Consider the following 72089-nt stretch of genomic DNA (forward strand, 5'->3'; position numbering starts at 1 on the left):
TAATCCAGGACACAATTTGCAACTACCCAGGGGGACAAAGATCTTACTTTTTAGATAAAATTTAAATGGTTGTCTTTGGCAATATGGACCATGGTTATGTTTGCAGATAAAAGAAGGATTCTTGCAATCCAAAGAAATTCATCCCATCTATAATGCACAGTGGTGGTGTAGCTTTGTGTTAGGAGGGACTGGTGCTTGTAAAAAAAAAGACTGCGTTATCAGGAAGGAAACTTACGTGGAGCTATTGCAGCAACATCACAAGACCCATGGCAGAAAGTTAAAGTTTGCGTACAAATGAGTCTTCTAAGTTGTGGCAAAATACCTTAAGGAAAACAAAGTGAAGGTAATGGAGAGGCCATTACAAATCCCTGACTGCAGTTTATGGGGAGAACTGAAAAGCAATGTGTAAGCTCAGAGGCTTACAAACCTGACTCATTTATTCCAGTTCTGTCAGGATGAATCAGCCAACTTATTGGATGAAAACTTTGGAAGGCCCCAAAATGTTTGACCAAAATCAGACAATTTAAATGATTTGACATGCTACCAGTATGTATGTAAACGTCTGAGCCACTGGGAATATAAAAATAAAAGCTGAAAAAAATCAATGTTCTGAGTATGTCCGCACATTTTTTTTTTAGTAAACAATGGACGCTGATTGAAATGGCATCAGCGTCCGTTCTTTAATTCAGGGGTGGCATTGCATTGAAGTCAATGCAGTGCCGCACACTGTGTTCACATAGCGTTATCCTAACGCCTGTTCTTTAGAATGGGCGTTAGAATAATTTACCTGCCAATTATTTCAGTGAACAGCGTGCGGAAATAACTGCATTTTACAAAATGAAATGTGCAGTGGCGGCCGCACATTGCATTAAAGTGAATGGCTAATTGGTTTGTGGGCACACCCGACGGTGCCCGCCAATCAATAGTAAAAAAAAGAACGTTCCTGCAGCCGATACAGAGACATCGGCTTCAGGAATGGGCTGAGTGCAACCCGGCTGTTTAACAGCTGTTAAGCACTGTGTGAACTTAGCCTTATTCTTAAATTTCACATTCAAGAAATATAGTAGTGATCCCAACTGACCTAAGATAAGGAATGTGTGCTAGGATTTAATATCAGGAATTGTGAAAAAGGAGTTTTAATGAATGTGGCTAAGGGGGATGTAATGTTATGGTTTCAATTGCAGGTGGAAAATTACTATTTCATTAATTATACACAAGAATGAATTTTAATGAAGGGAACAGTATTAGTACTCACCGAATGCCTTATGGTCTTAAGATATATTAAGGTTTCTGGAGAGAAAAGGTAAAGAACACAATTCTCTAAAAAGGAATAATAGGCAAGACTTAACATACTCATAAGTAAAGTAGCGTACAGACAGTAAGATTGACAACATACATAACTAGCACTAGTAAAGAGGGTTATTTGTAGAGATGAGCTAAGTGAATCGCACCATCAATTCGCTTTGTTCTGCTAAGCGTACTCACAGCAATTAATTACAAAATTCGCTAAACAATGCAGCCGCACATGTTAGTTTGCAGTACTGTAATTGGGCGGGAACAATGGTTTATCCGTAATTCCTTGCGCCCATCCAATCACTTGCGAGGCCCTCTGTGATGTCAGAACTCCCCCTATATAGGGTGATTTGCTTCCTGGAGGTGGGCAGTCGGCTGTGTGTAGTAGAGAGTAGGTTGCAGCAGGCAGTTAGTGCAGAGCAGGAAGAGCAATAGCAAGATATAGGGACAGAGAGGAGAGCAGAGAGTAGGAGGTTGGATTGTGGGTAGATTGTGGGTGGTTTTCTGTGGGAGCCTTGCAGCCAGTGTCTCGTATACCAAGTAACTGGGTGCTGGTTGTGCAATATAGCAAGTCACTGGGTGTGCATAACAAGTGACTGGGTAATGTGAAGACAGTGTTTTACCTAATAAATCACTGGGAGCTGTGAATACATTTTCATTACAATACAAAGATTTATTTTTTCCCTTTAAAAATAAATACACAATGTCCAAGCATGTAAAAAAAAAAAACTCCCACCACTTATCAGGATTAGCTAGCAGCTCCCCTAGACCCTGAGACACTGGATTTGGAAGACCTTTTTATGGAAGCTACTGAGAGGCAACAAGACTCCCGGGGTTGATGTGTCCCAGAGCAGAGAGGAGAGACAGGCAGGGGCAGCTTCTGGCCACAGTATGGGATCGTACTGCATGGTTATGGAGAAAGAGAGCTTGGTAGAGGCCATGTTTGTCCCAGATTATGAAGATGATGACATTACAGAACCCAATTGCAATCTTTGTCCACAAATGACATTCTCTGCGTCATCGGAAGATGAAGCTGTGTATATGCCACTGACTCAGCGTAAGGCCCCATCCAACTATTCTGGGTCAGGAGGGAAAAGGGGTAGGAGTAGAGCATCAGCCAAAAGACATCAGAAAGGCCCTGGCACTCAATGGGTACCACAAAGCAGCAGTCCAGAAGAGGCTACCAGTGTCCCTGCTTGAAGGAACTATCGGAAAGACCATTACACCCTCTATAACATCTGTAACTATAAAGTGGGTCATGGTTTGGATCAGCATATGGAGCAAAGCTTTTCGCTGGAGTACCCCTTTAAGCACCCCAAGAGATGCATACATGAGTTGCATCTTGCACCTTGTTGAATCACTAACCTGTTGTTAATACAGTATGTATGCATATATTTCTGATATATATATATATATATATATATTTATATTTTAAGCAACAAAACATGTATCCTATATTTCTTTTTTAATATCATAAACCCGGTGCTATAAGAAAAATATTCACTAGTTCAGGAGTATAGAGCTCTATAAGATAGTATCAGTGATAGCTTAGCTTTTGTAGGGAGCATGGGGGTGTATGATTTTTAAATTTTTGATCCACATTTTTTACATTACATAAATAAAAGTTATATTTTATAGAGAGGGGGTTCGTATTTGATTAAGGGTTTTTTGTACCCCGGGCCTAGTGCCCGTTAGTTTTGGTTAGTAATTATTGGTTGGTAACCCCGAATCTGCCTATAAGAGGGGTGTTGTTTAGGATGTATTCATTGGGGGCTTTCTTTTCTCCTATATTTTAAAGAAAAAAGGAAAGTCCTGCTACAAATACCACCCTCAAGTGTCTGTACTAGGCCCCTCAGGGTCGAAGAAGGTTAGAGTGTGTCTGTTCTGGGCCCCTCAGGTTCTAAGAGAGTAAGGGTGCTGCTGCCGCCACCTCCTGGTGTCGGTTCTAGGCCCCTCAGGGTCAAAGAGAGTCAGAGTGCTTCTGCTGAAACCTCCCATGTCTGTTCTAGGACCCTAGAAATAAATAACAATAATCAGTTCAATTGAGAATTTTGATGAGAGGTGGCATACCAAATGCTTATAATAGGAAAAACAAAAAATATGGCCTGGATTTATCACCATGGTCTTCTTTTATGTAGGCTTTGCTTGGCTCTGTTTTATGTTCAGTGGTAGTGTAGTTACTATTGTGATGCATAGGCTGTGATAATGTTGGCACTACCTATCTGGTCTTGTGAACAAGCTGCTGGTCTAGATCTTCACCTAGATTTATTGTTGCGCTCTACGTGTAAATAGGCTTTGCTTGAGTCTGTCTTCCATTGAATGGTAGTGGATTTACCAATGTGGTCTATGATATTTTTGGTGCCACCTTTTTGATTAAATGACATATTGTGCAATAGAGTTAAGGTCCTTTTACACGGAAAACGATCACCGATCAGCGAGATCAGCCCTTGTTTGCAGTGCCTTTACAAGGCATGACTAATTGCACGCCCGGGCACTCATATCTCCTGTTTACACAGGCAGATGTGTAGCCGATAGCAGTAAATTTTACCACCTGCACAAAAGATGAGATCAGCCAACAAGCGGGTGTTTTCCTCCTCCTCGGCTGATTGCTGACACTTTTACACAGGCTCATTATCAACCAAATTAGTGTTTCTAGGAACAATCTTTGTCTATAATTGGCCATTGTGGTAGGGCCCTTATGTATCACAATCTGTTGCTTTTGTTTCATAAGACTGACTAGAAAATTACATGAAGCTACTACACATCAGAAATTAACATGCCAAAACTGTTGTGCCCAAATTGCCTATGGGAATAGTACATGCGGTTAAAAAGCCTATGCACCATAGAATAGGTAAGTAGAAACCAAAAATGTGGCACAGAAACATTTGTAAATCTGGGCAGTGTTTTATCCCAAGTAAGAGCTAAAATGTTGCATATGGACAAATAAACTTTCACATTTGTATCTATCCTTGGATAAATATATTCAGCTTAGCAAAGTATTGTAGACTTAATAGTCAATGGGGGACATTTATCAAACCAATTGCGCCTGTTTTTAGTCTAATATATCTAGTTTGCGCTCAAAATAAATGTAATATGAATTTATGAAGCTTTTTTAGACAAGACTATCCAAATTAGATGCGACTTTTTGAATTAGATTTTTTGTTGTTAATTAGATCGAAAGTGCGCCAGAATTCTTTTTTAGCTAAATTTATTAACTGCTCAATTTTTGAAAAAGACGCATATATTGGCGCATCGCTACGTCTGCTCCGAACCAGGTGAATTTATTAGACTAATTAAAAGACCATTATTTTTAAGACACATTTACTATGCTATTAGACAATTTACATAAATTTGACTAAACACATTAGATTGGAAATTATGCCAAAACATCTTTGATAAAATTGTGTTTTTAGATTTGTTAGTAAATATCCCCCAATGAGTTTTGGGAGTGCTTTGTCATCTTGTGTTTGCCTATTTGCTTCGCTATGCTTAAACGAAGAGCACTCAGCAGGGGCAGCGGGTGTCATTCTAGGTGAAGAGGGTGTATATGAAAGGAAAGAGCAGGGAACAGGAAAACTGAGGAAGTGACAAAGTGAATACATGGATTCTTAAGTGAATAGGTGAGAGGAAGTGTTATGAGGCCTCTCCACTGGTTTAGTGTTGATCTACTTGTTCTCATTAAGTCACTCAGCGACTTTCCACACATATCAGTGATGATAAAAGAGTGAGGCTTGGCCTTATGTTTTAAATTATGTCTATATATATATATATATATATATATATATATATATATATATATATATGTATATCAGAGTGAAGGACACTATTTAGCATCTAATTCTGGTCAGATTTGAAGTAAACAAAAACACTGATATTCCCCCAAATCATCATGTAGGTAAAAGCTATTGTGTAGTTCCCTAACAGAAAATCAGGCTACTGGTATCAAACATTTTATTTATAATGTTTTCTTTTATTTATGAATACTTGTAAACAGGAAATAGAGATTTTAGGTTTTAAACTCCATAAAAGTATACAGGACAGTTTTTTTTTTTTTTTTCCTTTTTTTTTTTTTTTATATACAGTGGTACCTTGGTTTAAGAGTAAGGGCCCTATTACACGGGACGATTATCGTGCAAAAAATTGCTATATCGTTCGAATTTAAACGATAATCTTTCTGTGTAATTGCAGGCAACAATCGAAAAATCGTATGACGTTGATTGTTGATTTATATGTGAACCTAAAATTATTGTTAATCGTTCGCTTATCGTTTGCTGTCATTCCACGTTTGTTCACTCAAGTCCCGCATTTTTTCACTAATCGTTCAGTGTAATTGCACATTGCTCATTGTTTTGCTGAGGTCAAAAGGAATAAACGATCATAGTAACGATCGCAATAACGATAATAATAACGATCGTATCTAACGACTATCATTCTGTGTAACATGGTGAACGATTTCAGGTAAACGATAAACAATCTTGTTTGTGATCGTTTATTGTTAGTCGTTAATTCTTAAAATTGCTTCATGTAATAGGACCCTTACTTGGATTAAGAGCATTTTGCAAGAAGAGCTCACAGTTTTCAAAATTGTAACTTGGTTTAAGAGCATTGCTTTAGTTTAACCCTTCCCAGCACGAGGATGTTTTCCCGGAGGAGCGATCTCCGTTACTGAATGGCGCCGTCCCCGGTTTGGCACTCGTTTGTTTTCGACTGCAGCAGCCGAAAGCAAACGAGTGCCTATCTCATTGATCTTTGCTGTATAACTATACAGCAAAGATCTCAATGAGAGATCAAAGTGTATATACTAGAAGTCCCCCAGGGGGACTTCTAGTATATGTGTAAAAAAAATAAATAAAGTGTTGTTGTCAATAAAAAGCCCCCTCCTCTAATAAAAGTCTGAATCACCCAGGTTATAAATAAATTTCCCAGGTTATAAATAAAAGTAAATAAATAAATAAATAAACATGTTTGCTATCGCCGCGTGCGTAATCGCCCGAACTATTAATTAATCACATTCCTGATCTCGCACGGTAAACGGCGTAAGCGCAAAAATATCCCAAAGTGCAAAATTGCGCATTTTTGGTCGCATCAAATCCAGAAAAAATGTAATAAAAAGCAATCAAAAAGTCGCATATGCGCCATCAAGGTACCGATAGAAAGAACACATCATGGTACAAAAAATGACACCTCACACAGCCCCATAGACCAAAGGATAAAAGCGCTATAAGCATGGGAATGGAGCGATTTTAAGGAACGTATATTTGTTAACAATGGTTTGAATTTTTTACAGGCCATCAGATAAAAGAAAAGTTATAAATGTTACATATTGTTTTAAGCATAACGACTTGAGGAACAAATAAAACATGTCAGTTTTTCCATAGGACACACGGCTTAAAAACACAATCCCCCCAAATAAAAGAATTGTGTTTTTTTTTCAATTTCACTGCGCATAAATTTTTTTTCTGGTTTCGCAGCATATTTTATGCAAAAGTTCAGCCTGTCATTGCAAAGTACAATTAGTGATGCAAAAAATAAGGGCTCATGTGGGTCTGTAGGTGTAAAAATGCAAGTTCTATGGCCTTTTAAGCACAAGGAGGAAAAACGAAAACGCAAAAACGAAAATTAGCCTGGTCCCGAAGGGGTTAAGAGGTCCCTATACTTGGAAGGCGAGTGGGGGAGGGGCATGGTCTGCATAGCAGGGTCTAAAGCACTGTACTCTGACCGAGGAAGTCTCCCTCACCTTCCAAATCATAGCAGATTCACTTCAGGCTGGGGATTACATCAGGGGACAGGACTGTGGAGGTAATCTCTTCAAAGCTGTAACCCCTCTCTCCCTGGACAGAGAGCACTGCATTTATGTGCCCACATCTGGCCTGCTCATTTCTTCATACTCCCTGCAGTCTCTGTCAGCCCTTGTGTTTCCCATTTACTCCATTCCTACTATAATGTGCCTGCACTCACACTCAGCTATACACACTGCTGCTATAATGTGCCTGCACTTACACTCAGCTATACACACTGCTGTATTGCCTGCACTCACACTCAGCCATTCAAACTGCTGTATATAAAGTGTGTACTACGCTACTGCATTGTGGGTATCTGCATCTCCATCCTGTATCTACAAACTGCTACTGTTTTTTTCCGGGTTTATGTACTTACTATACATTATACTCCACATGCTGATTTCTATACTGTACAGTAACTTATAATATCACATATTCAGGTGTTTCTCATTGTTTGTTTCATCTGTTATTTAAAAAAAAAAATCATTGTTTTTGGGGTGTTGAACCAGTTGTCGGCATCTCAATGATTTCTTATGGAAAAATTTGCTTTGGTTTAAAAGTGGATTTGGATTACAAGCACTACCCCGGAGCGAATTATGCTCATAATAAAAGTAACCAATATATATATATATATTTTTTAAGATCAACCATCTGCTTTTTATGAATCCATTGCATCAGTTTGTACCAGAATTCTGTTTTGTATCAGGATAGAAAAAGGGTTAAGGCTAAGTTCCCACTGCAATTTTTGTATCCATTTCAGTATGTGTAAATTGAAATGGGTATTTCAGGGAAAATTCACTTTTCCCTTATCTACAGGATAGGGGAAAAGTAGGAGGTCACAGGGAACTGAGCTCTGTACCTCCGGCCAGAAGAGCGATGTACTTGGCTCTTTCTGGCAGATCCATAGGAATTAATAGAGCCGCCAGTCACTTGCTGTACCTGTGGCTCTATTTATAACATAGCCAGCGCGGCCCGATACAGAGATCAGCGGGGGGTACAGAGCTTGGACCTCAGCAACCTCTTACTTTATCTCTATCCTTTGCGGGGTGGAGTGTCGAGCAATTTTTTCCCCTGGACAACCTCTTTAACATACAGCAAAAAGTTGTCCAATGTGTCTTTTTTTTCATTCATATATATATATATATATATATATATATATATATATATATATATATATATATTTATTTTTTTAAATAATGTAAGTCAGTAGAAAATGGATCCTGCAGTATGGCATACAGCAGCATTCATTTTTACCATAGTTTTTGCATCTGTTTTTTTTCTTTTCTTTACAGATACGTTAAATGGACAGCAAAAATGCAGTGTGAACCTAGCCTTAGAGCCCTATTCCACGGGACGATTATTGTTCAGAGTATCGTTAAATTGTTCGAATCTAAACGATAATCGTTTGTTTCAATAGCAGTTAACGACCGAACGAGAAATCATTGATCGTTTAATAAGACCTGGACCTACTTTTATCATTGCTCATTCGCAAATCGTTTGCATTGAATAAGATGCAGTAGTGACGAACGCAATAGCGACGACAAGACGACCGCAAGAACGATCATAAGTAACAATTATTGTTCCATGTAAAAGGGTGAACGATTTCAGGTCTTTCCCCATAGCGGTCTTTTGGATCGTTTATCGTTAACTATTATGCGAACGATAATCATCCTGTGGAATAGGGCCCTTTGTCTAGCCTTTGCTTGTCTATCTTGTTAAAAAAAAACACCCTGAGAAGTGGACACTCCTAACCATATATCTATTGGTGGATGCTTTTATATAAGAAAATCAAGTGGGAATTTTAACAGGATGACCAAACGTGATGTGAACCGACCCTAAGAGCTACAACTTCCAATTCTTTTCCAAACAAGAATTATTACTTTAAAAAAAAATGATTATGAATAAGGACATCTAGGGTTTATTAATACGTGTTAGATTTATTGCATGTGTTTTCTGCAGCGGTGCAACTAATCCAAGTGGAATTTGCAGAAATTTATGTCCTCGATGCAAAGCCAACCCCTTTCAAGACTAGAACTGGTTTTCCCTTGCAAACATCTCATCTATTAATCTATCATCTGTGAATATACGTTTAGATCTATGCTATAAACTAGTGTGCTATGTTCAGTGGTGACTGTTGTTTCAAATAAATTCGCTTAATTTCCGAACAAATTTGTGAACTGCTTTAGTTATTAAAAATGACGACTTCTAGAGTTCAGCAACATTCTCTGGACCAAAACGCTCGGCATATTATTCCCCATGGCTACAAATGTTGGATGCAGCTCTAGGGCTGCCAGAAGCCCTTTGTCTGCAGCCTATGTCTGTATCAATATTTTTAGGGGCTCCCTAGGGCAGCATCCTACTTAAGGCTATGTTCACACTACGTATATGTCATATGGCATATTTTTTTGCGGCCGGACATATACGTGTAAAACTCCGGCCGGAATTCACGCAAGTTGCGGCCAGCTACGTACGGTCCGCGAACTTACGCCCGTAAGCTACGTACGCTTCCCGAGCGGCGTACATAGCAGTCTGACAGCGGTATTTTACTGGGATATCTTCGGCTAGCCCCGGACACCGCACAGAACCTTTTGGATCGGCAAAACAAAGTGGAAAAAAGAAATCACCACTCCGTACGGGACCACATGTTACGCTACGGGCGTAAGTTACAGCATTTCCGTCCCGAAACAATGGTCTGGTTCATTTTTTACGGCGCCGCATATGATCCGGGCGTAAGTTCGTACGTAGTGTGAACTGTGCAGCTGTAGATCGTATAGTTTCCATTGTACGCAAACTACGTAAATCTCCGGCCGCTTATTCACGGAGCGTGCTACGGCTGGAAACTTACGTAGTGTGAACATAGCCTAAAGGGGAACTCCAGATAAGAAAAATTTGTTTTCTATTAAAAGTACATTAAAAGTTATATAGATGTGTTTATACAATGTATTACTGTATCTGTATGGTTCTGCCACACTGGTAGCTGATAGAAATCCAGGAAGTGAAAAAAAAATGGCCCCTGTGCCAATCCACATTGTCTCCTGCTCCTTCTGCTATCCCCCCTTAGGAGACAAATATTCCATGCTTCTGTCTCACATTGCGTGTGTTTGCTGAGGACAGGCTGATGATGCAGACAGGAGGCTTGCCTGGATCCCCCAATCCCCTGAGTAATTCACCATCTCTGACTGGCCAGAAGCAGGTGCAGCACTAATTTGACTGATTGTGATTGCATTCTGGGAATTGCTAAACCAGGAAGGACAGAAACACAATACAGAGCAAACCCCCCCAAACAAATGGATTTTTGGTAGTTTCAAAACTGGGATAGACAGGTAAGTAATGCGTTATGCTTCTGCAGAGAACCTAGACTATGTAAATTCAAGCTCAGCTTTTCTGCGTTCTACAGCAAGTCCATTTTGTGTATGAAATCAAAGTTTTGTATAATCATCCCTCTTATACAGTGCCATTCTGTCTAGTTTAGTGCACTTTCTTTAGCAATCGCCAGAAAATTGAGGAAAAGGAAGTTTAGGTGTGAGTACTGCTGATAAACAGCCCATGGTCCTGCCTTTCTTACCTGTCTGAGAGAATGAACAATAGCTGTGCACCATGGAAAGGGTTCTGAAGGGCTTAATAACAACACTGAGAACACTAAAATGACCGTGTCGCCTTTCTGAAGAGTTAATGTAACAAAACTATGCGCTTTTTAAAATTTATTTTAAAATTATATGTATGCTAAGGGCACATTTTTAAACAATGCTTTTATAAATGGAGAAGTTCTGCAAAAAATTTCATTAAAGTATTGTATTGCCCCCCAAAAGTTATACAAATTACTAATAAACACTTATTATGGGAAATGCTTATAAGGTACTTATCATGTCAGTTTTGTGCGGCCACTATTCGTCACAGAACGGTCAGTGTCTCACGCTGTGTGAACCCGGCCTATAGTGCTTTTTTTCCCTGCACTTAGTACTGCATCAAGGCTTCACTTCCTGGATAACATGGTGATGTCACGACCCGACTCCCAGAGCTGTGCGGGCTGTGGCTGCTAGAGAGGATTATGGGAGGAGGACACTGAGGGACACAGGGCACTGGAGGGACACTGAGCATCCCTCTGCCATCACCAGTGAAGCCTTGATGCAGTAGTTAGTGCAGGGAAAAAAAGCACTATAGGCCGGGTTCACACAGCGTGAGACACTGGCCGTTCTGTGACGAATAGTGGCCGCACAAAACTGACATGTCAGTTTTTCCTGCGGCAACTAGGGATCCCAGCCGGAGTGTATACTATGGGGGTAATTTATTAAAGGGTGTAAAATTTAGACTGCAACCTGCCCACAGCAACCAATCACAGCTCCTCTTTCATTTTACCAGAGCTGGAAGCTGAGCTGTAATTGGTTGCTTTGGGCAGTTTGCACCAGTCTAAATTTTACACCCTTTGATAAATCTCCCCCCTATGTGTATACACTCCGGCCGGGATTCCATTGACTGCAGTGCAATGTAAATTTTCTATTAATCACGGCCGCTGTTGCCGAATTGCAATTAATAGAAAATTTACGTTCTGTGAACTTAGCCTTAAAATGTGCTAGAAATGTGCAAATGAATATGTTCCTTCATAGACAGTTCCTAATGATCTATTACCCTGTGTACACTGTCACTTTACTCCACACTGATGATTAATTACGAAATGAAGCATTTTTCACTTTTGCAAACTTCAAACCATTCTGATCAATAGATACTTTGTCTTGGACTTTTAAACAAACATAGTGTTTTAGGCAGATGTCTTTCTTCTATCTGCTCTCATGAATGTCATATTTGGAACAATGGATTTGTAGGTTGCTGTGAAAAGTGTCATTATCCCAGCAAGAAAACCTAGCTGACAAATGCAATCTCACACTCTTGATGAAGGATGACTGTGTGTAAGATGAATCAGATCCTCAGTTCACAGGAATATATTCCTGAAAAAAAGCACCTTCATCTGTTACATCCTTACATTTAACTCAGGATTGTAATTAGAAACTAATTTATAATAATGTCACATGAACAGGCTGCTGATAGATTGGTATTGTACTTATTGGGAGCGTTCTCCATGAAAGAGACTATTTAGGAAACAGACATTCATATTTCTTCTAGCTGTCGGGTACAAATGGTAACAGTGAATGGAATGGATATACACCTGAATCTAAATGTATGAATAGAGGATACAATCAGGATATATTAATGTGTGACTTCCCGTTGTAAGCATGTCTACTATTTGGTTCATTGTTTAAATTGTTTTATCAGGATTAAAGCTTTCAGAGTCTCTTGTGTCTTAAAATTGCAAAGCAACTCAAGGCCCAGACTGCTGCTCGCTTTCCATAAGTGGAAACCATCTGTAATTGCATATAGAGGAGATAGCTGACCATATATTTTAGATAGCTGTTAGCCAAATATTTGTTAGGATGACAACTCCCTATCCCAATCTCACTGTGCCTAGGCACTAGAGATGAGCGAACCGGTTTGGCCGCTATGGGATCCGGTTTGGATTTTTCCAAAAGTCTGAATCCGGTCTGAATCCACTTTTCAAGTGACATGAGGAGGCGGGGCTCACTAATACCTTCCCCCTGTATGCTGTGAGTTTTAGTCCTTCTCTTATATCTCCTTCTGTAATGGCCTCTGATCTCCCATAATAACAGGCTGTCCATGCTGGGAGTTGTAGTTCTCCTTATATCTCCTCCTGTAATGGCCTCTGATCTCCCATAACAGGCTGTCCATGCTGGGAGTTGTAGTTCTCCTCATATCTCCTCCTGTAATGGCCTCTGATCTCCCATAATAACAGGCTGTCCATGCTGGGAGTTGTAGTCCTCTTATATCTCCTTCTGTAATGTCCTCTGATCTCCCATAATAACAGGCTGTCCATGCTGGGAGTTGTAGTCCTCTTATATCTCCTTCTGTAATGTCCTCTGATCTCCCATAATAACAGGCTGTCCATGCTGGAAGTTGTAGTACTCCTCTTAAATCTCCTCCTGTAATGTCCTCTGATATCCCATAATAACAGGCTGGACACGCTGGAAGCTGTAGTCCTATTATATCTCCTCCTGTAATGTCCTCTGATATCCCATAATACCAGGCTGGACATGCTGGGAGTTGTAGTTCCCCCTGGTATACCTCATGTAATGTCTCCATTGTATTGTAACTCCATTCTAGCCTGCTCTATGGTGAAGAAGCTAGAATACAGACTCCAGGGGGACGACCTCCTTCTAGCACCTCCATTCTAGTCCATTCTAGCATGGATGCGCTCTCACCAACAGGCGCAGAGTGATGACGTCATCACGCCTGCTGGTGGATCCACAAGGTGCACACAAGGGAGAAGAGGACCCGTCCCCCGCCCGGATTAGTGAGTATGTTTTATTTTTTTATTTTCTTGTGCTGAGGGAGATCAGGGGGCATTTCTATGGGGCAGAGCAGGGGGCATTTCTATGGGGCAGAGCAGGGGGCATTTCTATGGGGCAGAGCAGGGGACATTACTATGGGGCAGAGCAGGGGGCATTTCTATGGGGCAGAGCAGGGGGCATTTCTATGGGGCAGAGCAGGGGCATTACTATGGGGACAGATCAGGGGGCATTACTATGGGGACAGAGGGCATTAGTACTATATGGGGGGCACAGCGTGGGACCTACAAACCTCCTTACTTTACTGCACATGACACCAAACAGCGGAGTTACTACTGTATAGGAGTCTATGGGTGGGAAAAAGGGAAGGAAGTTGCTGGAAAAGTGCGGAGCCTGAGATGTTTGTCTGACAGGTCCCGAAGAGATGAATTTTAGCTGGAAGATATCATCATGGAGGTCTGGGCCAGATGGAGAGGAAACGGAGAACGATCGCCTCAGATCAAAGAAGACGTCACCTGTGAGTTACTGAATTACGTTTTTTTCCGGTATTTTGTCAAACTTTATTTGGTAGGTGTGCCCCGAGGTGTGCTATACAAAGGGGCCTGCTGAGGCTCTCTCGCCCAAGGGCCCACAAAAACCTGGAGCCGGCCCTGTCTACAGATATATAAGTACTTTACTGTCTCCCTTGTGAGAGTGTATATGACATAGGTGTTATCCTGAGGCACAAATATACCTTGTGCATTTGTGGAGAATAAAACTCTCCTGCATTCTCTGCATTTGTGACCTTACTTACTCTACTGCTGCTCCTTCACTGCATTTGTGACCTTTTCCCTGCATAGACCCTGTAATGGTGAGTTTCCTGCATAGACCCTGTAATGGTGTATTTCCTGCATAGACCCTGTAATGGTGAGTTTCCTGCATAGACCCTGTAATGGTGAATTTCCTGCATAGACCCTGTAATGGTGAGTTTCCTGCATAGACCCTGTAATGGTGAATATTGACGTCTAAAAAAAAAGAATTGACTTTGAGATATCGAAAAGATAATTGTGTTACTGACATGTAGATCCCTAAATTCAACCAAATACACCACCCCCGTATCATATAGATGCTTTAAACTATGAAATCCGAAGAAATCCGGAATTTGGCCAGTCTCACTAAAAGCATTGAGTTTGGCTAACTGATCTATTTATCATTGCAATTAAAACTAAATAATATCTGCAAAATTTGGCTCCTTTTTCCTACTCTATCCAATATATTTTCATGCTGTCCTGTCCTTTAACAATACCATTCTGTAGCTTTACCTAATAATGCCCCTGCTGCTTTCTCAGATGCCCACATTATTATACCTGATGTATAGTAAAGTGCCCCTAAAGTCTGTACTTCACAAATAATAGTGTTGTACAGATGGTTACTCCAGAAATATTAATGTCAAACAGATAATGTAGCAGATGGTAATGGTTCCTCACAATGTGTCTGTCTTTGAAGGCCACACAGTAAAAGTGCCCCAATACAGTAATAGTTCCTCTTTTTTGTACCCCCGAACAGTAAGTGTGCCCTCAATACATAGTAATCATAGTAATATTGTTTGTTTACTCTCCCTAGTGCCCCCTACTTAGTAAAGGTGCCCTTTTTATCTTCCCACACAGCAAAAATGCCCCCAAGTCCCAACACATTAAAAGGGTTGATCACTTTAAATTACAATTATTCAGTGTATTGTATTAATAAGTGTACTCACTGTATATACTGACAGCAGCTCCCTATGTACCCCAGAAAACTAAAATAAGACTTACATCCTCTAGTCTTTGCTGCCCTGCTCTGTGGTGAGGCTGTCCATAAGATGGCCGACATGGAGAAGCATGTGACCATTCTGTCCCCCAGTGTCCACCACTGAGCCTATATATGCCTATGGAGGACACTGGGGGCGGGGTATGGTTACATACTCCTCTATGTCGGCTATCTTATAGACAGACTCACCACAGAGCAGAACAGTACAGCCTGGAGGAGGGGAGTCTAACTTCAGCTCTATGAGGTACACAGGAAGCTGCTGTCAGTAAGGACTGTGAATACACTTACTTATACTACACACAAAACAATTTTACTATAAAGTGACTAACCCCTTTAAAAGTGTTAAGACCATTTACCTTACATGCAATATTGTTATAGACTTGATCAGATTCAGCACCCGCTAAATAACTCCCAATAGATAATCTATATGTTAAAGCTGTAGTTTTGCCCCTGATTGGCCATAGTGACCATGACGCTGAATCCATAGAACCTTAGTATCAAAGATATGCAGCTACCTGGTTTCTTTCAGAGCATTCCACCCTTAGTACATAAATAAAGTCACTGTGTCCCTTTGATACTCTATAGAATAACACCTGATAATACACTGTAGTGAGCTAAGTCATACATCTAGTTAGGGTAATATTTGCATGGCTTTAAATGTCAGTTTTTGTTTTGTCTTTACATTTCTTCTCATACTTTAAATTTGTGTAGGTAGATCTGGCCCAAACATGAGTACATTTGCATTGTGATTGTAAGCTTCACTGTGGGAAGGGATTCATGCGAATAAATGCATTCTTTGTACAGCACTGTGGAATATGGTACCACTATATAAAGAATGGCTAATAAACTGAAAAAAACAACATTTTTTGCCTTTTCTTATTGTGCCTGATATCTAATTGATTCTTTTATTCATTTCTTCTGTTTTTCTTGGTAACAATATGTAGAATAAATTGCAGAATAATTAAATCCATTCATCTACATAAGGAAACTTGATGGCAAAGCAGCATAATAAAGATAATTAAACATTTATTGATCTACAGAATATGTTAAGTAAAAAAGTACATGGAGTGCATAAAGAATAAAAAAAACTATTCCTTCATTGATTGTAAATGTGTTCAGCATAAGAAATATTTAAAACCAATTCAATTAGAAAAACATTTCCTATTTGAGGGACTGAGTAAACACATCCTTTATCTGAAGCCTTCGCAGTTTGTGTGATTGAGATGAAGCAACACTTTGTTTGAAGGTCATGAAGAGAAGGAATAAAAGGTGCCAGAGCCACTTGTCTAGGATGCAGTCTGTCATTTCTCATAGTCATGTCTGTTTGGTGTCCCATCAGTGGTCAGTATTCAGTCCGGCTCGTCCTTCATCTACCTGATTCCAGGCAGCCATTTCCCGTATCCATTGTAATTACCATCCAGTCCCATCTCCTCTGTAAACCATCACTCTATACTATCTCTACTACCCCAACGCTGCTGGAGCTTTCTCTTTTCTTCTTTTTCTTTTTCACCATGGACTCCTTTGTTTGAAGGGGCACATTTTTCTCTGTTAATAGAAATAGACCATGTAGTTAAAAAATTGTTCTTTGATATCTTACTTATATGTTGATCACTTGATTTTCTGTTCCCAAAGTCTCAAGGTGCAGAATAGAGAAATTCGGATGGCAATATGTCTCTTTTTTTAGGTGCTGTGTTATTTTGGACCCTTTCCACCCTTCCCTAAAACCAAGGAGTAATCTGGTAAATGCATGCAGTGCTGTCATCCTGCTTTGGCCTAGCAGTACAATAGTCTACAAGGCAATGAAGAACAGTTATTGACTATGGTATTAAGGTCCTGTGGCCAGTGTGAAAGCTGGAATGTTTTACTTTTTTTTAATTTATAATCACAAAGGAATGATTAAAACCTTTTTTTTTTAATATACCTTTGCAAATAAACCTTATTTAAAGGGTACTCCAGCAAAAAAAAAAAAAAAATCTCTCAAATCAACTGGTGTCATAGAATTATAAAGTTATTTAGATTTGCCAGGAACTGTCCAGAGCAGCAGAAAATCCCCATAGAAAACCTCTACTGCTTTGGACAGTTCCTGTCATGAACATAGGTGGCAGCAGAGAGCACTGTGTCACACTGGAAAGAATACACAATACACAGGATATACAGCAGCTGATAAGTACTGGAAAACTTCTGATTTTTAAATAGAAATAAATTGCAAATCTATATAACTTTCTGACATAGTAATTTCCATAATCATGTGTAAGATATTCCAAAACTGGTCATGACCAATTTTGAAATAGCGAGCACTCTTCTATAGTTGCAAGAAAATATGAGAGATTTTCTGGATTTCTACATTGATTACTAATTATATGTTGTCTGCTATATAACGGCCCTATTACACTGAGCGATTATTACATAAATGCTGATTTGTCAGCTGATCACTTCGTTTTGGCTTGCCAATAAACATCTTTAGTCGTAGAACATCTCCTGTCTTATAGGGAATATGCAGCTGATGAATGATGGAAGCAAAGGGCCATGCAAATGATCCAACATTTGTTTCTGAAGCCCTCACTGCACAATGGTCTTGGTCTTCATACAAATGCCAATCTATGAGATCAGTGCTGGGCCATGTAATAGCTACTTTGCCCGTTGATTAAGATACACATAGATCTGGTTACTGACTATTCTGTTCTTCTCGAAAGGAATAGTTGCAAACAACTTTTACTAGACCTCAGAAGATTTGATATACATAAAGCTCCAAAACAACTAGAAAAGCACTGCTAAAGCTCTGCAGATACATTAATCCATTGAAACTAAAGTAATGTTGGATTATTGTTGTTCCTTTTAGGAGTGGGCATCTTAAAATCTCTTCTGTGTGTCCCATATTAGGCCTTATTCACACATACCGTAATGTATGGATCCATATTTCCGTATTCTTTATTCAAACCAATGCTGAAAAAAAGGATATGTCCTAGTGCAGACCTAGATTTTTTTTTACACATCCTCTCATAGAAATCAATGGGATCCGCTAGAGGAAGGAATCTACAGACTTAGAAAATCACTTGCGGCCCATCTCAGGATTGATGTAGAGCACCTGGGTGTTCCAGAATGCTTCAGGTAACATGTTCTATAGACAGTTGATGGAAATGGAGCCCTACACACTAAAAGCAAAAACCTTATTCCCCCTGTAAACCATAAAGCATTGCGGTTTGGGAGCGTTTCTGCTTAAGGCCGGGTTCACACTGAGCAAAACTAGCGGAATTCCGTTTATCAAGATCGGCATTCTCCACCTGCACATAAGCACACATAATTTATGTAGAGGTGCACACTGGAATGTTATCTGTCACTACTGTTATGGACAAACAATCTAAATTAAATAAAAAGTTGTACTGTTTATGTGTCAGAGCCCTTAGGCCGGGTTCACACTGAGCAAAACTAGCGGAATGCCGTTAGCCTCCCTCTCATAATGTGAGTCTATGGGAGGCGCGCGCTGCTGTTCTCACAGCGTGTCTCCGTGCTTAAGAATGAACATGTTCATTCTTCAGCGCGGGCAGAGCAGGAGCGCGCGCCTCCCATAGACTCCCATTATGAGAGGGAGGCTCACGGCAATCCACTAGTTTTGCTTAGTGTGAACCCGGCCTAAGGGCTCTGACACATAAACAGTACAACTTTTTAATTAATTTAGATTGTCCATAACAGCAGTGACAGATAACATTCCAGTGTGCGCCTCTACATAAATTATGTGTGCTTATGTGCTGGCGGAGGATGCCGATCTTGATAACCCCCCCCCCCCCCCCCCCCGCCATATTGTCAAAAGAATGACTTTTTACAAAGGAACAGTAAGGTTTTGCACTTAAGGTCAAACTGTTACAAAATAAATCTGAAACAGCTCCCAGTCTAATACACATGTGCCTCCCCACCTTTTGCGTTAAAATGGCAACCATTTCTCTAAATCTTAACAATGACATTTATTGCAGGAGCCATAGTTAAGGGTCCTTATTAACTGTCTATTTTCCTTATAAACTACAAATCAGTTTACGAGTTCATAAAACTGTCAATTACTTCATTTTATGTACTGCGCCAATACACATATATATTTATAGGAAGAATTACTACCGTTACCATTAATCTCTGCATTTATCAAGATTTATTGTCCATGTACCAGACTTCATGCTTTGTAGATGAAAGTGTGTGTAGGCAGTGTGGTTGTGCTATCATGTGTGTTATCTGCCATTAATTTTATTATCTGTTTGAAGAAGATTAATACTTATTGGGGTTTTATTAGTATTGTTAGCTCTGTATTAGGTGGGGATTACTGGGTCCATGAAAGTGAAAAGGCCTGGTGACATCTGAAGTTTGTCAATGTAATAGATGGTTACTCTGCCCTCTACTGGTTATTGGAGGTGTTACAATAGTATAAAACAGCTAGATTTCCATGTTTCAGTATTTTATATAGCAATAGCGGGATCTTTACACCATCACAACTATTGTATGCACTAGGTATGATTTTATGAGTTGAAAGAACTAGTAAAAGTACAGCGGGCTATCATTTAGATGTTACAATTTGAAAAACTATAATAATGTATAGAGAAAATTTTTTTAACAAAAGAACCTTTTTTTTTTTTTAGTTCTTTTGCGCATTTAGGCCTCACGGACAGATAAAAAAAACAAACAAAACAATATACAACATTATATCTATATCTATAAATATATATGTTTAATAAAATTTTATATTATTTCTAATATTGATTTTGCTTCAGTATGTGTTGTATACACTATAGCCATATTAACATTGAGTTGGTTTAGCAGTGCAATTCACACAGATTAAGGCCAGGTTCACATGCCGTATAACACCGGCATTTTGTGACCTGGCCGTGTCACAGAACGGCCGGTGTCATTGAAGTTCATCTTGGCCGGTAATAATGAAAATTATTTCTGTTGAATTAGATAACGGGGCCATTCGATTAGGTTTTGGATTGACCAACTGTATTTTTGTTCATTTCTGCATATATAGACTAGAAATATATTGTCCAGTCAGTTTATTGCTGTGTCTGTTTATTTTGGGGGTAAGAAATTAATTTGCCAAAGTCAATCCCCTGCCCGCCCAACCCCCCCCTGCCCTTTTCGGGTTAAAATAATGAATGACGGCGTTGAATCCAATTGAGATGAATGGTTATTCATGCTCTGCAGCTGCTGGCAATAGTGATACCTTGCTGTATAACTAGCACTTTGGTAATGACTTTCTGCTCCATGGAACTATTCTTTCATGTAGTCTTCAGATGTGTTTGTGTCTAAGCAGACGGTGTCAGGAATCCAATAAATTTGGTTGCTTTTACTGTCATCCAGTCTTCCCATGACTTTTGCCCCTACACTGGGTGAATTTGTTCAGCCCTGTTTATCGTCCAGTTAATAAGTTAATTCTCGGCATGTGTTTATTTCAGTGTTTGTGTAGCAATGTGTTTCCTGTCCTGGTGTTTCTATAGTGAAGAAAAACAAGTAGATATGATCGGCTCTCCGGTTATGTATTGTATTCACCACTCCTTCTAGCCGACTATAGAAAACATAAAATAGGCATGAAGCTTAACTCCATTTATAATCGCTGTCATGGAGCTGGGTTGCCAGGAAAACATCCTTGATCACAACTGCAAAGTTTATGATAAAGAGAAGATCTAGGTATAATTCTTGCATTCTTTTTCTCCTTCATTGATTTTAGTCTTGATTTAGCAGTTGTGGTCTTTACTAGAGCAGCTCCCCTCCCTCTGTATACATCATAAACAGCCATTTTTCAAAGGAGTCAAAGGAGTCTTACACTGAAGGTCAAGGAAAGAAAGGATATGCAAAATAGAACTCACACCTCGTAGACAAAGTGGTGTCCCTTCAAATCAGTGTTTCACTCCATCGTCCCACATGTGTATTCTGATTTAGTGGGATTTAATAGCATAGCACACCATGTTATTAAGTTTTCCTAGATAAAGGAATATGTCGGCATACACTTTTTGACTGGATGCTGATGTATACCTTGGCGCACCTTATTAATGTGTTGTAAACTCAGCCTTATCTAGCTTAAGGGCCCTATTACACGGGCCGATCTGGGGAAGCAAGCAAGCGCTGAACTGTCAGGTCAGCGCTCGCTTGCTCCTCGTTCCCCGCTCACTGCTGGCACTATTGCACACACTGACAGGGAAACTGCAGAAGGGGCTCCACAGTTGCCCATAGGGGAGCCTATAGTAGATAGTGGCAGTCTGCTGCCACCACTCCTGTTGCATTGAGCGACGGCCAGCAGACCGTCGCTATCATTCAATTTTTTTTTTCAATATGTTGAAAGACAAGGATCAGCCGACATCGTGCATGTCATCTGACTGTTGCCTTTTAACAGAAGCTATTTCACTAATAGATTATCGGCCGTAACAGCCAATAATCAGCCATGTTTGGACGATAATGGCTTATTGTAATAGGGCCTAAGGCAGTGCTGTACATGTTATATTTCAGATGTCTTATTTACTTTTTTAATCTCAGTTTTTATCCCCAGCATGGCTCTCCATCTCTTCCTGGTCCCTAGCATGTCTCCCCTCCTATTCTTAGTCCCAGCATGTCCTACCCTGTCATACCTGGTTCCTAGGATGGTTGCTCCACTTATACATAATTTCCAGGATGGCTTCCTCTCTCTTATTCCTGAACCCCATTGTGGCTTTACCTTTCATTTCTGGTCCCAAACATGACCACTCATTTCTAGTACCCAGTATAGCTCTTTTGCCCACATTGCAACATGACATAGGCTACACCCTCCCAGTCTCTGACAGGCTTCCTACTTCCGCCTCCTCTTCAATGACACTTGCTGGTGCTTATGCTCCTTTGCCTTCTCTATAAGCCCCAAAGATGTGGTGCAATGATAGCAGCATGTTTTAATTCATATTGATGTCCCTCCATGTTAATAGTGATGAGCGAACATTGGAAAAATGTTTGGGTTTGGCCATGTGGCCAAACACAAACACTTGGCATTCAAGTCCCGGTGTCTGGAGAAATTGGATGTTACCCAAAGGAGTCCTGGAAAACGTGTACAGCCATGGGCTGGGTTCATACACAGTATATTTCAGGCAGTATTTGGTCCTCATGTCAGGTCCTCATAGCAACCAAAACCAGGAGTGGATTAAATACACAGAAAGGCTCTGTCCACACAATGTTGAAATTGAGTGACTGGCCGCCATATAACGGTAAATAACTGTTTTTATTTTAATACAACAGCCGTTGTAAGATAACAGCAAATATTTGCTATTAAATGACGGCCATCCACTGAATTACAACATTATGTGAACAGAGCCTTTCTGTGCTTTTAATTTGGTCAAAAGTGTCAGCGATCTACTGAGGAGCGGGAAAATACCTGATTCTTGGCTGATCGTATCTTTTGAGCAGGCCAGTAAATCATTGTTTACCGACTGCATATAATATTAATTCTTTTATTTGTATAGCGCCAACTGATTCCGCAGCACTTTACATAGTTTGTCAGTTTTGGTCCCTGTCAACATTAGGGCTCAAAATTTTAATTCACCTATTTGTACGTTTTGGGTGTGGTAGGAAACCCACACAAACATGGAGAGAACATACAAACTCTTTGCAGAAGTTGCCTTTGGGGGATTTAACCCAGGATTCCAGTGCTGCACAAGTGATACATGGATCGTTCTTGTGGCCCGGCTACTCGATTAGTTGTGTGGTGTAAAAACACATATCTGGATAAAGAGCAGTTTTATCATTAATCCTAGATGTCATTGTAATTATAAACAGTTTATGATCTTTTGGAACCTAGCGTGAACCTTTTTTGCCATGTGTGAATGGATCTCTAGCAAGGAATCCTCCATTTGTTGGTGATAATAAGGTGATAGCATTTAGATTTATTTTAAGCTGTAATTTGGAGCGTAGCCTGTTGTGTTGGAGTGACCAGTGTTATAAATTGCAATATTTCAGAATTCATTTTATAAAGATAGAAGCAGTAGAAGGTTTGAAAACAAGTGTTAGAAATGTCATTTTCTGTCAGTATTATTTATTTTAAAATTAAAAATGTGTCAGTCTTTTTTATTGTCCCCATTCAGTTTAATAGTTCATACATAAATTGTAAAGCTGTTATAGTGCATGTTTTAGTGTTTATTGTAGAGTGATGAGAATATTATGTTAAATTCAGAGATATGTTAATTTTATACAAACCTAACACAGCAGGGAAATTACAATTACCCAGAACATTCTGAGAAACCAAAACAAAAAAATAAATTAGAACTAAATAAAAATGGAATGTTCCAAGGCTTCCTGGAGTTAATAGGGGGGTGAATGTTGTTATTTCTACAGGGCTGATAAAATTATTGCTTTAGGCTATGTTCATACTATGTAAGAGGCCGATTTCTGAAAAGATCATCCGGCTGGTACTGCAGTACCGGCTGGATGATCTTTAAAGCCGAAGAGTTCTGATGTGGGCGCATCCGTGCACGCCCGCATCAGAACTCCCCACAGCACACTGTGGAGCAAGCGGCCAGAGCTGCTCGCTCCATAGTGTGCACTGATATGTTTCTTTTGCGGCACTGTTCACTGAATAGCGGCCGCAGAAAACTGACATGTGGGTTGTTTGCGGTGCTGCTAGGAATCCAGGCCGGAGTGTATACTATGCGTGTACGCTCTGACCGGAATCCCATAGACAGCCAAGTAATGTATATTTTCGTAATAAACACGGCCGTTGTACAAAATATACAAAAATATAGCTTAAGGCTATGTTCACACTGCGTATGAGTATGGGATGCGTACGAACCGCGAACATACGCCCGTAGTACAGTTATGCTTCCCTAGCTTGTTTCGAATCGATCTGAAACAGGTCATTTACTTGGAAATCTTCGCCCAGCCCCTTAAACCACACAGAACCTTTTGGATCAAAAAATCAAGTTCAGTTTGGCTGAAATAATACTTCGTATGGAACCGCATGGAAATCCACGGCCGTGAGTTTCAACAATGGTCTTGTTCATTTTTCACGGCGCCATATACGATCCGGCCGTAAGCTCATACGTAGTGTGCATTGTGCGGGCGTATATCGTATGCTTTCAAGCGAACGCATCAACCTCAAAACTATGTGTGGTTCGCACTACGGCTGGAAAAATACGCAGTGTGAACATAGCCTTAGGCTGCAAACACACAGGGTGGATTCGCAGTGGATTTCTCGCTGTGAATTCACAGCAAAATCTGCTGCGGATCCCTGCCCTGTAATGTCTATGAGAAGCCATACATTGCACTGCCGTTATGTCAGGAGACTGCAACATTAACCCCCGCCAGGTGGAGCATATACATTACTTGCTCCATGATCCGGCTTGCTTTTGAATGATCTGTACGGCTGCTGAATTCTGATGCAGGCACATCCGTGCGCGCCCCCATCCGAATTCCCCGCTGCACACAATGGAGCGTGCAGCCCGAGCTGGACGGTCCATTGTGTGAACTGACAGGGTTTTCTGCCGCTGTTATTTAGTGAATAATGGCCTCAGAAAACTGACATGTCAGTTTCTTGCCGCGACGCTAGGGATCGTGGCCAGAGTGTATACCATGTGTATACACTCCAGCCACGATTCCTTAGAAGGCAGCACTATGTGAGTTTCGTAGTAATCATGTTCTTACAACGCCCGTGATTATTACGAAAGTTACATAGTGTGATCATAGCTTAAGGGTGCGTTCACATGTATAGGATCTACAGCAGATTTGATGGCACAGACTGAAGTTGCAGATTCAAAGCAAACCAAATCTGGGCCATTAAATCTGCTGCAGATTCAATTCTGCGCCATCAAATCTGCTGCAGATCCTGTACATGTGAATGCACCCTTAGGCTATTTTCACATGCTGTAAGAGACCGGCCAATCCGTGACCCGGCCGGGTCATGGCAAGGACGATCTCTGAAAAGATCATTCCGGAAGGTACTGCAGTACCGGCTAGATGATCTTTCGGGCTGCAGAGTTTTGATGCGGGTGCATCAGTGTGCACCCGCATCAGAACTCCCCACAGCACACAATAGAGCGTGCGGCTGGAGCTGCTCGCTCTATTGTGTGAACTGACAAGGTTGGAATTTTCCAAGGCTTCCTGGAGTTAATAGGGGGGTGAATGTTGTTATTTCTACAGGACTGATAAAATGATTGCTTTAGGCTATGTTCATACTGTGTTAGAGACCGGCCGTTCTGGGACACGGCTAGTGTCTGAAAAGATCATGTGGCCGGTACTGCAGTACCAGCCGGATGATCTTTTAAGCCACAGAGTTCTAATGCGCGCGCATCCGTGTGCTCCCGCATCAGAACTCCCCACATCACACTATGGAGTGAGCGGCCCGGAGCCGCTTGCTCAAAAGTGTGCACTGACATGGTTTTCTGCGGCCGCAATTTACTGACATGTCAGTTTTTTGCGACGATGCAAGGGATCCCGGACGGAGTGTATACTATGTGTATACGCTCCGGCCGGAATCCCATAGGCAGCAAAGGCACATATATTTTAGTAATAATAAATAATAATGTACAACGGCCGTGGGTTTTACGGAAATATACGTTGCGTGAACATAGCCTTGTACAGGATCAGCCGCAGATTTGCAGCAGATTTGATGGTGCAGATTTTAATCTGTGTTCAGTTATTTAGATCAAATCTGCTGCAGATCTGAAGCTACCCTTAATGTAAAAATTATACCAGAATAGAATGCAAGATATGTAGCATACAATAACGCTGGTATAACATATTACTCTCCTTATTATTCCTGACTAGTTCATGGGCAGCTGTTCAGATTTGTAAGGTAAACAATGATTTTCATTTAAAATCCTCTTTTTCTAATAAATATTTTTGTCTATAGTAACAAAATCATTGTTATAAAGTGGTAATCTGGCCCGAGGTAGTATAGATCCTTCACATTCTCATCTGAATGAAGGGCAAAAACAAAATAAAATTGCCCTTGGTGATTAAAGTTAGCAAACCTGCAGAATACCTACATTTGTTTCAGGCTTTACTGAAATAAACACAGATTTATTAGATCTAGTACTGCTTTATATATATATATATATATATATATATATATATATATATATATATATATAAAACTCCTCTAGAATTGGTTCTGTGAAATGGAAACTGTAGTCAAGTTGGTCCCATCTTCCATTTCCAGTAGTTTTATATGCCCCCATGGTTCTTGCTTATCAAAGGGATTCACTGTGTTATGAAAAAGAAATCTAGGATCTTTTGTAAAGATTGAGCTGTCATCTGGGCACCATATACTGTAAGTAATTCATCAGAACCCCATCCTTCCTTATTATGTCCAGTAACCTCCATCTTATCCCTAGGGTATACATGACCTGCTGGTGGGTCATGAGGACTATAGTTAAAAAGCACTGCTGGAAGGGGGTTGTCAATATATTATTACTTGTCCCCTATTTACATTATGAGAACATACGGGTCTCTAGAACAGTGCCCCGACTCTAGTTTTTATTAATATATTGGTGTAACAGAAATATTTTGATTGCTTTTTATAATCACATGACCCACAGGTCCTCAATCTTACAACATAGAGATCAGACCGAGAGAGACGGAGAGGGAGAAGACTGATCTGTAAGTCTGTGTATGTATGTGTGTGTGTGTGTGTGTGTGTCAGTCAGTCAGTAATGTGTGTGTCAGTAAGTCAGTCAGTCAGTCAGTAATGTGTGTGTCAGTAAGTCAGTCAGTCAGTAATGTGTGTGTCAGTAAGTCAGTCAGTAATGTGTGTGTCAGTAAGTGTCTGAACCACTAAACCACTTCAGTGCTTCTCACATTTATTCTGATTGGCATTATGAATAGCTAGCTTAGGCCTTTAGTTTAGCGTAGCAGTTAGGCACACCAAAGGTAGTCATTCTGATGGCTTATCTTGCAGCTTCCAAGGCTATGTTCACACATAGTATTTCTGTCAGTCTTTTTACAACTAAAAACTGAAGTGGGTTGAAAACACAGAAATTGTGCAAATCTTTCCATTATAATTTTGCCCTGTGAGTTACACTCCTGATTTTTATTTGAAAAAAAGACTGACCAAAAGACTAATGGAAATACTATGTGTGAACATAGTACAGAGAAAATAGCACAGAATAAAAACATGTACCAGCTATATCATCACTTAATAGGATATTTGTGAAAGAATACAACAGCTACACATCTAAGTGTCAACGCATCCTCTTTGTCAACTCACCTTCATTGCCTTGGTCCGGCTCGCTGTAGATGGATGCCAGGGAAAAGAGAGAGAAAATGATGAAAGCCAATAAAATGAAAGCTATTTCTAGCTTGGTGAATGGCAGCTCCATGAACTACTTGCAGTATTGTGTCTGAAACAAAAAGGAAGGTAGTCGCCTGATATATTTATATGGCTATATTGATCTAACAAAGATCATGTATCCTATATTTTTATATCTATAGTGTCTTGTTATATTTGTATTACATAATATTAGTACAGCGCAAAATGGCCTTACATTTCATGAAACATTTGCATTTTTGATTCATAGGTATAAAAACAAAGTAAACGTCTACCTCTAAACTGCAAGACATGTGAGCCATAGCCGAGTATAGTGTCTCAGTGTGGAGCATCATTGTCTTTTCTCCGTTTGGCAGAACACAGTTCTGAGAAGCCTTGTAACAATAAGCAACAGTCAGCACTACTGTTGTAGAAACTGGTAACTCCCTCATCTATGGAATGCTGCAAAACTGGTACTAAATCTTACTATCTTATTACTATAGGCTGGTCAGAGATCCAGGATATACAGATCCGCATGAGCAGGATATATAAAAGCAGCATAAGACTTGTTTTACAGTAAAGGGGAGGCATGTAAACTGAAGGAGCTCTTTACAATACGTTTAAAAGGAATGTGTCACCTAAATATCTTTTACTGATTAGATTTAGATACTGAAACACATTATTTTTTTCTAATCTGTTTCAATTTGTGATTGTAATTTTTTTTGTACATTTCTCCAAGGTATTTTTAACAGTATTTAGAGATGCTCTAACTGCTGCCTGTCTTTGACTGCGAGGGCCTTGCTGCTATTAGTCTGAAGAGCCCCTCGGCATATTGATGTTTGGATACGTTATATCTACTCAGTGAATTTCATGAGGTACCGATACGTCATTTGCCCTAAAGAGGTTAAAGGGGTGCTCCAATATCAGAAAAAAAATAAATAAACGCAATGCAGAAATATACAACATTGATTATCTGCACCAGTTTTGAAGCTCCTAAAGATCAATTTCTTTTGGGGGTCTTGGCTCTGTACTTCCTATTGAACATCTGCTTAATACTATAATTTCCAGAATTTCTCTTCATAATAGTCCTCCCACCATGCCTACTTTCTTCCTATAGCACTGCAAAGCTGTGTTACAGAACATCTATTTTTTTCACTGCAGACTATTGCAGGAGGGGGGGGGGCAGGGCATGTCAAAGATGGTGACATTACTCAAGAGGGTGGGGCTAGAGCTCAGACACAAGATCCAGCAACATCAGAGCATAGTACATTGTCTACAGAGAAAGGGAGGAGCTGTGGACCTGTAGACAATATACATTTTGTAGTTCTTCTATTTTTAACTTCCTGTCAAGGATGATTTATATTTTTATTTACTCTGTACCCACAATCTGACCCCCCCAAAACCACTTGTACCTTTGGATAGCTGCTTTTAATTCAAGATCTGTCCTGGGGTCCGTTCGGCAGGTGATGCAGTTATTGTCCTAAAAAACAGCTTTTAAACCCCGTGCCAAATGGGAGTATCTGTGCCCTAACTTTGCACCACCCCCTTCGTCCCTCCTCCCCACCCTCTTCATCATTAGAAATGCCACTGAAACATTTTCTTCTTTCTGAACATTGCACAGGTCCTTAACAATCCAGCCCATGTGCTGTGCTAACACAGGTGAGGAATATGCCTGGAGCATTCCTAATGATGAGGAGGATGGGGAGGAGGGACAGAGAGGTTGTGCCAGCCTAATGCATACACAATCTAGGCCACGGCCGTTGGGCACAGGGCTGCCAGTTTAAAAGTTGTTTTTTAGGACGATAACTTCATCACCTGCTGAACGGACCCCAGGACAGATCTTGGATTAGAAGCAGCTATCCGAAGGTACAAGTGGTTTGGGGTGGGGGTGGGGGGGTGGTCAGATTCTGGATACAGAGTCGCTTTAAATACAACATAAAAATATGAACTTTTGAATGTCATAAAAACATCTCAGAAGTTTGTCTCCATAGCGAGGGAGCTAAAAGTCCCATAGACTTCCATTATAGTTCCATAGACTGCCAATATAGCTGAGCACAGAGAAAATAAGGAGGAACAGAGAGCACTTCTGAGTGCTTCTGCCATTCATTGTAACAATCAGTGCAGGTCTCAGCACCCCGACCCCCACTGATACTAACTTCTAACATGTTGCTATTACATGTCAGTAGTCTGTTAGGCTATGTTTACACAACGTCAAAAATAGAGAAAAGGCGGCCACTTTAGTTATTTAAAAAAGTGTCAGTTTTTGCCGCGATTTAGCTGACTGCAATGGCAATGCATTGAAGTCAATAAGAAGATGGACGTCCAATGCACACAATGTATTGAATAACGGACGTTTTTACTGCAGACATCGAAATAACGAAAATTATCATTATTTTCGGACGTCTTTTGCAAACAGGGGACTTTTTTATTAGTCGTTCACACACAATTTCTCACCACTCTTTCTCAGTTTTTACTATTAAATTCAATGGACTTTTTAATGAAGCAGCACCCAAAGGCCAATTAGTAACCCAAACTAGAATAATGTACAAACACCAGTCATTGCTCTAAGGGAAGGCTAGGCCGCTAAATAACGTCCGTTATTTTGGCCTCAAAATGACGGATGTTATTTTAAATGGAGCTGGAAAAAAAAAACGATGTGTGAACATAGCCTTACATTGATAATTACACTTTAAACAAAGGGTCATTTTCTGAGCACAAAGACTTGATCAAAATATGCTCCAAACCAGTCAACACAATGGATCCCATTGATTTCAGCGCAACTCTGTTCTGCACAGAATTACCTCACAACAGGAGTCTATTGTAACAGACTGGCCAAGCAGCATCCAACATTTTGAATATGATGTTCTTCATACTGTAGTGTTACTTTTCCATTAAATGGAATGTATTGTTAGAAAATTGCCATTTGCTTTAAAATTTATAGCAAGCTTTTATATTAAACATATTTTAAAATAATTTTTGGTAATTTTTTCTATTTTACTATGTATATTCTAAAATAATCCTGATATCTTGCAGTTTTCATTCTCAGCACTAGGTCTACACTTAAGCTGAGACTTCCTGTTCTGTCTGTGGTGATAAAAAACAGTCTGCTGTAAAGGGATCTGTACATCATTACAGCATCAGGTGACTTCATCAGCTGGATAGTACCTGTATAAGAAAATAGCAGCTCCCTGTGGAATGACCTCTTTAAAGGTCACAGAGTGCGCTCACTAATATTTCACATTCATCTCAAGGGGACAAGTCCTTTCTATTATCGTCTATGTCCATGAGGCTTGCTTAAAGCATGTCACTAAATGCTGTAAAAGTTTAGGCAAGATAGATGCCCCCTTAATAATGTGCAAAAATTAAATTAAAACATTACAATCAAAAAATTGAAACAGATTAGGAAAAAGAACATGTTTTTAGAATTTGATTCTAATCAGTAAAAGAAAATCTAGGTGACACATAACCTTCAAAGTATGGGAAACAAGGAAAGAAAATGAGACAAACAATGAGGATATAGTTTTAGACCAGGGGTGGGGAACCTTTTCCATGTCGAGGGCCGGTCGGGCATTAATAAAATCATTCGAGGGCCGCATACCGTGCGCGGCAGTTAGTAGCGGGGGTTTGCAGCACCCAGGACAAGGCATAGTATTGTTCCCCTAGTGCCCCTGCTATTGTAGTTAACCCCCAGTGATGCCCCTTGTAGTCTAGTTAACCCCCAAGTCATGTCCCTGGTAGCCTAGTTAACCCCCATCAGGCATGTCCCTGGTAGCCTAGTTATTCCCCCCCCATCAGTCATGTCTCTGGTAGCCTAGTTGTCCCCCCCATCAGTCATGTCCCTGGTAGCCTAGTTGTCCCCCCCCCATCAGTCATGTCCCTGGTAGCCTAGTTATTCCCCCCCCATCAGTCATGTCCCTGGTAGCCTAATTATCCCCCCCCCATCAGTCATGTCTCTGGTAGCCTAGTTGTCTCCCCCATCAGTCATGTCCCTGGTGGCCTAGTTATCCCCCCATCAGTCATGTCCCTGGTAGCCTAGTTGTCCCCCCCCATCAGTCCTGTCTCTGGTAGCCTAGTTGTCCCCCCCATCAGTCATGTCCCTGGTAGCCTAGTTGTCCCCCCCATCAGTCATGTCCCTGGTGGCCTAGTTGTCCCCCCCCCCCCCCCCATCAGGCATGTCCCTGGTAGCCTAGTTATTCCCCCCCCCCATCAGGCATGTCCCTGGTAGCCTAGTTAACCCCCATCAGGCATGTCCCTGGTAGCCTAGCTGTCCCCCCCCCCCATCAGTTATGTCCCTGGTAGCCTAGTTATTCCCCCCCCCCCATCAGTCATGTCTCTGGTAGCCTAGTTATTCCCCCCCATCAGGCATGTCCCTGGTAGCCTAGTTATTCCCCCCCCCATCAGTCATGTCTCTGGTAGCCTAGTTATTCCCCCCCCCCCCATCAGGCATGTCCCTGGTAGCCTAGTTGTCCCCCCCATCAGTCATGTCCCTGGTAGCCTAGTTGTCCCCCCCATCAGTCATGTCCCTGGTAGCCTAGTTGTCCCCCCCCCATCAGTCATGTCCCTGGTAGCCTAGTTGTCCCCCCCATCAGTCATGTCCCTGGTAGCCTAGTTGTCCCCCCCATCAGTCATGTCCCTGGTAGCCTAGTTGTCCCCCCCCCATCAGTCATGTCCCTGGTAGCCTAGTTGTCCCCCCCATCAGTCATGTCCCTGGTAGCCTAGTTGTCCCCCCCCCATCAGTCATGTCCCTGGTAGCCTAGTTATCCCCCCCCCATCAGTCATGTCCCTGGTAGCCTAGTTGTCCCCCCCCCCATCAGTCATGTCCCTGGTAGCCTAGTTGTCCCCCCCATCAGTCATGTCCCTGGTGGCCTAGTTGTCCCCCCCCCCCATCAGGCATGTCCCTGGTAGCCTAGTTATTCCCCCCCCCATCAGGCATGTCCCTGGTAGCCTAGTTAACCCCCATCAGGCATGTCCCTGGTAGCCTAGTTGTCCCCCCCCCCATCAGTTATGTCCCTGGTAGCCTAGTTATTCCCCCCCATCAGGCATGTCCCTGGTAGCCTAGTTATTCCCCCCCCCCATCAGTCATGTCTCTGGTAGCCTAGTTATTCCCCCCCCCCATCAGGCATGTCCCTGGTAGCCTAGTTGTCCCCCCCATCAGTCATGTCCCTGGTAGCCTAGTTGTCCCCCCCCATCAGTCATGTCCCTGGTAGCCTAGTTGTCCCCCCCCATCAGTCATGTCCCTGGTAGCCTAGTTGTCCCCCCATCAGTCATGTCCCTGGTAGCCTAGTTGTCCCCCCCATCAGTCATGTCCCTGGTAGCCTAGTTGTCCCCCCCCATCAGTCATGTCCCTGGTAGCCTAGTTGTCCCCCCCATCAGTCATGTCCCTGGTAGCCTAGTTGTCCCCCCCCCCCATCAGTCATGTCCCTGGTAGCCTAGTTGTCCCCCCCATCAGTCATGTCCCTGGTAGCCTAGTTGTCCCCCCCCCATCAGTCATGTCCCTGGTAGCCTAGTTGTCCCCCCCCCATCAGTCATGTCCCTGGTAGCCTAGTTGTCCCCCCCCCATCAGTCATGTCCCTGGTAGCCTAGTTGTCCCCCCCATCAGTCATGTCCCTGGTGGCCTAGTTGTCCCCCCCCCCATCAGGCATGTCCCTGGTAGCCTAGTTATTCCCCCCCCCCATCAGGCATGTCCCTGGTAGCCTAGTTAACCCCCATCAGGCATGTCCCTGGTAGCCTAGTTGTCCCCCCCCCCCATCAGTTATGTCCCTGGTAGCCTAGTTATTCCCCCCCATCAGGCATGTCCCTGGTAGCCTAGTTATTCCCCCCCCCCCATCAGTCATGTCTCTGGTAGCCTAGTTATTCCCCCCCCCCATCAGGCATGTCCCTGGTAGCCTAGTTGTCCCCCCCATCAGTCATGTCCCTGGTAGCCTAGTTGTCCCCCCCCATCAGTCATGTCCCTGGTAGCCTAGTTGTCCCCCCCCCATCAGTCATGTCCCTGGTAGCCTAGTTGTCCCCCCCATCAGTCATGTCCCTGGTAGCCTAGTTGTCCCCCCATCAGTCATGTCCCTGGTAGCCTAGTTGTCCCCCCCCATCAGTCATGTCCCTGGTAGCCTAGTTGTCCCCCCCATCAGTCATGTCCCTGATAGCCTAGTTGTCCCCCCCCATCAGTCATGTCCCTGGTAGCCTAGTTGTCCCCCCCCCCCATCAGTCATGTCCCTGGTAGCCTAGTTGTCCCCCCCCCATCAGTCATGTCCCTGGTAGCCTAGTTGTCCCCCCCATCAGTCATGTCCCTGGTAGCCTAGTTGTCCCCCCCCCATCAGTCATGTCCCTGGTAGCCTAGTTGTCCCCCCCATCAGTCATGTCCCTGGTAGCCTAGTTGTCCCCCCCCATCAATCATGTACCTGGGATCCTAGTTAACCCCCTAATAAAAAAATAAACATCCCACTCACCTTACCTCCGCTCCCACGCAGTCCAGGTCCTCTTCTCTCCCAGTACCTCTGTGCCGGTCTTCTCCTGCAGGCGGCGCGCGATGAAATTACGTCATCGCGCGCGGCCCGCAGGAGACTAAAGACACGCGCCGCTCTGCTGGGGAAGAAGCCGGCACAGACAGCATCCTCCGGTGTCCGCCAGCTGTCACAGACACCGGAGGATGTGGTGTATGCCGGCTTCTTCCCCAGCAGAGCGGCGAGCATCACAGGGGAGCTGCGGGCCTCGGGCCGCATCGGGAGGTCTCAGGGGCCGGATGTGGCCCGCGGGCCGGAGGTTCCCCGCCCCTGTTTTAGACAGTCTAAGTTTCTGCATGAATTTACTATTCTGACATGTCCATTTATAAAAATAATTGCCACATATAGAAGATTTTCCTAAAAGTGTCTTAACATTTTTATACCAATTGTATCTTGGGATATAACGCACCATTTTTATGTGGCATAGAAATTAGAGAAAATATAATTCTAATCAGATGCGGCTTAAAGTGAATGTATCACCAGGTTAGTCCATACTAACTTGGTGGTAGTGCTGGTCATTGCATTGACCCCTTTCTGTTTTCAATCTGCTGCACGTAATTGTATTTATATAGATAGTAATATGCAAATTAGCTGTTTTAGTGCACTTGGATGGAGGTTAGTATGGACTAGCCCGGTAATAGATTTCCTTTAATCATGGTCAATCTTTAGCCATGCCACTTTTGGTGTGTGAAAATGAAAAGTGTCTAGTGTGGTGCGCTCTACTATTCTTTAAGGTGCAAATGTCATTAAAAATGTGTCAGAAAGTTCTGATGCACATTCTACAATTTGGCACATTTGGCATAATAAATATGGGCCAATGTATGACATTAGATGTTATATACTTTTTTTTCTGTCATTATTGCCTAGAATGAAATTTAGGTAAGAACTGAAAATATCCCATCAAGTTTAATAAAGAGGAAGTGACATTTTTCCATTCACAATTTTTTACATTAAAGTCTAAGTGAGATATACACCATTCATTTATTATCATAAGCAGCCACGCATGTTGCAGTGACTCAATTTTTAGCAGATTAAAGTGACTCTGTACCCACAATCTGACCCCTTCAAACCACTTGTACCTTCAGATAGCTGCTTTTAATCCAAGATCTGTCCTGGGGTCCGTCTGGCAGGTCATGTAGTTATTGTCCTAAAAACATCTTTTAAACTTGCAGCGCTGTGTCAAACTGGTGTGGCCTAGAGTGTCTGTGCCTAAGGCCTGCGACACCTCTGCACCCCCTTCTTCATCATTAGGAATGCTCCTGGGCAGAATTTCTCCTATTCATCACTTCTAATTCACGTCTAAGCACTGAACATGGGCCTTAACGATCCAGCACATGTGCAGTGTTCAGACAAGTGATGAGTAAGAGAAATCCTACCCAGGGGCTTTTTTAATGATGAAGAGGGCAGGGAACAGAAGCTGAGAGGTGTTTTAGACCTAGAGCACAGACACCCTAGGCCACACCAGTTTGATACAGCGCTGCAAGTTTAAAATAGTTTTTTAGGACAATAATTGCATCACCTGCCGAACGGACCTCAAGACAGATATTGGATAAAAAACAGTTATCCAAGGGTACAAGCGGTTTGGGTGTGTGTGTCTGTGTGTCTGTGTCTGTGTGTGTGTGTGTGTGTGGGGGGGGCAGGTTGTGGATATAGAATCGCTTTAAGCATTTTTCAGTATATTTAGACTTGTGCAGTATATCATTGTTATAAAATATCCTTGAAATAACATTGTTTTCTCTGTGTTTAGGGTTATTATCAAGCTTTAGTAGTAGCTCACCCATCAAGAAATAATAACATGTGACCAAGGGCTCCTGCTATATGTTATGTCACTATGTAGGAATAGTCATTGCCCCTGGAAGACATGGTAACACTGTGTTTTGGCACAGTATTGTAGGCTGATATATGGATCTGTGTATGCAGAATATGTTTTAAAAAAGTAACGTCAGCGCTTTAGACTTTTTCATTCTGTTATTCTTTATGCATTTCAGAGTCCTCTATCTGTAATAATTTAACTCTCTTAATGAACAGTTGCCGTTAGAGCAGTTGTAGTTCAGATTGACTGAATCTACCTGGATCAGAACAGATATGAAATTGACCAACCGGCAGACACACCAGTCTACTCATTATGTTGTAGATTTATAATTGATTTAACAATTTTCTGTCTATAGAGGTGAAATCCATGATTCATGCTGAATTTGCTGCAAAATCCACATATTCTGACAAAGAAATTCTGACGCTAGGGAAATCACCCTAATGGGGTGTATTTCATTGAAGTGCCTAGGGCCAGGGCCGTATTTACCAGTAGGCACCCGTGGTCCAGTGCCTAGGGTAGCACCTTGCAGGGGGGCAGCACCAGGGAGCAGGGGGAAAGAAACAACTTTTTAAAAATCTTTTTAGTCTCTCACCTACCGTTCAGACTTGCCAGTAAATCTGGTGCCTTTTCAAGGGGTGGGGGTAGGGTGTATGGAGGAATTGTTCATGTCTGGTATGACAATATGCAGACGGCTCTGATCATTGATTCAATGTGGGAATTTGTTTATGTTTTAAGCAGTTAAAAGCCATGAAAAATGTTATTTAGGCAATGTTCCTAAATGTAGAGAAATGCATGTGGCCGAAACCATGCTCCCTGAGATGGGGCATCTTCAGGTTTAGTGCCTAGGGCACAACAAGCTGTAAATACGACCCTGAGGAATGTTATTCCATGTTCAAATACAAAAAAAATACGATATATACACCAAGGTACCTGTGGTGCTGCTGGACTCGCCATGTCAAGAGTTTTCATTGGCTGGGGTCTGAGTGTTCAGAATCCCCTCTATTAAACTAACTAGAAATAGCTGGTATTAGCACACGGAATTCAGAGAGAGAGAGACAATTCTCTCAGTTGTAATGATCCCGGGGGTCTAAACGCTGACCGATTAAAAGGTTTATTTTTCTACTATGAGAGGGGCACAGATTTTATCTAGCTTATTAGCTATGCTGATTCCATAACACTGGCAGGTAAGTTACGCAAACAGAGTAGCTCGCAGGGCTACAGTATTTGCACAGCGCTCATTAAAGCCAATGGGAGTTACACAAAATGCTTACTTCACCAAATTCGACAACAGCACAGTGATACAGGCAATATCAGTGGTACAGTGATATAGATACAGGCAGAAACAAACAAACAAAAAGTTTTCCTGAATACTTTTGTTTATATCTAACCAGTGATTACACCTCCTAGATAGGTGATCAGGGGGTGATAGATTCACTTTAACTCCCAATTCACTAAATAAACTTCAGTTTGCCCTAAATTGAGAGAAATAGAGTTTGTAGTCACTTTGCCTATCAGTAGCACCATAAGCACCATACACATTATACCAGAGAAAGGCCCATCCTATACAAATGGAAATAAAGAATCTCATACTTACAATTTTCATAAACGTCTCTTTACAATATCCATAAAAGATAAGAAGGCCTGTCACTACGGCCTGGGCATGGTATGATTTCAGAAAGTTCATTAACGTCTATGGCATTAGAAACCTCTTATGTTGAAGCACAGGAAGATATTGTGCTGTGCAGTCGACATGTGTTACCTTTTCTTGATATATCTGCCAACATAAAGTGAGGAAGCTTACTTTGTCCTATGTCAATACAGCTCAAGGTTCAGTTGCTCTGGCTTTTGTGACGTGTCAGAAGAACTTTATTATTGTCCTAAATAATGATAAGGTACAATGTAATTACTCTGCAAACAACTTCCCTGTGTAACACATGATACTGTCATTTTATAGATCCAAGGATTCAAGATTTCAACCCATGGTATATTCGTAGCATTAAATTGTTCTACTTTACAAAATTGTCCATTTTCCAGTTACAGTATATCCAGCATATTATATCCAGCTATTTGGTGAAATGCTATAATGCTATAATCTATCATACTCATGACTGAATCTAGTGACTATATTTAAAATAGTTTTTTTTAAAATGGGTCCTTAACGCTCCTTCATGTTTTTTTTTTGCAAAATTTCAAAACCTTCACAGTTCACAGACCCTTGTCAATGACCATTATTTTAGGTTCTAACAAGTGATTCTTTGATGGAAAATAACTAATTAACTAATAATAAAAATGAATAAACTTGAGTTAGCCTCAAGTGTAGGGCCCGAAGTGGTAGGTGGGTTGGAAGAAGGGCCAAATGGAGGGGGAAGGAAGGGTTTGCTGGTCAGGTAGGAAGGAAGTAGGTAGGGTTCTCCTCTTTTTTTTGTCACAGTATTAGTACACAAAAATATTCAATGGAAGTTATTAGATTGTAAGATAGATAATAAAGGAAGATGTGTAATTTTGCATTGCACATTGGTGAAATTAACCCATTCCCGCATCAGCCTGTAACTGTACATCCTGATGCGGGTGGGGGCATTCAGAGAGGGGTCACGCCGCATCTCAGGTTAGTTTGGGGAAAGATCTAAGCAACATCAACAAAATCTTTTACTGAAAGAGTAGCAGATGCTTGGAGAAAACTTTCAGCAGATGTGGTTGATAAATCCACAGTCGGTGAATGAAACCTGTCTAGAATAAACATATACTATAGTTATCCTATGATAAAAATAAAAAGGAGGTAATAAGGCAGACGGGGATCCAAAGGAGCAGAGTGGTGAACAGCAATAATGATACCAAAGAATATTCTTTCATTTCCCTATCCCATCATAGAACCTGTTTACTAGAGATAAGCGAATTTACAGTAATAATGAAGCCAAGTGCTCTGTTATCTCTGCAATACGCTCATCAGCCTGCTTCCATTTAACTGACTGACGCTCCGTGCCGCTTTGCCCCGGGTGCTGGGAAAAGCTGGATCCAATCCTGGTAAACTAGGAGTAGGTTCCCAGGACTGGATCCAGCTTTTCCCAGCACCCAGGGAGAAGCGGAACAGAGTGGCAGTCAGTTTAATGGAAGCAGGCTGATAAGCGGATTGCAGAGATAACAAAGTGCTTCGCTTCATTATTACTCTAAATTCGCAAATCTCTACTGTTTACTAGAAAGATGATATATCATAATGGGTCAGCAAAAAAAAAAAAAAGTCCTTTGTTAATAAAATAGACACAAGGTCACTCAAGTGTGCATTTATATATTCTCAAACAGATATTGAGAATGAGAATAACAAAAACAACAACTATTATTATGATTATTTATATAGTGCCAATACATTGCGCAATACTTTACAATTCTGGGACAGATAATTTTTTAAGCTGAACTGATGACAAGTGATAGAAGAGCAATCGCATTGTGTACATTCCCCAGAGAAACGCCATCATCTCTGTATTAAGTTTTATGTGATGTTAAATACTTTTCTTTAATAAAAGAAAAAAGTATTATATGAGTAACATATGAGTAATTATATCGAGAAACAATTGTAGCTGTAGAGAGCACACCTGCGTAACATCTTCCCCCTCCCAGCTGAAGCCTTCGGTGTACGGATCAATAAACCACTTTTCTACTGACCGGTGAGTGCGGAATTCTTTCTCTCCTTCACATATTATATGAGTAATACCTTTATTGGCTAACCATAAAAATCATATTTGTAAGCTTTTGGAACAAGGGGCCCCTTCATCAAGTATGGTTAGAAATAAATAGCGAGGAGCCCAGTGCAACATTGAAGAGATTGTACATGGGGGGATACAGCATTAAGATAAGCTAAAGCAATAAACCTGGGGTTTTGTTACAGATTGATGGCAATAGAAGTGATGACCTGGAAGTTCAGAGATCTGGAATTGCTCTGCTGTGCTACAGTGTGAGAAGTGGGTCCATGTAATGGGTCATAAATCCAGGTGTTAAGTGTCAAGAGTCCTCCTGTCAATGACTGGAATGTTCTCATCAGCTTGAATTTATAGATTTTTTTTCTCTTCTTGTCGTTTTTAAAATGATCTTTTGGTAATAAGTCTTTCATACTATGTTCTATGTGCGGATTTCTTCTTATAGTGTATCCGTGTAGATTAATCCTGAGTTTTTAGTTTTAGCTTAGTCTTCCTAAAGTAGATTCTTTCAGGACCCTAATACCCACAAGATGTGTGTAGATGTCCTGCATTTTTTATGTTTACAAAGAAAGGTGCCAGTTTCTGATGGTAATGAGAGGACACTTCCAACGTAGAAACTGCTTAAGTTTGGTGGTGGTATGAGAGATAAATCTGGAAACATGGCTTAGAGATGAGCAGCAATTTTAAATAGGCTTAAAAGGGCAGTGTCATTTTATAAAACCTTTAAGTTTAAATTGTTCAGACCTGACCGAACATTAGAGCCAGGAGGTGTGCACGAAACATGTTCTCTCCCAGTTTTGTACCATGTGACCAAGATGGTTTTATAATGCAAGACCATGGGACTATCTGAGTGCCGTAAATAGAGAGTGGGGAAAGAAGTGCTCAGCCATGTGCCTCTCACTGCTCCTTTTAGTGATCAGCCAGGGTGTGAACACTCCGACCTCAACTGATCAAAACTTTTGACCTGTCTCTAGGAAATGTCAAAAGTTTATTAAAATTGACAAATCCCTGTGAAGTGCTGCTAAATCAGTTGGCGCTACATAAATCAAGGAATTATTACTGTTGTTGCTAAAACAACAGCAGGTACACTTTAAGATTTTCACGAGGATGTTGTAAATGATGAGTACAGTGGCGTAGCTATAGGGGTCACAGCGGTTGCCATGGCGACCGGGCCCCTACGCTAGGGGGGCCCGCACGGCCCCCCCTTGCCACTTGTCTCTGAGCATCCCTAGAAGCTGCGGCCGCGCAGCTTCTCGGGATGCAGAAATCGCTTTGATGTTCCCCCCGCACAGTGAGCGGGCGGAACATTAAAGCGATCAGACCTGTCAGCGTCCTGCTCCTGTATTCCCTCCCATAGGCTGCCGACACTTCATACCAGCAGCCTATGGGAGGCCGGGACGTGACCTCTCCGGCAGGCGTGATCATGTGACGCCATCACGCCTGCCGGAAGTCCCGTCCCTGCGGCTCGCAAGATGGAGCCAGAAGAGGAGGAAGAGCTGCTGCCTGCAGCTACACAGCGCAATTAGGTGAGTATGATGTTTGTTTTTTTAGGGGCACCTCTGGGGGCATTATTAGTATATGGGGGGCACCTCGGGGGCATTATTAGTTCATAGGGGGCACCTCTAGGGGCATTATTAGTGTATGGGGGCACCTCTGCGGGCATTATTAGTTCATGGGGTAAGCTCTGAGGGCATTATTAGTATATGGGGGCACCTCTGGGGGCATTATTAGTATATGGGGGCACCTCTGGGGGCATTATTAGCTCATGGGGGCACCTCTGGGGGCATTATTAGCTCATGGGAGCACCTCTGGGGGCATTATTAGTATATGTGGGCACCTCTGGGGGCATTATTAGCTCATAGGGGAACCTCTGGGGGCATTATTAGTATATGTGGGCACCTCTGGGGGCATTATTAGCTCATGGGGGCACCTTTGGGGGCATTATTAGCTCATAGGGGAACCTCTGGGGGCATTATTAGTATATTGGGGCACCTCTGGGGGCATTATTAGTATATGGGGGCACCTCTGGGGACATTATTAGCTCATGGGGGGCACCTCTGGGGCATTATTAGTATATGTGGGCTCCTCTGGGGGCATTATTAGTTCATGGGGGCACCTCTGGGGGCATTATTAGTTCATGTGGGCACCTCTGGGGGCATTATTAGTTCATGTGGGCACCTCTGGGGGCATTATTAGTTCATGGGGGCACCTCTGGGGGCATTATTAGTTCATGGGGGCACCTCTGGGGGCATTATTAGCTCATGGGGGCACCTCTGGGGGCATTATTAGTATATGGGGGCACCTCTGGGGGCATTATTAGCTCATCGGGGGCACCTCTGGGGGCATTATTAGTATATGTGGGCACCTATGGGGCATTATTAGCTCATGGGGGAGCCTTGAGGGTCATTATTAGTATATGGGGCCACCTCTGGGGGCATTATTAGTATATGGGGGCACCTCTGGGGACAGTGCATTAGAACATGGTGGCACATTAGAGTGTTTGGATATAACGTTAGATATGACTTGGCCTGATCGGGTGAGATGGGGGGGCCCCAAGCTAACATTTTGCACCAGGGCCCATCAGCCTTTAGCTATGCCCCTGAATGAGTACAAGTATGTTTTCTCCCTGATCTTTTCTTCCTTCTGTTGTAAACATAGAGGCCATTCATGTAAATCTTTGTGACTCAGGGCCATATTACCAGCTGCTGCTGCCATAGGCACTAAACCTTTGGGCTCACCATCTTCACTCACCAGTTAGCATCAGTATTTTCTAGTTTCTGAACATTATACTGATATTCACATTTAATACTGCCACACCAGACCTGACCAATACCACTATATCCCCCTCCCCCTTGAAAAGACACCAGATATACTGTCAAGTCTAAATGGGAGGTGGGAGACTAAAAAATTTAAAAAAAGGTTGTTTTCTTCCCCCTGCTCCCCGATGCTGCCCTCCTGCAAGGTGCTGCCCTAGGCACCGGACCACGGGTGCCTAGTGTTCAATACAGACCTGAGTGTATGGCAGCCTTGTAATAATGTATTTCTCAGCAACCGCTGGTGTTGCTTCTTTTTCCTTACTCTCAACAAATCCAAATGTGTTGCAGAGGTGATGAACTTCCTGTACTGTAACATTGGAGAAAGCTGGTTCCATTTTATGTATACTGGATGGCTTGTTTTTTTATGCTAGACAGATTACTCTATGGTTTGATTTTTATGCATATGTTAAAGAGGATGTGCAATCAGGTACATCCTCTTCAATATGACCCAGGGATAGAACGGCGCCATCACGGGGAAGCCCGCGACCCGGTTCACGTGTACTGCGCCATTCTATCCATGGGTACCGGGGTTGATCATGACTTTTACAGCAGATCATTACTTTAACAGAAGTATGCTAAGAATTTAAAGGGAACCAATATGCCCGATTCTGCTGATATGGTTCCCAACAGCACAGTATAGATCTTCTGTGCAGCTCATGGAGCATACCAGCCTCTGCTGCAGCAGTAGCTTTATGGAGGACAAAAAGATGTTTTTTTATGCCGCGCAAGGCCGGGAGAGGGGGCGGCTCCTAGTCATCTGGTCAAGGAGCTGTCTGTGACTAGTCAGCGTGCAGTGTGGGGATGATTGACAGGCAGAGAGGCCACTAATGGGCTCCCCAACCAATGAGTAGTTGCCGCCCCCTCCCAGCCTTGCACAGTAAAAACAGAATTTGTAAAACTTCTGTTGATGAAAAACATTAAAGGGGTCAAAATTTTTAAATTTTTTTAAACTAGTATACAATATCCAAACTATATAAGTTGTTTATTCTTATTATAATACAAACGTAAAGAATAAAGATCAGCAGGTTCTGCCGAGAGAACTTGCTGATATGCCGCAAAAGCCGTTTAATTTAGCTGTCGATAGCCTTTAGAACCGTTCTTCTGCACCTCTGCAATCTTCCTAAAATTACTAATGGCCCCTATGCAAATTCGGGGCTGAAGAGCATTTGGGTCGTTACCTGGGTCCAGGAGCACCACTCTGTCCCGCCCAGTCCTCCCCCTCCTGTGCCGCCCCCTCCAGTCCAGTTCACCCAGCACAGCCTCCTCTCGTCCCACCCAGTTCACCCCCATCTGTACCGCCCCCCAGCCCCCTCCACTCCAGTTCACACAGCCAGCATCCCCCCATCCTGCTCAACCCCCCCCATGCCACTGGTATGACAGCCGTTTAGGAAACTAGGACAGTAGGGTACTCACTGATACAGTTTGCAGATAGCAGGAGTGTGATTGACACTGGGAGCCAGGGTTGAGCTGGATGGTAATGCTCAGCCCAGGCACCCAGTGCCGATCGCGCTCTTGCTATTTGCAAACTATAGCAGTGAGCAGCATACTTTCCTGGGCTCCTGATCGGCATTCAAGCACCAGAAGAGCGCCCCCCACACTGTCCCTGGCTGGGAGCAGGTTGTCAGCTCAGCGGGAGGGGGCGGGCCGAGCTGGTGGGACAGTGTGTGGGACACTCTTCTGGCGCTTGAATGCCGATCAGGAGCCCAGGAAAATATGCTGCTCACTGCTATGGTTTGCAAATAGCAAGTAGCAAGAACGCCAGCTCAACCGTGGCTCCCAGCGCCGATCACACTCCTGCTATCTGCAAACTGTAGCAGTAAGCACCCTACTGTCCTGGGGTCCTGATCGGCTATATCATACCAGTGGCATGGGAGGGGGTGGGCTGAGCGGGACGGGGGGATGCTGGCTGTGTGAACTGGACTGGAGGGGGCAGCACAGGAGGGGGCCGACTGGGCGGGACAGAGTGGTGCTCGCGGACCCAGGTGACGACCCAAATGCTCTTCAGCCCCGAATTTGCAAAGGGTCAATTAGCGATTTTAGGAAGATTGCAGAGGCGCAGAGGAGTGGTCAGCGTGCAGTGTGGGGATGATTGAAAGGCAGAGAGGCCACTAATGGGCTCCCCAACCAATGAGTAGTTGCCGCCCTCTCCCAGCCTTGCACAGAGTAAAACAGAATTTGTAAAACTTCTGTTGATGAAAAACATTAAAGGGGTCAAAATATGGCAATTTTTTTTATTATTTTTTTTAAACTAGTATACAATATCTAAACTATATAAGTTGTGTATTCTTATTATAATACAAACGTAAAGAATAAAGATAACAGTTTAAAAACAAAGCCTCAAAACAAAAAGCTGATTTTTAAAAAAATCTTTCCTAATTCTGTCTCACCTCACCACAAAGGTTTTTTTCTTCTGGTTCACAGTACATTATAGCAGAATAAAAGATGTCATTACAAAGTACAAGCAATTAGTTCTGCAAAAACAAGACCTCACATGAGTGCTTAGATGTAAAACTCCTAGGAGGTGAGGGGGAAACCCCCCTCCCCCCAAACATTTGACTGCATCCTTAAAGCGGCACTATCAGCAGGTTCTCCTGATCGGCATTCAAGCACCAGAAGAGTGTCCCCGCACTGTCCCAGGCTGGGAGCAGGTTGTCAACTCAGCGGGCCGAGCTGGTTGGACAGTGAGGGGGACACTCTTCTGGTGCTTGAATGCCAATCAGGAGCCCAGGAAAGTATGCTACTCACTGTTATAGTTTGCAAATAGCAAGAATGCGATCGGCGCTGGGAGCCTGGGCTGAGCTTTACTATCCAGCTCAAACCTGGCTCCCAGCGCCGATCACACTCCTGCTATCTGCAAACTGTAGCAGTGAGCACCCTACTGTCCTGGGGTCCTGATCGGGTAAATCATACCAACGGCATGGGAGGGGGCGGGCTGAGCGGGACGGGGGGATGCTGGCTGTGTGAACTGGACTGGATGGGGCGGCACAGGAGGGAGCCGACTGGACGGGATGGAGTGGTGCTCCCGGACCCAGGTGACGACCCAAATGCTCTTCAGCCCTGAACTTGCAAAGGGTTAATTAGTGATTTTAGGAAGATTGCAGAGGCGAAGAGGAGCGGTTCTAATGGCTATCAACAGCTAAGATTGACGGCTTTTGCGGCATATCAGCAGGTTCTCTTGGCAGAACCTGCTGATAGTGCCGCTTTAAAGAGTATCTGTCACCATGGCCGCTTCCGAATCAGTGGTGAATTCCTCTCTTCATCTGAAAGTTCGAGTATCCATGGCTATGAACCACATCATGACACAAATGTGTGTGCCATCCATTCTGATCCAATGGAGGTCGCACATAATTCCATCATGGCGTGGTTCGTAGCCATGGATACCTGAACTTTCAGATGAAGGGTGGGTTCACACTAAGGAATTCTTGCGGATAAATTACGCATGGAATTTATCCGTGAGAATTCCTCAGTGTGGACCTACCCAAAGAGAGGAATTTGACTCTTATCCAGCAGTGGTTAACAGGTACAGTTTAAGGCTATGTTCACACATAGTATTTCTGTCAGTCTTTTGGTCTTTTTTCAACCAAAACCAGGAGTGCATTGAAAAAACAGAAACTGTGATTATCTCTCTATTTTCATTTTGCCCTCTTAGTTCCAATCCTGGTTTTGGCTGAAAAAGACTGACCAAAAGACTGACGGAAAACTATGTGTGAACATCGCCTCACAGTTGATCATATCTTAGATTTGGCAGATTTGAGTGATTTTATGGCTTTTCCTTCTTCCATGTTGAGAATTTATGCTACTTTGTGACATTTGTCCAAAATGTCAGATTTCACAGTCTGTCAAGTACAGTAAATATACTTGATGTAGGGACACAAGCCATGAAAACGTGCAAATGCTATACTGGTGGGTTTTTTTTATTTTTTTGCAGCGCTATACAATTTTTGGGATATTGTCCATCAAAACGTATGCTCACATGAGAAAAAATGTAATCACTTTATGTATAGCTTTTCTCCAGCAGTGTTTTATTCCCCCTAACCCAGAGGTAGTGCACCAGAAGTAACAGACTTGTGGTTGTTGAATGGCTACTACATGTTTACTGTATGTTTGTATGGGCTTTGCCACTAGGTGGCGGCATTCCTTTATTAAATATTCATATGTGTATACTTTTTCTCTTAGGAAACTGTTTTTTTTTTTTCAGGAGAACCAGAGTCACATGATGTCTTATCAAGGTCTGTGCATAATACAAAATAAGGATACATTTAAGCTGAATAGCTACTACTACAACTCAACCATATTAGAGCCTGATTTTTTGCAGGATAAGTATCACGTTTCACTGTGAAGTATAAATACCATGTTATCTTATTCTGCAGGTCAGAATGGTGACACCAATGATAATATTACAATATATATTATAATAGGTCAGGCACTTATGAGTTCTGAGATGCAAATATATTCATTTTTTTACAATAAGAATCTTTTACACTTACATTTAAATTTATTTTTTACATAGTTTAGTCCATCAAGGGAGCATGAACATGAGAACATTATGCTGTATTTGCCATCCTAGTACACCCTGCCTTCACCATTATCCCCCAGACTGCCAAATCAAGTTAAATATGATGAAAATGTGTGTCAACAAATAATAGCTGAATATTTAGGTAATGATGGTCCACTATGTATTATAAACCTATTAACAAAGAACAAATAACAATTCATCATATTTTAGGCTGTTTTTCACATTACTTTTCAACAGAAGAGGAAGCTAAACTCTCTTCAAGCCAGTTCAGGGTGTATGCAATGCATTTCTTGTTTTATATACTTTATGTTCCAAAGTCTTCAAGAAGGTCTATAATAGACACAACCTACTAGTTAGTCATGTACTGTAACTAGTCATGTGATAGACACAACCTACTAGTCAGTACCAATGTAAGTTATGAGCAAAGCAGTCTCAGTCCCTTGAGTATCTAGGGTGACATAAACCAGTGTGCAAAATTTTGCCATTGGAATAGATCCTTGTTAAAGTACTCTGGTGGATAAAAAAAAAAAATCAATTAACCCCTTCAGGACCCATTACGTACATGTACATCCTGGGGCAGGTAGGGGGCCATGAGAGGAGTAAGGCAGCTATCAGGAACTAGTATGTTAGCTGGCCTAAGCTGTTCTCCCCGCCTGGCTAATTAGCCCTTTAAATGCAGCTGTCAAAACTGCTAAATGCTATTAAAACCACTCACCTGGTTGTCTAGTGGTGGGATTCCGCCCACACAATGCAATTGTGGAGGGACGATCCCTGCTTCTCACGGGGCCAGGCCTACTTACTATGGGCTTCAACAGCCTAGATCAGGCATGTCCAAACTTTTTTCGAAGAGTGCCAAATTTGATGAAGTGAACATGTGCGAGGGCCGACCATTTTACATGCTACATGCTATATGCTTTATAACACAGGCAGATAATAGCAATCTGGATACCTGGGGGGCCGTAAAAGTTCGGAACGCGGGCCGCAAATGGCCCTCCGGACGGACTTTGGACATGCCTGGCCTAGATTAATCGAGCATTCTTTCATGGATCAATGCAGCAATGAGAGATCAGTGGAGTCCCCCAGGGACTGTTTAAAAATGTTTTTTTCATCAATAAAAAAATCCCATCCCGTAATAAAAGCTTAAATCAACCCCCTTTTCCTATTTTAGAAATAATAATCAAGAAATAAATAAAAAATTAAAATAAAAGAAAATAAACATATTTGCTATTGCCGCACATGGAATGGCTCGTACTATTAAATTATGGCATTCCTGATCTCATATGGTAAAGCGCCAAAAAGTTCAAAATTGCTGATTTTTGGTAACATTAAATCCAGACAAAATTGTAATAAAAAGTGATCAAAAAGTCATATATACTACTGATAGAAAGCACAGATTATGTAATAAAAAATTAAACCTCACACAACCCATAGACCAAAACGGATAGTAATAGAGCAATTTTAAGAGTATTTTTTTTTTTTTTTATAGAAAAGTTATATATGTTGCCTATCATTGTAATCGTACTGACTTGAGGAACATAGATGACATGTTAGTTTTAATGTAAATCGAACATCGTAAATACAGAACCCCCTGAATTGAAAAAAAGTGGGTTTTTTTTCAATTGCACTTTGCAAATGACTTTTATCCTGTTTTGCTGCATATTTTATTTAACCCTTAGACGACCCAGGGCGTATAGTTACGCCATGGAAGTCTGTCCCCAGACGACCTAGGGTGTAACTGTACGCCCTGGGTGTTTCTCCGGCTATGAAGCGTGCTCCGGAGCGGAGCACGCTTCATAGCAGGTGGGGGACCTCACCGGTAATGAAACGCTGCAGCGATCGCGCTGCCACGTGTCATTAACTCCTTAAACACCGCGATCGCGGAGCGACCGCGGCGTTTAAGTGTAAGTGACAGGGGGAGTCCCTGTCCCTGTCACTTACCGATCAGGACCCCCACAGTGTGACTGCGGGGGTCCCGATCGGTAAAACGGACTGCTGGAGGTCTCTCACATGTCTCCCTGCGGTCCAATCGGCGATCTGCTGCACTGAGCCTGCACAGGCAGGCTCAATGAGCAGATCGCCGATAACACTGATCAATGCTATGCCTATGGCATAGCAATGATCAGTGTAAAAATCCAAGTACTGGATGTAAAAGTCCCCCAAAGGGACTTTAAATGTGTAAAAAAAAAAAAGTTAAAAACACTAACACACTACCCCAAAACCCCTCCCCCAATAAAAGTTGAAATCACCCCCCTTTCCCATTATATAAATAAAACATATAAAAATAAATAAACAAATAAACATATAATATACCGTAGCGTGCGTAATTGTCCAATCTATTAAAATATAACAAGCGTAATTGCGAACGGTAAACGGCGTACACGAAAAGAGGGAAAAAAGTGCGCGGATTACCGATTTTATGTTACATTATATATAAAAATTTTTTTATAAAAAGTGATCAAAACGTGCGATCTTCACAAATATGGTATTAATAAAAACTAGAGATCATGGCGGAAAAAATGACGCCCCATACAGCCCCGTAGGTGAAAAAATAAAACTGTTATAAGCGTCACAATAGGCCCATTTTATTTATAATTAATTGCCAAAAAAAAAGGATTTCATTTAAAAAAAATATATAACATTAGAGAATCTGTGTAAACCTGCATATGGTTGTGTTCGGACTGACCTATAGAATAATTGTATAATGTCGCTTTTACCATATAGTGCATTACGTAGACACAGGAACCCCCCAAACGTTACCATATTGCATTCTTTTCTACGATTTCACCAATTCATATCTTCATAAATAATATATTTGGAATTCCATCATACATGTTATGGTAAAATGAATGACGCCATTACAAAGTACAACTATTCCTGTAAAAAACAAGCACTTACATGGCTTGTAGATAGAAAACTGAAAGTGCTAGAGCTCTTAGAAGGGGGGGAGGGAAAAACGAAAACACTAAGATCAAAATTTGCGCGGTCCACTGGGTCATTTTGGGCCTGGTCCTCAAAGGGTTAAAAAATTAAGTCTGTTATTGCAAAAAAAAAAAAACAAAAAAAACTGTAGGTGAAAAAAATGCAAGCACTATGGCCTTTTAAACACCAGGAGGAAAAAACAATAATTGGCCTGGTCATCTAAGCGCTAATATCAGAAAGTTATACACATTTGTAAATTACAACAGTTTAAATATCTATATCCTCAAGTTCTTATCAGCTGCTGTATACCCTACAGGGGCAAGTGCTGTAATCTTTCCAGTCTGACATGGTGCTCTTTGCTACCACCTCTGTCTGTGGCAGGAACTGTCCAGAGCAGGATATGTTTTCTATGGGGATTTGCTGCTGCTCTGTACAACTCCTGTGGCAGGCAGAGGTAGCAGCAGAGAGCATCGTGTCAGACTGGAAAAAATTTAACCATGTTATGCAGGGCATACATCAACTGATGAGTACTGGAAGTCTGGAGATTTTTAAATAGAAGTAATTTACAAACAGGTATAACAAGCTTCTAGGAAAACAAACAGCCACCGGCACTGCTCTATCTCGGCTCACGATATGGGATCCCACGGGTGAATAGGTTAGAGAGGATAGATCACTGGTTGGTGCTCACTACGAGATTAAGACAGTGTCAGGTACAAACATCCATGAAGAGAAAAGATGAGGGCACTCACCATGTGTTGTGATCTTCTTCCTTTATTTTGTCTTTATACGTGCATAAAAGTTGCTGGCTTCATCGGGCTTAGTGTGGACGCCAGACACCCGGAGCTGGACGAGAGGCGGTGTCTGTAGAAACGCGCATGTGCGTGAAAGAGCTGTTACCTAAGCCCGATGAAGCCAGCAACTTTTATGCACCTATAAAGACAAAATAAAGGAAGAAGATCACAACACATGGTGAGTGCCCTCATCTTTTCTCTTCATGGATGTTTTTACAAATCTGTATAACTTTCTGGCACCAGTTGGTTAGATTCTTTTTTTCTCTGGAGTGCCCCTTTAATACGGAATTATACCTTCACTGTGAAACACATACCTATGCTTTACCATTGTTTTTGTTGCATAGATGATATGCACACTTATTGCTTGCAGAGGCCAAATGTTCATACTGTAATAGGATATAAATGAATGGGTTAACCAAATCCAATAATCTGTTAGCTACAGCTATTCTACGTTGAAGAAGGGCTGTATTTACTACTAGGCACCCATGGTCCTGTGCCTAGAGCAGCACCTTACAGGGGGGCAGCACCAGGGAGCAGGGGGAAATCTGGTGTCTTTTCGAAGGGGTGTGTGTGTGTGTGGTATGGTCCTGTTATCCAGTCACAGTATGGCAGTATTGTTCAGGTCTGGTTTGGCGGTGGTAAATGTGACGCCTGGAGCTATTACCTACCAATTTACTAATTCTGTGGTGAGAATTCCTTCAGAAAATATGCAGACTGCTCTAAACACTGATTCAATATGGAACTTTGTCTATGTTTTAAGCAGTTAAAAACCATGAGAGACGCATTTCAGACAATGATTCTAAATGTAGAGAAATGCGTATGGTCGAAACCAGTCTCCCCCACGCTCCTCAAGATGGGGCGTCTTCAGGTTTAGTGCCTAGGGCAGCAGCAGCTGGTAATGCGGCCCTACATGGAAGTTGTCAGTAAGTTGTCAGGGAGACTGTTTCTCCAGTTTGTATCAACTGATAGCTGATAAAAAAAACAATGTAGAAAAAGAAACAGTAACAATGTAATGATGATGTAATGATTAGAGATGAGCGAACCGGGTTCGGGTTGGATAAAGCCCTAAGGCTATGTGGAAAACATGGATATAGTCATTGGCTGTATCCATGTTTTCCAGACAACCTTAGAGCTTTATCCAAGTTCAGCAGCCACCGCTAATCAAATGCTGAACGTTCGGGTTCGGATGTTCTCGAACCCAAACCCGGTTCGCTCATCTCTAGTAATGATACATTTTATATTTCTTGTTTGTAAAATGAATGCATATGAAAAATGGCATTTAACTTTATTATGGTGGGCACAGGAATTACATAGAACGCTAGGGGTTTGTAAAGAATGTACATACCTTATAATGAGCCCATATGCCTACCTTCTATGTTGTGACTTTCAGCAGTGTAAACATTGAGTTACTTTCATGAGGACATGCTGTTTTCGGTGTAAATGAGAGCTCGTGTGGTTTCCCATTATCTCTGCTTTCCATCTAATTGCTTTGATTTGCTAGGTTTCAGAATGTAATTTAACACTTTTCTGCTAGAAGCATCACCAGCAAGGAGATCATTGTGCACACCACCGCTCATGCAGGTAGATATTTATTTGACTAACTTTTTAAGCGATTATGCCATAACACCCACACAAATCCCTCCGTAGTAATGAAGAAGCCGTTCTAACCACATGCTTTCAAAACATAATTACACAAAGTAATGATTTAGACTTCCACCGTCAGCAAAGTACATGCCATAAAACCAGAGCCCTAATGATTTGTATTTAGTCAGGTAAATATACATTAGAGTAAATGTGAAATATATTAGATTCTAAGCCAACAAGAACATTCAGTAACCATTTCATACGGCTGGCACATAGTCCATTAACTCATGACTTCCTCTCAGAGTAAGTGCTGTTATATATGTGGTAACCTGTCATTTCAACCACAACTATTTATTTAGCGTGAGTACAAGTATTTAGGCCCTTTACTTTGGCACTTATCATTTAACTCTATGATGTCTTATTTCTCTGCATCATCTTTGAGACATGTCTATACCTTGATTGGAGTCACTGATGGTAAATTCAGCTCATTGGAGAATATTTTGAAAAGACACAGCTCTGTCTATGTAATATCTTGTAGCTGACAATGCATAGCAGGCCATGAGGATAAAAGAACTACATGTAGAGCTCATGGATAGTGTTATTTGAAGGCACAGATCTGGACAAGGGTACAAGGAAATCTTTGCTACACTGAAGGTTCCTAAGAGCACAGTGGCTTCCATAAGTCTTAAATGAAAAATTGGACAACTAGGACTCTTCTGCCCCAACAAACTAAGTGATCAGGTGGGTCACTCTGGCTGAGCTCCATAGTGCCTGTGTACAGATCTGAGAAACCTCCAGAAGGTCCACCATCACTGAAATACATCATGGGCATTACAGCAGAGTGGACAGAAAAAGCCTCTCCTCAGTAAATGATGAAAGACCACCTGGAGTTTACAAGAACACCTAAAGGACTCTCAGACTGTGAGAAACAAGATTCTCTGATCTGATGAAACCAAGAGTAAACTTTTTGCATTAAAGTACTACATCTTAAGGAAACCAGGGACTGCTCATCATTTGCCCAATACCATCCCTAAAGTGAAGCATGGTGGTGGCAGCATCATGCTGTGGGATATTTTCCAGTGGGACAGGGATACTGGTCGGGGTTTAGGGAAAGCTGAGGTACAGAGATATTCTTAAAGCAGAGTGCTCTGGACCTCAGACTGGGTATAAGGTTTACCTTTTACCATTTAACAAGACTATGTCTTTAGGCCCACAGATAATATAAAACTGGAGGCTTAGAGATAACTGTAAAAATTCTTAAGAACCCTACCAGGACTCTAATGATGGTCTCTTTCCAACCTGTCACAGCTTGGGAGAATATGCAGAAAATCTTCCAATCCAGGTGTAAACATTGTGGTCATACTCAGGAACCCTGGAGGCTGTAATTATTCAGAAAGGTGCTCCAGTTAAGTACAGAAAATAGGGTCTGAATATATATGTGTTTGCATGAAGCCATGTCCCTTCCAAGGCAGGCCCGTTTGACTTGACGATTGCGGTGCAGCTCGTTCAAAATTATGTTTTTGACATTAAATGTTCTTGTATGATATCTCCTCTAAGGTGTCATGCCCTAAAGCAACTTTTGTGACTGCTTCACAGTGCTGTGTATTGTTTCCAAAAGAATTAAAGTGAATCTGTCAGATGTTATTAACATTCAAAACTGTTGTTAGATTATCTGACAGATTTTTTTAAGCCAAAGCCCAAAATGGATTTGAAAGGACGAGGAATCTCAGTCTTTGCTTTATTATCTGTTCTCTGTTTATAGTCAATTCCTGGTTTTGGCAAAAAAAATATCTGGCAGATAAACTGCTGGTGTAATAGGACCCTTACTGTGTGTTTTAGGGCCTTATTACACCAACAGATTAACTGACAGATTTTTTTTTAGCCATAGCCAGGAATGCCATATGATCAGAGAACAGGCAATTAAAGAAACACTGAGATTTCTCCTTTTTTAAATCCATTCCTGGCTTTGGCTTAAAAATCTGTCAGATAATCTGTTGATGTAATAGGGCCCTTAAACACCTTTTCCTACTAGGGGAAACAGCTTAGTGGTAAAGTGAGTCTTACTTAGCAGGGGGTGTCTTGAGATGCAAAACCAAGAAACACCATTTTGGTGCAAAATTATGGCCCCAATTAACTCAACAAAGGGTGATGTAAATGGAGACAAAAATGTATTTCATAAAGATTGGTTCGTTCCATGTACATATTGAACAGTTTTAGTAAATCTGATACCTTTTTTCCCCAAAAAAAATATTTGTACATGAATACTTTTTTTCCCATACATGTTCTAATAGGTTAACCTAGCTCCACCAGTTTTGCTGTGGTTGCTTGTGCAAGGTGAGCGGAGGTGTCCTTCAGAGCTCCCTTCAATTGGTCCAGAAGTTCAATGTAATACCTTGCATTGATGGTGGACCCAATTTAGAAGTAGTCCACTAGCAGCACACCCTCCCAGAACACAGACGCCATCACCTTAGTGGCTGATTTTTGCACTCTGAAGTTCTTTGGACCAGGAGAACCACTGTGCCTCCCCTCTTTTTACTGCTACTTGGTTTCAGAGTCATACACATAAATCCAGGTCTCATCCATAGTAACCAGTTGATCCAGATAGTTCTTAGTCTGGAAATGCTGACAAATGGACCAGGAAGTTTTCACTCACATGCTTTTCTGATCTGTTTTCAAATGTTTGGGGACCCATTTTTCAGATAGCTTCTCCATGTTCAAATGTTCATGGAAAATGACACAGACAAGTTCACCAGAAATTCCCATGATGTCTCCAATTCCTTTAGCTGAAATTTCCCGATTCTCCAGTATGAGATTGTGCAAAGCATTGGCAATCTCTGGAACAACAGCCCCTCTTGGTCGTCCAGGACGTTCCTCATCATTGGTGCTGAATCAGCCGGTTTTAAATTTGGTAACCCAGTTCTTACCTGTAGAATATGAATGGCATTGATACCCCAATGTCTAACATATCATATCAAATATCACAATGAATATCCTTTGCAGACTTTCCTTGCAGAAACAAGAATTTTCAATCATTTGCTGTGAATATCGCCTTAAACTCCGCCATTTTATTTTCCTGCGTGCCTAGATCACTGTCGCCATAAGCTACATACACAAAATTTGGAAAACATATAATAGAAACTTAAGGCTTTCGTGTGATGTAACATTAGGTTACGTTATGTTACCATAGAAACAAGACTTATCAGCAGCCCCTTATAGCACATATTGTATAGTCAGTTCCCACATCTTGTATACTATAGTATCTTGCAGAATCTTACGGTATAATCAATGAGATGAATAATATTCTATTTTTTTTGTGGATAATAATCAAAGCATAAGATAAAGAGAAAGCTGCATGTATTAATATCTTTGAAAGAAAAGATAGATCCTAACTTCTAATCTAACAGACTGTAACTTAGAATCTGCTTTCATCTACTTCTGATAACTAATATAGACCAGGGTTATATTTGAGTGACAAATATTATTTTCCATTATTTGGAATCAAAGGATTACCGCTGGGCCTCATGCAAGCAGAATAATTTAGGAATGATACAAGGAAAGATAAGGTGCTTTTTAGACTTAAACCTTGTTGAAAATATGTTATTAAAGGGAACCTGTCATTTACTTTAACCCTCAAAGCACCATCACTACTCGTCTACAGTGCAAATAAAAGTAAAAAGCTTTCTAAACACATCCCTATACAAGTATTAACCCCTTGGGGCCAATATTGACTTTTACACCAGGGTGGATTTTCATCCTCACTTACAGGGAACCATTACCTGCTTATTTCTCAGTGTGGCCATATAAAGGCTTGTTTTGTGGAATGAATTGTGTTTTTAATGTCATGATTTGGGGGTACACAAAACTTATTGATTGATGTTTATTAACTTTTTGTAGGGGGGGGGGGGGAGAGCAAATCTTCTCAATCTTTTTATATGCTTTAAATTTTGTCCTGTTCCACATGCAGCATAAATGAAGCATCAGCTCTATACTGTGGGTCAGTGATGATGTGCTATGCTAGCTGCAGAATTAAAGCACTTAAAAAAAAAGGTTTGTTTTCTCATTTTCATATTCTGGGAGTAAAACTTTTTTTTCCTGCTGACAAAGCTGTGAGAGGTTTTATATTTAATCGGATACGGTTTTGTTTTCAAAAGTTAAAAGCATTTCAAAACATATAAAAAAAGTACAAAGGTCTGGGGTCCAGTGTTAGCTGCCAAATAGTTGTATATAAAGTGCAAGATGTAATATATACAGTGATACAAAGTGATCAAAACCATTAAAAACAAAATTTAGTATTTTGTGTATGAAATACGACACTTGTAAGGTGCAAGGCAAGTTTTGAAATAGTGTATGTGGAGCAGTATATCTAAAAATGTAATCTGCACTTATAAAGCCCCAGTTCCAGAGTATCAGCACACAATAATTATAAATAAAGGGTGTAGCTGGTGGTTAGCTTTCACAAATAATAAGGCTATGTTCACACTACGTAAAACTACGGCCGTTGTTGCCAATGGCAACAACGGCCTTAGTTTTTGCGCAGCGGAACACAGCCTATTAAGCAATGGGATCCCGGCCGGAGCGCACACACATCGTATACGCTCCGGCCGGGATCTGTGCGGCCCCGCAAATAACTGACAGGTCAGTTTTCTGCGGCCGGAATTCAGTAAATTCCGGCCGCAGAAAGACCTGTCAGTTCACACAGTGAAGCGAGCGGCTCCGGACGCTCGCTTTACTGTGTGCTATGGGGAGCTCTGATGCGGGCGCACGCTGATGCGCCCGCATCAGAGCTCTGCGGCTGGAAAGATCATCTGGCCGGTACTTAAGTACCGGCCAAGATGATCCGGCCAGAGACCGGCCGTTCCGTGACCCGGACGGGGTCACGGAACGGCCGGTCTCATACGTAGTGTGAACATAGCATAAGCCTGTATAATGCTGCGTTTACACGAAACGATAATTGGCCCGATCGTACAATTAACGATGTCGGAGTAATGATTTTTTTTTAATAACGGTCAGCGTTTAGACGGTACGACATATTGTACGGAAATTCGTTTTGCGACCGTTTTGCGGGCGCTTAAGCCTATCCCACACATTGGTTAAATCGGCGAATGACTGTTTACACGGAACGATCTGCAAATTTTTTGCGAACGACGAACGACAATTTTAGAACGTGTTGTAAGATCAAAATGAACGATTTCTCATTCGTCGTTTGATCGTTCACAGCGTTTACATGTACGATTATCGTTCGAATTCGATCGTTATCATGCAAATTCGCATGATAATCGTTCCGTGTAAACACAGCCTAAGATTCACAATGCTTCCTAATTACCAATCCACCTGTACCCATATACAACCAGAATGTAACTACAACTGCATGTAACAAGATACTACCTCACCCCAGAAGAAGCAGTCACAAATGGCAGCATACACCTAACACCCACCATCATTACACCACATGAAGCCGAGGAAGACCTTGTATGTGGTAAAATGATTTTAACTTGGGCAATATAGGTCCTTAATAAATAAATACATTTTATGCATATACTGTTTTGTATATGATTCTTGTATTTTGAGAGGGTGGGACATTATTGGTGTTAAACATGTGGTGGGTCCTGCCACACACAGAGGGGTATATCCTTTTGCTTACTGTCATACTGAGAACCCCTTCTTCCAACAATAAAATTATTTCAGATAATTCAATTATATGACTTTTTCCCTCTAAATCTCTACCCTCTATAGCTGGTATTTGTTTATGCTGTGTGATATTACTTACCATTCTACCGTTTTTTTTTATAAAGAATAATTTTTTTTTTAAATTATAGGCTCACAATATTGGATTAAAATGTGGTGTGATGTTAAAATGTGGATATTTACTGTAAAGAGAATCTACCAGACCCTTACAGACACCAGCCCCAGGAGCAGACAGTTGAAAAGAAAAGTCCTCTGAAACTGTTCTGTTCTTCTGCAAACTGCTCTATGCATAACTATCACTGTTTAGGCAAACTTTGAGCAGGACTTGCCTTGACTAATACCCATTTACAGAAGAGAGAATGAGGCAGCTCCAGTCATACGCGTGCCCTCATATTGCCTCATATACTGATTTGAATGACAGTCTGTGTGCAGGAAGAAGCCCTGCTCTCAGGATGTCAATCAAGTGTGACTGGTAAGAAGAAGAGTATAGCAACAACTGCTGAGTTTCCTATTCCATGATTGGACACTGGATGGTCAAGATTCTGTTTTTGTTCTATCCAGCATCACAACGCTGATATCTTCATCTGTCAGGTCCTGAGGCCAGTGGGTGAGGCTGGGGACCTGCCAGGTTGTGTTTAGGCTTGGTTACACTGGCAAACTTGATCAAATACCTACTGAATGGTTAGTGAACAAGTACCATCATTAGGCAACAGTAATAATTCTTATCTTGCAAAGATAAGTTTTCTACCTAGCGCAACAGCAAGATACAGACCCACCATAGACATGAAAATAATTAAAAGCAGCCTCCCCAACTGCCCAAAAAATTCCCACAAAAATAATGAGTCTCATGGTTACTATTTGCAAACAGCGTAAACTGCCTCACCACGTGGATTTTTGCAGGTATTAGACGGATCTTGCATGCCCAGAGCATAGGCGTATTATACGCCATGGAGAGGCCATAGTGTACATACAGTGTAGGGTCTGCCTCGATATGAGTCCACCTTATCGTGGTGAGGCAGTTTACGCTGTTTGCAAATAGTAACCAAGAGACTCATTATTTTTGTGGGAATTTTTTGGGCAGTTGGGGGGGCTGCTTTTAATTATTTTCATGTCTATGGTGGGTCTGTATCTTGCTGTTGCTGTGAGCTGTTGCATTTTTCTGTGTTTTTGTGTGTTTGCAACTTCAGCCATGGCAACGTGCTCCTGCCTAGTGTGAACAGTGTTCTAGGAGAGCTGACCAATTTTTTCCTTTTTTTCTGTTTTCTACCTAGCGACCTGTGAGAATCATCCTAATAAAGTATAAATCAGAGCCCCACAAAGAGTGTACAAAACATAAAATCTCCAATGAGCCCCAGTTTTATAGTCAGGCATGCCAAAATAATGTGTGAGCTGAGTGAGAAATGACCAGACATGTAAGAACTGAAAGAAAATGTCTTAATGCATAACCTTTAGACCCTGAGGTGGATACACCAAGGTAAATCTCTCCTGTCACATTTGACAGCTTCGTGGGACACAGGTTCACCAAGGCTTGACAGCGGAATAATAGAGGAGTGATGGCTGTTCTGACAAATCTAATTGTATTCAGCATCTTAAAGATGGAAGGGGTAGGGTCACAATCTGACACATCCTAAATGAATCCATCCTGACTTGTGTTAATGGCTCATGCTAGCAATGGTGGTGTAATGGTGTAGGAATTGCTGACACAGTTGTACTATAGGGCCCTGATGTCGATGCATTGGTAAACTGCTACAGCTTACCTCAATATTCAGTACCTGCTAACTTTCTGCATCCCTTTGTGGTGGGAGTCTATCATTTTCTATTGGGGTCATAGGTCATTCATCCATGCAGAATTCCGGCTTTTCCGAAGCCAGAGATAGTCCCTGCACAGTACTGGAGAAACACATCTATACTTTTGATATCACCTTCAGTAGATTTTGTATTTCCAGGGTACTTCATGATTTTTCTTCTCCAGTTTAAATAACTTTGTTTTCTTATTTTTTTTCATCTACCGTTTGCTTGACTTATGTCTTTCCTCTGTACTAAATAACAATTCATTATACATTAGTGTTTCCTTCTTAGACATGAATATTGTTCTATTATTCATACTTGGCTTTGATAAGTTTGACAGGCTATTTTATTTTGTTTTTGCATTATACATTAGAGGATATGCAACAGTAAAATGTGAAAGCACTTCTGAAATCACATTTAATGCTATAAAGTTTCACTGTTTCCTGGTTTACATAATTTTTTATGTACGCAAGATTCCCTAAGCCTTACATATACTGTAAATGGAAAGTGTTACTTATTTATAACAAGGGTTTATCTTCATTTATTCTGTTTTCTTCAGGTTTGAATTAGCTAGGGATGGTGAAGTTTTGGGCCTCCAGCTGTTGAAAAACTACAATTCCCATCATACCTGGACAGCCTTGGCTATGTTTACACTTACCATCCCTGGTATCTAGTGGCTGGGCAAGTAATGACGATTCCTGCTTCTTACCTGGTCGCACCTCAATGACGCTGATCTCAACTCTGTGCTTGAATGTTCTAAGCTCCAGCAGCCCAGAGCAATAGAGCTCTGATCTCACTTATCATTGCAGTATATATACTGCATTGATCTCTATGAGAGATCAGTGTAGTAGTAATAATAAAAGCTACAGTGTACAGTGTTTTTTTATTAATAAAAAATCCCATCCCATAATAAGGCTTTGTTCACACTACGTAAGAGACCGGCCGTTCCGTGACCCCGGCTGGAGGATCTTAAGTACCGGCCGGATGATCTTTCCGGCCGCAGAGCTCTGATGCGGGCGCATCAGCGCTCGCCCGCATCAGTGCTTCCCATAGCCCACAGTGAAGCGAGCGGCCGGAGCCGCTCGCTTCACTGTGTGAACTGACAGGTCTTTCTGCGACCGGAATTCAGTGAATGTCAGTTGTTTGCGGCGGCGTATGGGATTCCGTCTGGAGCGTATACGATGTGTGTACGCTCCGGCCGGGATCCCATAGAACAACAGGCATTGTTCCACCGCGGTAAAAGTACGGCCGTTGTTGCCATCAGCAACAACGGCCGTACTTTTACGTAGTGTGAACATAGCCTTATTTAAAAAAAATAAAAAAAATAAACGGTCCAATCTGGAAAAATTGTAATAAAAAGTGATCAAAAAGTTTATTTATTCATAATCACTGTTTCTATTTTTACTACTACACATGAATCTGAAGGATAAATGTGTCGGATTCATACATAGTAGTAAAACTAGAAACAGTTATTATAAATAAATAGAAGCTTCAAATCATGCGCAGTATGAACCCTCTGGCAAAATATAAGTCCTAAATCATGCACACCGAAACATCGGCTACGCTGAATAAACTTAAAGTCACTCTGTACCCACCATCTGACCGCCCCCCCCCAAAACCATTTGTACCTTTAGACAGCTGCTTTTCATCCAAGATCTGTCCTGGGGTCTGTTCGGCAGGTGATGCAGTTATTGTCCTAAAAATAACTTTTAAACTTTCAGCCTGAGTCAAATTGGCATGGCCTAGAGTGTGTATGCCCTAGGCTTGCACCTCCTCTCCATCCCTCCTCCCTGCCCTTTTCACCATTAAGAATACCCCTAGCAGCATTTCTCCTAATCATCACCTGTGTGAACACTGCACATGTGCTGGATCATTAAGTGCAGTGTTCAGACAAGTGGCGATTGGGAAAAATGCTGGGCATACGTAATGGTGAAGGGGGCAGGGAGGCACTGCAGGCCTAGGGCACAGACACTCTAGGCCACGCCAATTTGACACAGGGCTTAAGGTTTAAAAGTTGTTTTTTATGACAACTGCATAACCTGCTGAACGGACCCCAGGACAGATCTTGAATTAAAAGGAGCTATCCACGGGAAATTTGGCGGGGGGATAGATTGTGGGTACACAGTTGCTTTAAGTCCTTAGTCATGCACATTGAAACATCAAAATCAACTGGTTTAAGAAAGTCATATAGATTTGGTTTTTACTTCTATTTAAAAATCTCAAGTCTTCCCATACTTATCAGGTGCTTTATGTCCTGCAGGAAATGTTGTTTTCTTTTCACTCTAACAAGGTGATCTTCGCTGACATCTCTGTCAGGGACAAGAACTGTCCAGAGCAGCACCAAATTCCCATAATAAACCTCTCCTGCTATGGACAGTTCCTGTCCCTGGCAGAGATTTCAGCAGAGAGCACCTTATCAGAGTATGAGAAGACTTGAGATTTTTTAATAGAAGTAAATTACAAATCTAAATAACTTTTGAAACCAGTTGATTTAAAGGAAAAATATTTTTGCTGGATAACTCATTAAAGGGGTTATCCAGCGCTACAAGTGCAGAAATAACAAAAACATGAAGCTTGTGCCAATAGATGACCATGTTCTGGGAAAAAACATGCACTGAGAAAAAACTCATGGGATAGTACAGCTATTCTTTCAGATTCCCTTTGTTATGGTGATTTAGAAAAGCAGCAGATGTGTAATTTCAGTAGGAGTGTGGGAGATCAGGAATTGTTCTTGACAGATAAATTCTAAAACCTTTCAAAACAATTCCTTTAAAAATAAAAGTTTATTGGAGCTATTGGACACAAGCTCAAGCTTTCCTAAGAAATCTTATATGTTAGTAAAACTGTTAGATTTCTGCACTTTTTAGCAGTAAATTACTTAGAAACCATTTGGAATAGTATGGATTAAAATATGTCCACAGGTATATTTACCTGTGTAGGTTTTGTGGTCTTTTGGTTGGGATTGTTTTTCTTTCTTTCTTTTTTTTTTTATCAGTGTTGTCGTTTTGAGTACCAAATCATTGCTGTTGTTTAACATATTTTGGTGGCCATCATTGCAATGATGGCTGTTGACACGTTATTTAAAGAGGTTATCCAGCGCTACAAAAACATACCCACTTTCCCCCCTCTCTTGTCTCCAGATTGGGTGGGGTTTGGAACTCAGTTCCATTGAAGTAAATGGAGCTTAATTGCAAACCACACCTGAACTGGAGACAAGAGAGAGGAAAAAGTGGCCATGTTTCTGTAGCGCTGGATAACCCCTTTAGGTTTAGGCTGAATGATGGCCGCTTTCAACACCCTTTGGATGTGACTCTTATTAAAGGTCTATTGAAGTTTGTTAAAAAGACAGTAAAAAGGATGGCCCTAAAAATAATCTGTTTGTGAACTACATAGACTTATAGACGTCATTGCCGAAAAGACAGCTGGCCGCGTCAAAAGCTGTCTGTGATTCAATACATTATGGGGTAGATTTATCAAAGGGTGTAAAATTAAGACTGGTGCAAACTTCCCCCAGCAACCAATCACAGCTCCTCTTTCCTTTCACCAGAGCTGTAAGCTGAGCTGTGATTGGTTGCTGTGGCCTGTTTGCACCTGTCTAAATTTTACACCCTTTGATAAATCTCCCCCTATGTCTATTGGACAGCCGTCATTCTAATGACCTCAATGTAGATAATTATAATTTAGTAATAACAAATATATATATATATTTAGTAATAACAAATATATATATATATATATATATATATATTACAAAGTAGGGATGAGCGAACCGAACCGTAATGAACCAGATTCATTACGAACTTTGCAAAAACTTTGAGAAAGTTCGTAACGAATCTGGTTAAAAGAACAATAAAAAAATAGAATCAAAGACATCTTTAATAAGTGATGCAAACACTTCTGGAATGCATCTGGGAAAGCAGGGAAACAGTATTAGAGGAATCGGCATTATGGGGTTAGCGATCCTCTGCTATAATGCCGACTCCTCTAATGGTTAATATATTTAATTAATAGAACATATTTTCGTTGTAATAAAGTCACTTTCGTTGTTCAATAATTTAATTAAAACGATTCCATCATTGTGCAATTAAATATACTGTTAAAATAAATATATATATATAAATAAATGTATATTTATATATATATATTTATATTTTTACAGTATATTTAATTGCAGAAGTATGAATTCGTTTAAATAAAATTATTGAACAACGAAATTAATTTATTACAACGAAAATGTGTTTTAATAATTAAATATTAATTATTACAGGAAGCTCTTTTAAAGCCGTTAATTTATATAGCCGGTAAAAAGAGCAAACTGTAATAATCAATGCTTTACTTTAATTAAAACATCAAATGTTTCTTCTAATTAAGCTATCACAATTGCATTATTAGAAGAAACATTTTGAATCATATGTGCGCTGAGCTGATCAGCTGATCGGCTGAGCGCACATATAATTAGCGGGTCCGCAGCACAGTGACTTCATTGTGCTGCGGACCAGCGAAGAGGACACATAGTGGTGAGTATACAGCTCTCCCCACCCCCTCCCCTGCACTGCACCCCTCCCAGCAAGGAAGGGGGGTCAATCTACCCCTTTCTTGCTGGGATGGGTGCAGTCCGACATCAGTCTGGCCCCTTGGGGGCCAGACTGTAAGCAGCGATCTGTAAAGATGCTGCATACTGTAAGGAGCACAACACCACTCACAATGATGGGTGTTGTGCTCCTGTTTGTGTGTTTCTCCCTTTTTATTTTTCAGATATCGGTATCCTGTGGATTACGTTGGATTCGATGGACTACGACGATGACCAGCGGTTGTTTGGATTTTTTTTTTAAATAAAATGGTCAATAAGGGGTGTGGGGTGTTTTTATTTGAATAAAAAATTTTTTTCACTTGTGTTTTGTCTTTATTTCTTTACTTTATAAACTTAGTAGTGGAAGCCATCTAATAGACGGAATCCATTACTAAGTCAGGGCTTAGTGTTAGCCGGTATAAAATGGTTAACACTAACCCCCCATTATTACCCCAGTACCCAATGCCACCAGGGGTACTGGGAAGAGCCAGGTGCCAGTGGTCCCGGAGCGTCAAAATTGGCGCTCTTGGACTGGGGCGGCAGCAGGCTGGTAATATTTAGGCTAGGGAGGGCCTAAACCAATGGCTCTTCCTTACCCTGGTGTTACCAGGCTGCTGTCGTTTGGTTTTTAACCCGGCTGGTTATGAAAATAGGTGGAACCCTACTCGTTTTTTTTTATTTATTTATTTAAAAAAAAAAAAACGAGTAGGGTTCCCCTATTTTCATAACCAGCTGGGTTAAAAACCAAGCAACAGCAGCCTGGTAACACCAGGGTGGGAAGAGCCATTGGTTTAGGCCCTCCCCAGCCTAAACCTTACCAGCCTGCTGCCGCCCTAGTCCAGGAGCGCCAATTTTGACGTTCCGGGACCACTGACACCTAGCTCTTCCCAGTACCCCTGGTGGCATTGGGTACTGGGGTAATAATGCGGGGGTTAGTGTTAGCCATTTTATAACGGCTAACACTAGGCCCCGACTTAGTAATGGATTCCGTCTATTATACGGCTTCTACTACTAAGTCTATAAAGTAAAGAAATAAAGACAATAAAGAACTGAATTTTTTTTTTTATTCAAATAAAAACACCCCCACACCCCTCATTGACCATTTTATTAAAAAAAAAAATCAAAACAACCGCTGGTCATCAACGTAGTCCACCGAATCTAACGTAATCCACAGGATACCGATATCTGAAAAAAAAAACACACAAACAGGAGCACAACACCCATCATTGTGAGCGGTGTTGTGCACTTTACAGTATGCAGCATCTTTACAGATCACTGCTTACAGTCTGGCCCCCAAGGGGTTAAGGGAGGATGCATTGCACCCCCCTTAACCCCTTGGGGGCCAGACTGATGTCAGACTGCACCCATCCCAGCAAGGAAGGGGATAAGTGACCCCCCTTCCTTGCTGGGAGGGGTGCAGTTCAGGGGAGGGGGTGGGGAGAGCTCTTAGCTGTGCTGGGGGAGAAGATGGCTAAGAGGTTGGAGGAGTGTTTAAACTAGGGACCGGGGGGGAGGGCAACTACAATATAATAAGTAAAGACAGAGTAGATGGAGAGCTGGGCCTAGATTATGGAACTGGGGGTGGAGCGGCGGGAGGGGTTAGAATAGTCACTAGTGATAAAAGGAAAGGGAAGCCTCACTAATAAAGCTGAGGAATTAGAACTCATAATGGTTGAAGAGAAATAGGATATAGTGGGGATAAGCGAGACATGGCTGGACGAGACCTATGACTGGGCTGTTAATATCCAGGGTTATAGTCTATTCAGAAATGACCGTAAAAATAAGAAAGGGGGAGGGGTCTGTCTATATGTTAAATCATGCCTTAAGCCTATTCTGCGGGAGGATATATGTGATGATAATGTGGAGTCTCTTTGGGTAGAAATAAGGGGAGGGACGAAGAATAATAAAATTCTTATAGGAGTGAGTTATAAACCTCCAAGTATAGTGGAAGAATCAGAAAATCTTCTTATAAGACAAATAGATGCGGCAGCGAAGCAGGGGGAAGTCATTATTATGGGGGACTTTAACTACCCAAATATCAACTGGAAAGCAGAAACCTGCAGCTCCAGGAAGGGAAGCGTGTTTTTGGAAATAGTAAAAGATAATTACCTTTCCCAACTAGTACAGGAACCAACAAGAGGGGGGGCCCTTCTGGACCTGATCTTAACCAATAGGCCCGACAGAATATCAAAAATAGAGGTGGGGGGTCACCTAGGTAATAGTGACTATAACATAGTAAGTTTTCAATTATCCTTCAATAAAATTATTAGTAGAGGGGCTACAAAAACATTAAATTTCAGGAAGGCTAATTTCCAAAAACTAAGAGAGGACCTTGGGAACATAGACTGGGACAATGCCTTCAGAAATAAAAGTACACAAGAGAAATGGGACATATTTAAGAGCATCCTGGGTAAATCGTGTGAACGACACATACCATATGGGAATAAACGTAGTAGAAATAAGAGAAATCCAATGTGGTTAACTACAGCTGTAAGGGGTGCAATAAATGATAAGAAACAAGCATTCAGACTACTAAAACAAGAAGGTAGTGGGGAAGCATTGAGCAACTATAGACAGAAGAATAGAATGTGTAAAACGCAAATAAAAGAAGCAAAAATAGCAACAGAAAGAAGGATAGAAAGTAAAACAAATCCCAAAATGTTCTTTACCTATATAAATAACAAAAGACTTAAAATCGAAAATGTTGGTCCCCTCAAAAATAATCTGGGTGTAATGGTGGAGGGGGAATCTACTAAATACATTCTTCTCTACTGTATTCACAGAGGAGAATCCCATAACAGACGACATGACTAGGGATAATGTTAATCCTCCCATAAATCTCACCTGCCTAACACAACAAGAAGTGGGGAAACGCCTTAAAAACATTAAAATCCATAAGTCACCAGGCCCAGAAGGTATCCATCCTAGAGTTTTGCAAGAATTAAATACTGTGTTGGACAGACCGTTATTCCTATTATTTAAAGATGCTATTAAGACAGGGATTGTTCCACAGGACTGGCGCATAGCTAATGTGGTACCAATATCAAGAAGGGGTCAAGGAGTGATCCTGGAAACTACAGGCCCGTAAGTCTAACATCTATAGTAGGTAAAGTATTTGAGGGGATTATAAGAGATGCTATACTGGAGTATCTTAATGAAAATAATCTTATGACGCAGCACCAGCATGGATTTATGAGGGATCGGTCCTGTCAGACTAATCTGATCGGCTTCTATGAAGAGGTAAGTTATAGACTGGACCTGGGGGAGGCTGTGGATGTTGTGTATCTGGACTTTTCAAAGGCATTTGATACTGTGCCGCATGAAAGGTTGGTCTACAAAATGAGGATGCTGGGACTTAGGGAAAACGTATGCAAATGGGTAAGTAACTGGTTGTGTGATAGAAAACAGAGGGTGGTCATTGATGGAAAATATTCAGATTGGGTTTTAGTTACTAGTGGGGTACCACAGGGGTCAGTGTTGGGTCCACTTCTTTTTAATATTTTTATTAATGATCTTGTAGAGGGGCTACAGAGTAGAATCTCCATTTTTGCAGATGATACTAAACTGGGTAAAGTAATCAGTACAGAGGAGGATAATATCATATTACAGAAGGATTTGGAGAAGCTAGAGGCTTGGGCGGAGAAATGGCAAATGAAGTTTAATGTGGATAAATGTAAGGTTATGCATTTGGGCCATAGAAATAATAAGTACAGTTATGTGCTAAATAATAAAACACTGGGTAAAACTACTTCCGAAAAGGACCTGGGGGTATTGGTGGACAGTAAACTCAACTTTAGTGATCAGTGCCAGGCAGCAGCTGCCAAGGCTAATAAAATAATGGGGTGCATCAAAAGAGGTATAGATGCTAAAGATGAGAACATAGTTTTGCCTCTTTATAAATCACTAGTCAGACCACACATGGAATACTGTGTACAGTTTTGGGCACCGGTATACAAGAAGGACATAGGTGCAGAGGAGGGCAACAAAGGTCATTAAGGGAATGGGTGGGTTACAGTACCAGGACAGGTTATCACGCTTGGGGTTATTTACGCTAGAAAAAAGACATCTTAGGTGCGATGTGATCACAATGTACAAATATATGAATGGACAGTACAGAGGTCTTTGTAGTGGTCTTTTTACTCCTAGGTCTGTAACCATGACAAGGGGGCATCCTCTACGTCTAGAGGAAAGAAGATTTCATCATCAGCATCGACGCGGGTTCTTTACTGTACGAGCGGTAAGACTGTGGAACTCTCTGCCACATGAGGTTGTCATGGCCGATTCATTAAATAAGTTCAAGGGAGGCCTGGATGCTTTTCTTGAACAATATAATATTTCAAGTTATGGGCATTAGTTTTCTGGTGATACGTTGGTCCGGGGATTGTTCTGGTTGCCATTGCAGTCGGGGGGGGGGGAGTTTCTCCCTGTGGTGGGGCGGTTGTCTTCTGCCCCATGGGGGTTTTTCGCCTTCCTGGATCAACACAGTAGGATTCACCTAGGTTGAACCTGATGGACTCTTGTCTTCCTTCAACCTTGTTTACTATGTTACTATGTATACTCACCCCCATGTGTCCTCGTCGCTGGTCCGCAGCACAATGAAGTCACTGTGCTGCAGACCCGCTAATTATATGTGCGCTGAGCCGATCAGCTGATCAGCTCAGCGCACATATGATTCAAAATGTTTCTTCTAAAAATGCAATTGTGATAGCATAATTAGAAGAAACATTTGATGTTTTAATTAAAGTAAAGTATTAATTGTTACAGTGAACTCTTTTTACCGGCTACATGAATTAACGGCTTTAAAAGAGCTTCCTGTAATAATATTTAATTAATAAAACACATTTTTGTTGTAATAAAATTAATTTCATTATTCAATAATTTAATTTAAACGAATCCATACTTCTGCAATCAAATATACTGTAAAAAAATAAATATATATATAAATATACATTTATTTATATATATATATATATATATATTTATTTTAACAGTATATTTAATTGCACAATGATGGAATCGTTTTAATTAAATTATTGAACAACGAAAGTGACTTTATTACAATGAAAATGTGTTTTATTAATTTAATATATTAACCATTAGGGGAGTCGGCTCTGCATTATTGCCGATTTGCCGGCTATTTTTTGTTTCCACTATTTTTGCACTTTGATTTTTTCCACTTTTTTCATTGTAATAGCAACTGCAACTACACGAAACTATACCCTATCACACTCCCACTATTGTAGCTGCAATTATTCAGCCGTTATTGCAAGGTTCGGTTTCGGTTCGGTTCGTCAGAACCCGAACTTCAGGAAAGTTCGGGGGATCGAACCGAACCGAACTTTTCAAAAGTTCGCTCATCCCTATTACAAAGCATACAGGAACCAAGTGATAGAGGAAATACTACTTTTATCTCTTCATAGAAGCTTTGGCTATCATATTCCCATTCGGTTGTAGTTTTGTGTACCTCATCTTTTCTACAATATTAGGTCTATGCTTCACTGTGACAGTTTTTGAATAATTATTGAACTGTATAATCTTGTTAGATTGTAACCCAATATTGTAGGTTATTGCTTGTACTGCTTTTTTTTTTTTTTTACATTTTGCCACTTATTTGATACAATATCTATGATATATAGATAAACTTGTAGCAGAGATCACTTGTCTCAATAGTAAATACTAAGTATCTGAGCTGCATATTGTGGATCTGGTGCAATAACTCACGCTGCTAAGCCTATGTGGCAAATGTTCTTTGAGACTGTTCTCTGAGACATTAGCAGAGCTGAAAAACATTTCCCACACTCCACTGGTGCTAGGAGGCTGCCACACCCAGTACAACAACTCATGCTGCTTAGCCTGTATGTGAAATGTCCATTGAGACTGTCCATTAAGACTATAGCAGAGCTGCAAAACATTTCCCACACTCCACTGGTTTTAGAAGGCTGAGACACAATGTTATTGCGATCAGTGTGCCACTGATAGACCTCATCTGACAACTCATGAATGGTATTCACTCTGTCATTTTTGGTTTCTTATCTTTTTAAATATTGGCCAAACCACAAGGGCCCAAAGTGTTATAAGAAGCTCATATTTATCAAGTTTATATATAGGCTTGATCTATTCTGATACATATATTATTTAGTCGTTATTTAATACATTGTGTGCATTGGACATCCGTCTTCCCACTGACTTCAATACATTGCCATTGCAGTCAGTTAAATCGCAGCAAAAACGGATGCCTTTTCTCTTTTTTTGACATTGTGTGAACATAGCCTAAGTGTAGAGTGCTCTTTCAGAAGGTAAGAAAATTGCACAACATGGCATTACATCATTATCATATAATATTGCATGTAGTTTTGATATAACACTTGTGGAAGATTGCATGCATATATGTATCCATGCACTATTATGCAACTTAAAGTGACGGCCCAACGGCCGGGGCTTAGAATGTCTATGCTTTAGGCTAGCACAACCACTCTGTCCCTCCTCCCCGCCCTCCTCATCATTAGGAATGCTCCAGGCAGATTGTTTCCTCCTGTGAGCTGTGTGAATACTGAACATAGGCTAGATTATTAAGGCACCTGTGCAATGTTCAGACAGGAGAAAATGTTCCAGTGGCATTCCTAATGATGAAGAGGGTGGGGAGGAGGGACGGGGGGGTGGTGCCAGCCTAATGCATAGACATTCTAAGCCCCAGCCGTTGGGCACGGGGCTGCAAGTTAAAAGGTTGTTTTTTTAGGACAATAACCGCATCATCTGCCGAATAGACCCCAGGACAGATCTTGGATTAAAAGCAGCTATCTGAAGGTAAAAGCGATTTTGGGGGGTTAGATTGTGGTTACAGAGTCACTTTAATAGAATTAAATAACATGCAATAATAGAGACCTAATCAGGTGCAGTCTGCCGTAACCCTTGAGCCATTCGTTCTACTCACATCATAGAAAAGAGAAAAAAACTACAGAGACTTTTACCCTGGAAGAACGTACAGTCCTGCATTACAGTGACCACCCAGAAGAGTGGGCACTGTGTAATGCTTCATTTCCCCTGTGGTAGTGCGGTACAGAAATTGTACACTTAGGGGGTCAATTATGAATGTCGCAGATTCGCCCCTTCTCCCTGGCGTATGCCTCCCATACGCCTGGCACGCCCGATGGGCGGGCTGGCGGAGCTTGGGGGTTCGTAATAAGGCAGGGAGGAGGCGTGCCTCATTTATCATGATTTACGCCTGCTCGCAGGAGTAAATCATGACGCAAATCTATACCTGCTGGAAGCAGGTGTAGATTTGTGCGCCCGGCCGGATTAACTAAGAGGGGTACGTCTCTTAGCAAATCCTTTCTGGAAAAAGGGGACGGGGCTTAATATAAGACCGGCGTACTTGTACGCCAGTCTTCGTAAATCCACCCCTTACTGTCTGGTTTCTCCTTAAAGGGGTTGGCCAAAACTTGTCAATGAACTGTCATTGTATTGACTTCTGTGGGTGTTGAATGTTCTATACAGACTGTCATTATTTATTTCTAGCTCCTCTTGTGTTCTCAGGCTCAGTCACATTATTACTCTGTATTACTCATTATTACTCTTGTAAAAAATTCAAACCATTGTAACAAATATATGTTCCTCAAAATCGCTCCATTCCCAGGCTTATAACGCTTTATATCCTTTGGTCTATAGGGCATGTGTTCTTTCTATCGGTACCTTGATTGCGCATATGCGACTTTTTGATCACTTTTTATTAAAGTTTTTCTAGATTTAAAGTGACCAAAAATGCGCAATTTTGCACTTTGGGATTTTTTTGCGCTTACGCCGTTTACCGTGCGAGATCAGGAATGTGATTAATTAATAGTATGGGCGATTATGCACACAGCGATACCAAACATGTTTGTTTATTTATTTATTTATTTTTATTTCAACATGGGAAAAGGGGGGTGATTCACACTTTTATTAGGGGAGGGGGCTTTTCACTAATAATAACCCTTTTTTT

At 41.5% G+C, this 72089-nt stretch overlaps 1 long non-coding RNA gene across 1 annotated transcript; it reads right to left on the minus strand.

Moving 5' to 3' along the window:
- Positions 1-16696: 16696 nt before the first annotated feature.
- Positions 16697-37553, minus strand: LOC138796880 (uncharacterized). Its single transcript, XR_011363834.1, has 3 exons — positions 37351-37553; positions 27408-27430; positions 16697-16759 (listed from the first exon to the last, which is right to left on the minus strand). It is a non-coding gene; the product is annotated as an uncharacterized lncRNA (long non-coding RNA).
- Between the last annotated feature and the right edge of the window lie 34536 nt (positions 37554-72089).

The sequence above is a fragment of the Dendropsophus ebraccatus genome, chromosome 7, assembly GCF_027789765.1.
Source record: "Dendropsophus ebraccatus isolate aDenEbr1 chromosome 7, aDenEbr1.pat, whole genome shotgun sequence".
In the NCBI taxonomy this organism is placed as follows: Eukaryota; Metazoa; Chordata; class Amphibia; order Anura; family Hylidae; genus Dendropsophus; species Dendropsophus ebraccatus.